At 36.6% G+C, this 60,948-nt stretch overlaps 1 protein-coding gene across 4 annotated transcripts; it reads left to right on the top strand.

Moving 5' to 3' along the window:
- The first annotated feature begins 4,297 nt into the window (after positions 1-4,297).
- Positions 4,298-60,298, top strand: NBN (nibrin). Of its 4 annotated transcripts, XM_054497886.2 has the most exons (17): positions 4,323-4,515; positions 6,191-6,324; positions 7,512-7,660; positions 8,142-8,301; positions 10,718-10,821; positions 17,774-17,891; positions 18,514-18,707; positions 29,213-29,310; positions 34,871-35,000; positions 38,183-38,455; positions 40,064-40,511; positions 45,899-45,967; positions 47,491-47,646; positions 50,424-50,537; positions 56,708-56,757; positions 58,169-58,237; positions 59,012-60,298. In XM_054497886.2, exons 1-16 carry the CDS (start codon positions 4,479-4,481, stop codon positions 58,197-58,199), a joined length of 2,265 nt encoding a protein of 754 aa, XP_054353861.1. In that variant the 5' UTR covers positions 4,323-4,478; the 3' UTR covers positions 58,200-58,237; positions 59,012-60,298. The 4 variants fall into 4 exon arrangements, with proteins under 4 accessions (XP_054353862.1, XP_054353861.1, XP_063525027.1 ...); XM_054497887.2 differs by having other exon boundaries at positions 4,298-4,515; positions 58,169-60,298; XM_063668957.1 differs by lacking the exon at positions 45,899-45,967.
- Positions 60,299-60,948: the final 650 nt, after the last annotated feature.

The following is a 60,948-nucleotide window of genomic DNA, read 5'->3' as shown; positions in this document are numbered from 1 at the left end:
GTTGGGCTAAGTTATAGTATTTCCCAGCAGGGAAGAACTGGGCCTGATAAAGGAGGGAGGTGGCTTTACCCAGAAGGAGCTGTAGAACCCTGCCAACATGCAACAGCTGCAACAAGACAGTACTGATGGGACTGCCTTCTGAGGATGCTGAACAAGAGGAGAGTGGAAAGTAAATTTGTATGAGAGAGAGTTTATTGATTTGAGAGCAGTCTCCAGGGAGAGAGGATCGAACATTCTAGCAAGGACTCTGGGAAACATTGCTATCATGCTTCTATGACGGCTTTTAGAAGTTTGTGGAAAAGTGGTGGCCCACACTAAGAGAAGTAAAAATGCCACAGCTGCCATGGCAGATGGTAGAAGTAGGGATCAAACTGCTCAGGGAAATGGGTATGCTAGAGTGGCCATATTATATAAGGCTGGAAACCCCCCAGATGTCAAAATTAAGAGACATGGAATTCTCTGGTGAGAAGGGCACCAGCATCACTGAGAAGCTCAGTGGTAGGTCTCCTCTGTAGGTCATGGTTGATGATAAAAGATGCTGTTATGGAATTGAGTTCCCAGATAGGACTGGGGATAATAGAATCCTGAAATAATAGAGGCCAGCTGGTGGTACTTAACCATCAGAATGGTATAATTATCTTGATTGGCAAGATTGAAGTGGCAGCAGAGCTCTTGACCCAGAGCAAGCTTAAAAGATGCTTAATAGAATAAGGCACCCCTATGGGGAAAGACAGTTAACCAAGAGTAAACTCAATCTGTTCAGTGAACGGGTATCAAGAATGGAAGACACAAGACTCAGAGCAGCAGCCTCAATAAAATGTCACACTCTCTTTCCAAATTTCCTGACTTGAGCCACTTTACCAATCCAGAACCCATTGCCTGGTGGAGAGGCAGGACTGCCAGTAAGAAGGACCCTGCAATTCCATAGCAAGAATACATGGTAATGACCTCCCCAGACCCCACCCTACTCTCAGTCTTTCCCTTAAGGGACCTATAGCCATTCACTTGGAAAATCATACACTGAGGAAAAGAGAATGCCCAAATACTTGGAGGGCTGTGGGACATGATCATTATTGATACCCATGAACCCAAAATATTATGACTCCTGGTTAAAGCAGAGGTATTCAGAAGCCAGAGAGTTAAGGGAGTCCTTGTCCAGGTCTGGCATATAGTGGGTCCACTGAACACAGACTTATGTGGTGGTCATTTCCCTAGTTCCCAAATATATAATTGAAATGAACATCCTTGGTAGTTCTTACAATACCCACCTCAGCTCCTTGGCCTATAGGGTAAGAGCTATCAACGTGGGCAAGGCCAACAGGGAGCAGCCTCAAATTGTACAGCCATGACAGTGAGCAAGAACAATATAGGGGAATGATAGGTATTAGTGCTTTCTTTTTGGCTCCCTTTATATCTCCATTTAATTCATCATACTTGACCTACAAAAGCCTGACAGTTCCTGGAGAATAAACAGCTGGACTACTGCAATCAACAAAGTAATAATCCTAATTAGAGCTGCTCTACCAGATGTGAAATCTTTACAAGAGCAGAGCAATATGACCTCAGGCAACAGGTTTGGGGTGATTGATATGATGACATGTGCTTCCCCAACCTTATCGGAAAGTAGAATCCAAAAGTGCTCATATTTAATTAGAACAAATAATAGAAAATACTTGCAATGTTGACCCAGAGCTAAGTTGTATCTCCTTAACCTCTATCATAATGTAGTCCCAAGAGACCTGAAGTGTCTGGACATGCTGCAGAACATCCCACTGTTCTACTACAGTGATGGTATTATGCTCGCCAGATTGGATGAGCAAGGATTTGGCAAACAGGTTGGAGGTCTTGGTGAGATATGTATACTTCAGAGTGTGGAAGAAAATTCCTGCAAAATGTTGATGCTTCACTAAATCAGTGAAATTTAGGGATTCTATGATGCAGAGCATACTTTTGTGTGTCCTACTTAAGAAAGATCTGCCTACTTTGAAATCATGTTTTCTTCCACTAATATTTATTATTTTACTTTCATATTTAAATTATGATTCATCTGGAATTTAGATGAATTCTAATTCATCTAAATGAATTAGAATTCATCTGGAATTTAGATGAATTCTAATTCATCTAAATGAATTAGGGGAATCAGTCTTCATTTCCTGTGTTGTTAACACATTTCTGTGTCATGTTAATAAACGGGATCATTTATTTGTGGGGTGGGGTGGGGTCACGTGAGACATTCCTTTGTTGCCCTGTAATCACCTTCGAAAAATCAAATTACCTTATGTGTCCACTTTTTTTAGGTCCCTCTATTCTGACTCATTTGCCTGTTTTCTATCCTTGTACCAAGCAAACACTGACTTAATAACTGTAACTTTATAATAGATCTTGGTACTTCATAATTTAAATACTCCAGCTTTGTTCTTCAAAATTGCCTTGGCTATTCTAGGCATTTGCATTTCCATATAAATGTTAGAATCTGCTTATCCATTTCTACTCAAAAAAAGCATTTGAGATTACTGAAGTTACATTGAATCTATAAAGAAATTTTGGGGGAAATGACATCTTAACGATCTGTGAACATGATCCATTATCCTTGCATTTATTTAGGACTTTTAAAACTTTCTGTCAATAATGTTACGTAGTCAATAATGTTTTGTATTATGTAGTTTGATCGATGTATTACCAAGCACTTGATTATTTTGGTGCCATTATAATTATACATGTAATTTTCTATTTATTTTCTGGAATAAAGGAATACAATTAAATTTTGTATCTAGATAGTGTATCCAGAACCTTATTAAATTCATTTATTAATTAAAATAGTGTGCCAACAGTCTTTTTGATTTTCAATATAGGCAATCATGTAATTTGTGAATAATGACTGTTACTTCTTCCTTTCCAATCTGAATGTCTTTTGTTACTTTTTCTCCTTTATTGCATTGGCTAGAGCATCTAAAGCCATGCTGAAAATAAGTGGTAAGAGCATGTACATCCTTGTTTCATTACTGATGTCATGGGGATGTTCAATAACTTACCTTAAGTATAACGTAAACTGTAGTTTTTTTTGTAAATATCCTTTATCAGATCATGGATGTTTTCTCTATTCCTACTTTGCAGAGAGGTTTTTTGTATCATAAATGGGTGCTTAATTTTATCAATTTTTTTGCTACTATCAAGATAATCATGATTTTTCTCCTATTTAAGATTATTCTGATGAATTACATTTATTTTTTCCCCCAATGTTAACCCATCCTTTTGTTTCTGGATAAATCCCACTTAGTTATGATTATTCTTTTTATAATACTACTTGATTCAATTTGCTAATATTGTGTTTAGGAGTTTCCATCTATGATGATAACAGAGGTTGGTAAACCAGCCTTTTTTTCTTTTTTTTTTTTTTTTGAGACAGGGTCTTGCTCTATCGCCCAGGCTAGAGTGCAGTGGCATGATCATGGCTCACTGCAGCATTGAACTCCTGGGCTCAAGTGATCCTTCTGCCTCAGCCTCCTGAATAGCTGGGAATACAGGAGCATGCCACCAAGCCCTGCTAATTTTAAAATTTTTTAGAAGGACAGGGTCTTGCCATGTTGCCCATGCTGATCTTGAACTCCTGGCCTCAAGTGATCCTCCCATCTTGGCCTCCCAGACTGCTGGGATTAAAGGCGTAAGCCATGGTGCTGGGCCTAAACAAGCCTTTTTAAAGTGACTTTTCCCCCCATTACAGAATGCTTTTGAAAGCCAAAATGTATGTGATCAGGAGTGTGCTGTCAGATGTTTATTTGGTAGTGCGCAGGATGTAGACTACATTATGTGGGACGTGGGTGGTGATGGGTTGGGAAGCTACTGGAATTAGGAGGAGAGCTTGAACCAGCTTGAGACAGGTGGAAGTGGAAAGGAAGGGTATTAAATACAGGAGACTGCCCAGTATTTAGCATGTGATTAGCTGAAAGTGTGGCATTATGAAATAAAGACGTTAAGACAAGTTGATTTGAACTTAGAAAAGAGTAAAAATAATGAGTTTACTTCGAGGTGAAATCCTTATCTTCATCATTATTATCACCATTACTAGAATCCAAAGGAACACCTGCAATTTAAGAAATTGCAAACGCACGAAACTACATAACTGGTCAGTATTTTAATGCATTTAATTAAAAATTTTCCTTATGTTGCTTTGGAGTTAGTTTTAAAAATTATTTTCGTTCATAATCAGGAAAGGTAGTAACCTTACATTCAGCGACACCTTAGAAACATACCCTTTTAACGCAGCACATTTCAATACAGATTGTGCTGTTCCTTTTCCAACCACCAGGTGGCGGCCACGCGCCCAAGTCGCACTCCCGCCTCATCCAAGGAAGCCTGCGTGGCTCCCGGGAGCGCGCACGTCCCGGAGCCCGTGCCGACCGCAGGCGCCGTATCCGCGCTCGTCTAGCAGCCCCGGTTACGCGGTTGCACGTCGGCCCCAGCCCTGAGCAGCCGGACCGATGTGGAAACTGCTGCCCGCCGCGGGCCCGGCAGGAGGTAAGGGCAGAAGGGAGGCCTCGGGGCCCATTTTCCCGGTAGCGACTGCCTCGGGGGAGGGCCTGCGGGTGATGATTCCTGCGTCGCGTCCGTTCCTGCCCGGGGACGCTGCGGAAGCGGTCGCAGAAGCGGCGAGTACGCTGTATGGCAAGCGCGTATTCTTCCCGGGCGGCGCGGCGGCTGTGAGCTGGAATTCAGCGCGGGCGGTGGGGTGATTGCGGCGCCCCCTGGCGGCACTCCTCCTCGCCTCTCCTGACTCCCCCTCTCTCCCAGCCTCACCCGCGCGCCGTTGCAGCGCTCGGGCTGGATGGCCTGCGGGTAAGCGGCAGCCCGCGCCTAGTGGGAACCCCCGGCAGGAAGTTAGCATGGGCGGACCACACGGGGGCCACACAGGACGTGAAGAACTGCTGGACAGTTTGGGGAAATGACTACCACGAAAAGGCTTACTTTCAGTTTTGTTTCAGACTCCTTTTCCACAATGTCATCAGAACAACGGGAAAAGTCGATTTTTTCCCCTTCATTTCCCGCAGTGTGAAATGTGATCACATGTTAATTGGTTGTCCGTGGTGGGTGTGAAGGGTCTTGTCTTCGGGAAGTTTACCTGATGATTGGCAAAGATCTATGTAGAGACTAAATGGACTGGCAGGGTAAGAGAGTATGGAGAGCGCCAAACTAAATAAATTTTATGCTGTAAAGACTCACAGGTCAAGGCGTCCCTGGAGACCTGGCTCTCCTGGACTCCCTACTCTTTATCTGCCCTAATCTCCCTGCCACTCGGGTAACTCGGGTAACGAAATTATGCTCCCAGACTCAACTCTGCATGTCTCCAATATGTATACTGTTACTCCAACAACTTATGATTTACAGCAGTTTTAAAAGAAACTGATAACCCTTTCCCACTGATTGGAGATGCTATCTTTAAGATAAAAACAAAATTTCAAAAAACGTACGCGTGCATCTTAGTCAGGACTTTGTTGCATTGGTCTGTGTTATTTACTCCTGGTCCAGTACCATACTTTTAGTTTTACGGCATATTTTGCCGTCTGGTAGGGCAAGCTCCTATAATATTCACATTTTTCTTGATTTTTTTTTTTTTTTTTGAAAGGAGTCTCACTCTGTCACCGAGGCTGGAGTGCAGTGGCACTGTGTCGGCTCACTGCAACCTCCATCCCCTGAGTTCAAGCACTTCTCTTGCTTCAGCCTCCCAAGTAGCTGGGATTACAGGCCTGAGTATCTTTTTTTATAGTTTCCTGATATTTTTGTTTGTCAAGTTCCAAACATAATATTGTGATTGTTGCTAGGTAATACATTAAGTTTTTAAGTTAATTTGAGAGAACATTGACTCCTTTCAGCATTGCTTTCCCTTTATAAAAATGATGTAGCCTTCTGTCTATTTAGATAACCTTTTTTTCTTTTTCTCTTTTTTATTGTATTTTAAATTTTGTTGTTGTTACTCCTGAAACACCATAGTTAGATAACCTTTGGTAGCCTTCGGTGACGCTTTACTGAAAACACAAGTTTGACATATGTAACGTTGACTAACATTTGAATAACAAAATAAAGGTGTTTTGTTTAATATTTGTCATACCTGTATCATATACACTTACATGTATGTGTGTGTTCATGTACATGTGTGTCTATCAACTTATCTTTTTTAAAAAAAAATTTATCTCAGGAGAACCATACAGACTTTTGACTGGCGTTGAGTACGTTGTTGGAAGGAAAAACTGTGCCATTCTAATTGAAAAGGATCAGTCGATCAGCCGAAATCATGCTGTGTTAACTGCTAACTTTTCTGTAACCAACCTGGTATGTTACTAATTTTATTTCACTAGTTTCCAGTAAGGGGGTTGAAATCACAAAATATTCTCTTGGTGTGTATGTGAGAGAGAGTTCACAGGATTTGTCATTTTATAGAGCTGTGTAGACTTTTTTAATGTTAACAAAATTACTTATATTGTGGCAGTGGTACCAGTGGTATTTGTTCATTTTGAGATTTGAAGTTTCTATTTCAGTAATTTACTCTTTGTTTCAGTTAGAAACTCAGAGGAAGTAGGACATATTTATTTTTATTTGCTTACTAAACATTTATTGTTTACTGTTAGTTTGGTGCAAAAGTAATTGCTGTTTTTGCCATTAGCAGTAATGTGTTTTTATGTGTCAGTAACTGTGCCAACCCTGGGAATAGAACAATGAACAGACCTTCATGACTCTGGCTCTTAAAGAGGTTATGTAGCTGTGTGGAAATGGGCATTTCTCATATAATACAAGTTTTTGCAATGGGAATTGATTTGTTTCATTAGGGAAATGCTTACTTATGCCCCACAGCTCCTTTAAATGGCTTTCAGTTTGTTTTGATCATAACCTTGGGTGATAAAAGTGCTAAAAAAAATTCATAAATATTTGTACTCATGATAACGCTGGTGGTAATAAGAAAGATAGGCCATTATTTTAATCAAAGATTGCTTATATGCGATCTGAATTTGTTCAGTTTTATTTAGGTTTTGTTTCTATTCTTTTAGGTATAGAAAAACATTATTGAAATTTCTACAGAAAAAGTAAAATTGTTACTGTAAGTCAGAAACACTAGCCTATAACCTCGTATTCTCATGGGACTAATTTTTACAATGTGGTTTTGATACTGTAAAACAAACAAAAAAAGATCTAGGAATGAAATTGTCATGTTTTAAATAGACTGCACCAAAGCAAAAAATTCTCAAATGCGTGTGAGGGTTCAGGAGAATCCCCACTGACTTACACAAATAAAGAACATGTGTGTTCTAGGAGGGGTAATCCTGGGTTAAGAAACTTCCCTAAGGGGAAATATGAATTGTTGGTTGAATGGTCTTCCTCTCGAGGCAACCAAAGCGGTAATTGTTGTCTGCTGTGTTGGGAGGTTAGCCACCTGCCTATTGTCTTTTCTTTTGAAATCTTTTTCTCTGAGAAGTGAATGTACTGAGTGGTAAAAGACTTTAAATTATTTGCTAACTTTTCAGAGTCAAACAGATGAAATCCCTGTATTGACATTAAAAGATAATTCTAAGTATGGTACCTTTGTTAATGAGGAAAAAATGCAGAATGGCTTTTCCCGAACTTTGAAGTCGGGGGATAGTATTACTTTTGGAGTGTTTGAAAGTAAATTCAGGTAAGACATTTTTAAATTGATTTTAAAATGGACAGCTTTATTTCAGCCAAATCCTAAAGGAAAATGATATTTCTGATTACTGAATTTAAAACAGTATAATTTAGTTCCTGCTTAGCACAGTATTGGACTCTGTGCCATGGGTGGTGAGTGCATTTTGTACATCACGGTGATGAGAGTTTGAGTGGGCCCTGAGGGACTTCATGGGAAATTACATTTCTTCGATTCCTCATTGGTGAAGGTATAATGTTAACTTTTGGTCATTGTTTTTTCTTCATTTGGACTCAAGACTTAGGATTTGATAATTTTCTAGGTTACAAAGCTTAATGATGAGGAATTGATAATTTCATAGGTTACAAAGGGTAACAATAAATAAAAGTTACGATAACAGTATATGATGTGAGCTTAAAGTTTTAAAGTACTAAAAGTTGCCATCTCTGCAACTCTGATACTATAACTTTATTTAACTTATTCTCATTTACAGAATAGAGTATGAGCCGTTGGTTGCATGCTCTTCTTGTTTAGATGTCTCTGGGAAAACTGCTTTAAATCAAGCTATATTGCAACTTGGAGGATTTACTGTAAACAATTGGACAGAAGAATGCACTCACCTTGTCATGGTATCAGTGAAAGTTACCATTAAAGTAGGTTGAATGTCTTGTTCTTATGTTAAAATAAGTTATTTGAATTTAAGCTTACCCACTATACACAGATTTTTTTTAAAAATTACTTTAAAACTATCAGAACTGTTAGTTGTAGATTTATATATACCCACTCCATCCCTTTGTATACCATTTAGGCTTGAGTGGCTTTTCAGATAACCTGTTTATTATCTGAGACAAGCCAAAAGCAACTAAGATTATATTTCAGATTTTGTTTAGCATTTTAAAAAGCGATTCTGTTGTCCTTCCACCAAGAAGGTTATGACAGTGCATAGTTTGTGTTTTCAGTCTTAACACAACGCAACTAGAGATTAACTGCCAGTCTTCAAAGCTAGCATCTCATGTCTCTTCTACCAAGTTGTCTTTCTCCAATCTCCAGGTGGTTCATCTCCTTTTAAACAGGTTGTTGACCTATAGATTTGTGAGATCCTTTTAGGTTAATATCTATAGTAAAAAGCCACAAATACTTAGATTCCTTTGTTAAAACTCCTTTAGTATTTAATATAATTAAACTAGAATTATGTTTTATAGCTAAAGAGTTATCATGGAGAAAGGCTTGCCACTCAGCTGGAACTCAACTTGTACTTTGGTGGGGTTGTCTGTAATCAAGGGTTTTTTTATTTTTACAAGTTTATGAAAGTGGTTTTATAAATTCAGCAGTGTGATTAGCCTCCAGAGTACTAATATATGCATATAAACTCACAAATAGTAGGTTTACAAATCAAAGTGTCCATTTATGGTTTTCAGTAGGGATGCACCTTTACCAGAATATTTAAGTGTGGACGCTAGCACAGTCCTCTTTAAGATATTACTTAAGAAATAGAGTAGGTAATCATACACTGGCTTGGTTGGTGTGAAATACAATCAAAGGTAGTTAAATTGTCTTGAGAGATATTTTACTACATCTGTGACAGACCTGGACACTTCCAGCAAGTGGGATCCTGATGACCACCTTGTGAATTGCTCCATTACACACACCAACATGGTTTACGGAGTAATTTGTTAAAAAAAATTCCTGGTCATTCATATGCCAAAATAGAAAACCTTGTTGTTATATTATTTTTTTGGTAAATTTCCTGAAAGTACAGTTAGCTTATAGTTTTTAAATCATTGAATGTTAGAGCCAAAAAGGAATTTAAAGACCATTTATTCTTACTATTAGCTACTTAAAAAAACGACAAGAACAACAACAACAAAAAAAGCCTTCAGTTCAACTTTTATTTTCTGAAGTGTAAACTGAGGCATGGACCAATTAATTTCCCAAGTCACATGTATTAGAGTTTACCCAATACAGTGTTGATTTGCACATTACTGGTTCATGCTAGTTTATTTCTTTCACTTTGGAAGGTGGTATCTTTCAGGTTCCATTCTTGAGAGACAATCTAAATCTGCTTGCACCTATATAGACAATAAAATACCCTGTGTTATTGAAAGCATATTCATGGCTGGGTGCAGTGGCTTGTGTCTGTAATCCCAGCACTTTGGGATGCCGAGGCGGGAGGATTGCTTGAGCCCAGGAATCTGAGACCAGCCTGGGCAACATAGTGAGACTCCATCTCTACAAAAAATTTTAAAAATTAGCTGGGTATGGTGGCATGTGCCTGTAGTCCCAGCTACTCAGGAGGCTGAGACAGGAGGATTGCTTGAGCCCAGCAGGTTGAGGCTGCAGTGAACCAGGATTGCGCCACTGCAGTCCAGCCTGGACAACAGAGCGAGACCCTGTCTCAAAAATAAAAAAGCATATTTATATTATTCTGAATCTTATTTTCATTGCCCACTGTAGCATTTTCTAACGTTTGTCGTATTTTTTGGATGTATCATATTTGAGGCTTATAGCTTAATTCACATGGGAGTTTAAGTTCTTTTTTTTCCACTTTATATGTACTTATTTTGTGCTTTTACCAAAATTATTTCTTTATTTACTTTCTCAAAAAGGGTTTATTGCGTAGTTAGAATCTTTTTGAAAGACAGTTAGTGTAAGAATAGCTCATGTTCATCTCCTAATATTGTCTTCCCTGCAGCAGATATGTTACGTTTCCTCAATTCTGAAATATATTTTTAACATTTTAATGTCTTCGAAAGTGGAATGCATTTTAAAATTGACTTTTATTTTATGTTGTTCCACCCTTTCGAAAAAAGCAGTTTTAAAAATTAGTATTATAATTGGTGACTTCTTATAATTGAGTGATTATATTGTGATTTATGTTCTAAAATAATGCAGTGACCAAAGACCGACTTCTATTTTATAGATTGTGGCTTCTTTATAAATTTAGAGAGATGAAAGGGAAAAGATTATTTTTTATGGATGTAAACAGCCTCTTTGTAGTTTATAACTTAAAACTTTTCTTTAAAAAATGCTAGCATGTGAATATATATAATCACATTTTCTTCATTTTAGACAATATGTGCACTCATTTGTGGACGTCCAATTGTAAAGCCAGAATATTTTACTGAATTCCTGAAAGCAGTTCAGTCCAAGAAGCAGCTTCCACAAATTGAAAGGTATATTATGTATTTTAAATATAACAAGATGTCACTTATAATATATGATAGCATTGATTTTTATTTAGGTTAATTCCCTCTTTAATGCTTGTTTCAGGATGTAATAGTTGCTGTGTTATAGTTCGGTATTGTTAATGGAAGGTTTTTTGTTAGTACGTAAAGAAAGACTTCCCCAAATTTCTTTGTTGGTTATTCTGTATCTCTGAAACAAATGTTAAATATGTGCTAATATTTAAAGAAAAAAATGGAAAGACAGTAAATGGCACTGAGGTAACGTCATGGTCAGAAGAGCACATATGTCAGTTCCAGGCATCACGCCACAGTTAGCTCTGGAATTGTGTGGTGCAGCAGCCCTCTTTGGGAGCCACATAGTCCAGAATATTAACAGCACCATAGCTTTGGGAATGGAGCTTAGTTTTTCTGAGCTCCAGTTACTCATTGCAAAATTGAGACTAATACCTACCTAGCTGAGTTAAAAAGTCAGGAAACAACAGATGCTGGCAAGGCTGGGGAGAAATAAGAATGCTTTTACACTGTTGGTGGAGGTGTAAATTAGTTCAACCATTGTGGAAGACAGTGTGGTGATTCCTTAAGGATCTAGAACCAGAAATACCAATTGACCCAGCAATCTCATTACTGGGTATATACCCAAAGGATTAAAAATCATTCCACTGTGAAGACACATGCACACATATGTTTATTGCAGCACTATTAACAACAGCAAAGACTTGGAACCAACCAAAATGCCCATCAATGATAGACTGGGTATATGTCCATACGCATGCACATATACACCATGGAATACTATGCAGCCATAAAAGAGAATGAGTTCATGTCTTTTGCAGGGACATGGATGAAGCTGGAAACCATCATTCTCAGCAAACTAACACAGGAACAGAAAACCAAACACCGTATGTTCTCACTCATAAGTGGGAGTTGGAACAATGAGAACACATGGCCACAGGGAAGGGAGCATAACATACCGGGGCCTGCTTGGGGGTGGGGGACAAGGGGAGGGAGAGCATTAGGACAAATACCTAATGCATGTGGGTCTTAAAACCTAGACGACAGGTTGGTAGGTGCAGCAGACCACCATGGCACATGGATACCTATATAACAAATCTGCATGTTCTGCACACGTATCCCAGAACTTAAAGTAACATTAAAAAAAGAAAATTTAAATGTTATGCCAGTTAGGAATTTTATTACTAATTTTAATATATTTTGAGCTGCTGTAAGCTATTTGGCTTAATGTTAGTTTTTTAGGGACTGTTTAATACCTGATAACAGCTGTCTGCTTTTAAAAGTAATCAAAAATCAGGTTTTTCTCTTTGTTTATAATTTTTATCTGGGAAGTTTTTTTGTATTTTATACTCCAGTTGGCAGATAATGCGATATATTTGGACTCTGGAAAAATGTACTCAGATTTTAAAAAAGAGGATTCTTAACATTTTTTGAGTCCAAGACCCCTCAATATGTGCCAGGTCTGACGTGCAGACCCTGACCCAGTGACAGATGAACAAATGCACTCAAACACAGGTATCCAGTGAAAGAGCGAGCTAGGGGGCTGGGCCACCCACAGACACAGAGGAGGGTGCTGTAAAGAGTTAGCAGCGGTGGCCCCGACTAGCTGTTGCTGTGGTCATTTATTCAGTATAGATTTAATGACAAAGGCTTTGAGTCAACACACTTGTGGATAATTAACATGGTTCCCCTCCCCGGAGAGAGCAGTCCTACCAATGATTAAAGGCCAGGTTCTAAGCTAAGTAACTTATCTAGATCAGTTTCTTAACATCCCTTGTTATCTAACCTAAGCTTTCAGGCACTGTATAAAAGAATCTGGCTGCCTTCAGCCAAATCCTATTCCGAAACTGATGTAAAACCGTCTTGCCTTCCAAGGTTTGCATCTTTCTCCATTTTTTCCCACCACCCTGACTGAACTCCTGCAAATATGAAAGCAGGCCAGCCCTGGTGGCTCATGCCTGTAATCCTGGCACTTCGGGAGGCCAAGGTAGGCAGATCACTTGGGGTCAGGAGTTCGAGACCAGCGGGACCAACATGGTGATACCCTGTCTCTACTAAAAATACAAAATTAGCTGGGTGTGGTGGCAGGTGCCTGTAATCCCAGCTACTTGGAAGACTGACGTGTAAGAATCCCTTGAATCCAGGAAGTGGAGGTTGCAGTGAGCCGAGATCCCACCACTGCACTCCAGCCTGGGTGACTCAAAAAAAAAAAAAGATGAAAGCACTGGTCTCACCTCAAGAAACTTCACCGACATAACTACAAACTTGCATAGTATTTTAACAGCATCACATATTTCCCTGAAGCCTCTTGATGAACCTCCCTGAGGAAGTACATAAATCTTGTAAATAATGACTCTAGCTGCAAATAATGAACTATTCTTAATTCTAGATTATACTTGAGGGTAGAGGAGTCTGATAAGTTTTCACTACTAGTAGATATATTTCGTGGTCTTGGAGTTTTTAGAATTAGTCGTTGATTCCTCTTTTTGTTCACATTGTCAGTTGTGTTTAACCTAAGGGTGTTTTTGACCAAGTTCAACATAATCTTTTTCTAGATTTAATTTTTGATTGTATCAATGTAGATGATGACTATACAACATCCCTACCATAAGATTGTTGAATACCTCCTAATTTGGTGTTAACTAGGACAGGTTATTTATCCTATTAACCCATATTTGATGATGGCAATTGGTAATACAGTTTTTAAATATATTTAGTTATTTGCCTTAATAGAGTCCTATACCTATCTGGATCCATTTTGATGTGCTTGTTGAAGGCTCATTTGTCTGAGTACTCAATTAGCAGAAAAAAGATTCAATTTGTAAACGTTAATAGAAGGAATGGGTTACGAAAAGGATATGAAATAAATTGTGGTGACTCCTTTGATTACATAAGTACCTCTAATGTTCCAAAAAAGCATGACTGCTAGTCCTGGATTTAAATTAGGAGGCATACTATAATATTTTTTCCAATAAAGTGTACAGTCCTATTTAGTACAGCTATGTCTACATCTTTGCACTGTTACCAAGAAACAGGATATGACAGTTATAACTTCATGTAGATGAAATGATTTGCAATATCTCATTTTCCTTGACTGTCATCAAAGTAGTGAAGTAGATGAAGTCATTTTTAGAAGAACACATTTAAAAGGAGTGTTTAATTTCAATAATCTGTGCTCTAATGGAGGAGATTTGTATGTCTAAATGTAAGGAGATTATCCCCTAGAAAGGAGGGGGAGTTGGCTTTTATTTGAGTTTTACAAAGTCTCTCATGTTGTAGGATGGTGTATTAATTATTTCAAACAACAAGTATTGTTTTAGTGAGACACTCTTGAGAGATGGAGTCCTCCATGGGTCCCTTGCATTCATAAACAATTTGCTGAATAGGCAAAGAATGCAAAGCCTTGACCCTCCTTTACACAGACCATTTCTCAAGGGTATGTTTGCAGTGAGAAACCTCGAGGGATGGAGTAATGTTTCCTTCCTGTGACAAAATGTAGGCTTGTTTAAAGCTTGTTATAATACCGGTGGTTTCCCAAGTTCAGTGTTCTCTCTCCTGTAACACACACTACTGTATGTACCTTTCGCTGTATGTACCCTCTACGTCTTCCCTATGGGACTTGGTTAGAGAGGAGACCTGCAGCAAACATACTGGGGCTCATGCTGCTTGCTTTGCTGTGACTCAGGAGTGTTTGTCTTCTGCCAGCATCCATGAAACAGAACAGGTTAACTTACCAGCTGGTAATCAAATCTCAGACCCAACAGACACATTGGCCTGAAATAATCTCAGTAAATGAAAGTTTGACAGTGTAGGAAGCTTATAGAAGTCACCTTACATAGTTAATTTAAATCGAAGGTAAGAAATATGACTAGTATTAGTAATTTTTTTCAGGAGATGGAACCTCACATTTGCAAATTGTGGATGTCACTGCAGTCTAGCCTTTTCAAGATCACCAAAAAAAAAAGAAAAAGCCATATAGTAAATGGTTCTAGAAATTGTGAACATATGCCTGCAGGACTAATGAAATAAACAGCTGTCCAGATATTGGACAAATAAGTATGTGTGGCTTGGGATAGAGTTTCTAGAGCCAGAATTATACATGGATTCAGAAAAATTCTGTATTTGCAAAATCTTCGTACAGAAGTGAAAATGATATACTGTAGGTTAGATGAAATTTATTGAAAATCATGTAAAGAATTTAAATAGAAAATGTGAATGGGAAAAAGCAAAATTTCTAGATTAATATCATTTTATAGAATGTATGATTCATAATATGTACCAGTTACTATGTAATAAAACATAATTATTTGTAGCTCTTGAAGTTTCTGTATAAACGAACCCAAAACATTTTAATTTTTTAATGATAGGAATTGGAGATCACTTTATATTTGTAGTATTGTTATATTCAGTCAATATGCCTCTAGCCTAGGTCTCTGACAGGTTACTTTCCTATTTTCCAGTTTTTGTACTAGTTTATTAAATTACTTAGAGTGTCAGAAATGCTTTAAAACTTCTAGAATGTAATGCTTCAGAAGTAGTGATTTTTAATGATCTCTTCACATTCATCACTAGTCTCTTCTTTCTTGTTCTCATCATTACACTGGTAAAGAGAAAAAGGCTTATGTACGTATTTGAAATTCTAGAAGATAGTGTTTTTTGATCACTGTATTATCAATTATCTATGTATGAATGTATCTATCATATATCAAATGTATGTATTACTAAGGATAACCCATGTTGGAGTCATAGCCAGCATTTGGTTATCTTCTAGATAATACAGTTTTGTATTTTTTTGTTCAAGATTGATCTTACCAAGTATTGGGGCTCAAATTTATCAGTGTTCTCAAAACAAAACCAAAATACATTGTTCAAGTTCTAGAATTTTAATACTTAAATCTATACTTGAGGGAATTGAAGGATGTTTATACTTTTTATTCACTTTTAAATTATTAGGTTGAATTTTTATTTATATTTTTTAATGTCAGTTTATTTCTAAATATGTATTGAATGCCTACAGTGAAGCAGGCAAGATAGACTTGTGGATATAATGATGAGCCAAAAAAAGTTACAGTTTCTGCCCTCATGGCACTTAGTGGAGGAACCAGCTGTTAAAGAATCACACTAATAAAGTTAGAATTCTGGTAGAGCCATTAGAGAGGCCTAACAGGCTACCATACACATATGTTTAGGAACCTGGCTCAACTTCATTGAACTAAGCTACAGTTAGCTGCTCCCTGGCTACTGTAAACTGTTATCTATGGCATAATTAAGAATGACAGTGTGAATACTATAAAGCTGTAGATAATTTAAAAATCATTCAACTTTAGTGTTTTGGGAAAGCAGGAAGAATCTCACATCTACTCAGTCATAGTTTTATAGTCATGTATGACTATAACACACAGTCATATGTGTTAAACATTTCCTTACTGTTTTTGTCTGTAACTGGCTCTGTAATCTGTCCTAGTGTTGTTACATTATTGTGTGGCCTAATTGGTAAACTAGTTATTTGTATATAAGTAAAGCATTAGTTGGCTTTTACACTAAAAAAGAAGTATAAGTTATGGGGGAATATTTATTAAGACATAAAGGATAAAAAGGATTCAAAGAGATATTAAAATTGATCCTTTTTATGTGTCCGAATGTCTACTAACTTTCCAGTGCTCTTATTGTAGATTTAGTTTTTGTTAACAGTTAAAATAGTTTCCACTGTTCTCTGTATATTTTAAAAGTAAAATAAATAGAATTTTAAAGTTGGTTGTTCAGAAAAACCATAACTAACACAGTGGCCTGCATTCTGTCCTGCCAAGTGAGTCTGCTCTTGCCTGCAGATAACTCTTTTGAGATTGCAGCTTCCAGAAATCATTGCTTTAAAATAGACTTACAGCATCTATTGTAGTGAAATTAAAATACATGCATCAGTTATCAAAAAAATTTTAAAGTATTGTAACTCTTCAATCATAACTTAGCTTTACTTTATGAAATATGTATGTTTCCAAGGAGAAGTCCAGGGGAAAGATGTAAGGTAATCAGTTCTAAAGTACTGGATGGTGACTCTTAATGACTGCAGTATTTTTACCACGTTGGATGTTGATCTCTGCAGATAGTTAACTCTTGATTTGTGACTGATCGTCCAGGTTGTGAATTTCTCCCTCCCTACATTGTCCCCTTATCATCATCATCATGGGTTAGTAATTTTTACTGAAAGGAAGAGAGACAAGTTGAAATGCCAGTCAGTTATGAACAGCTGTAGCAAAAGATCTGATTATACAGGAAGTTGAAACTCTAGACTGATGAGAGGCTTAAGAATTATCTGTTGATATTTCTCCATTTCTTATTTTCCTTTATTTTCATGGATGATTAAGATGTTCTTATAGCATTAAAGAGCTAAAACATTATATTCTTTAGTCTTGTTTTGGAAATTTTATTTAAACTGAGTAAATAATGTCATTTTAAAAATTTCCTGAACTTCTCCAAAGAGATCTCTAACAAAACACTCAGAATAGATTGTGCGAGTAGAATTGAAACATGAGCGTTTTAATAGATATTTGCTCCTAAGTAAACACAAGATGCTAATAGAATTTGATCTTTATGGATGATGTTTCTCTGAAACTTTTGTAATTCAGATACCTTGTTTGAGTCATGTGTGTTTAATGTTCATCTTGTTATGATTGTCAACCTTGGATTATTTATTTTGAGATATTAATGATCAATTCTAGCTCTTCTTTGTGTCACCTGCCACCATATTTCTAGAAAACACGATTAGATGCTTTTTGTCATTTTGTCCCAGATAAAATTCTTACTTAAAAAAAAATACTATAAAGGTATTATGGAAATTACGCCTTTTGAGTGTCAGATAGTTACTCCATTTACAAATTTAATAGCAAACATAGTAGTATGTAATTAGAATATACTTTAATTATTTTTACAGTTTTTACCCACCTCTTGATGAACCGTCTATTGGAAGTAAAAATGTTGATCTGTCAGGACGACAGGAAAGAAAACAGATCTTCAAAGGGAAAACATTTATATTTTTGAATGCCAAACAGGTAATTATGTTATAAGCTAAATTTTCCTAAAGAATACATTACCAACTAGGGTACGTTATTAACTCTTATCAGTAGTTGTTAACGTATTTCATTTTGGGATTTTGTGTAAAAGTGTGAAATAGAATAAAAAACAGCCCAGGCACCAGACCTGCCCAGTGATCATGGCTGTGATTACAGGGTTTCTTAAAATCTGTGATAATTGGCCTATTCATAAATATGCAAGTGAGGAGGACAGGAAACTTAGTTTTAACTTCTTTAGTTAGTAAGCTAAACCTCTTTAGTTAGTAAGCTAACTAAAGAAGTTAAATCTGTTGAATATGTTCTGTGTGCCAAAATGGGGTTTCCAAGAGTTTATGTTGTAGTGGAGAAATGCAGATAAGCCCAGAGTTAGAGTGCTGTTAGGAAGTGTGATGAGGAACCACAGAGAGTGTAACAGTTCCAGGGCTGCAGAGACCTGTTGAACTAGGGACTTTCTCAAAGTGGAAGCTGAAATTACCTACTCAAGAAGTAGCACCAAGTCTTCTTGAATTGTACTTCTATGTTTCCCAAATCAAATTCTTATAAGAATGTGTTCAAGAAATTATTACATTTTACTTTTAAAAATGTTTCCTTCCATTTTTAGCATAAGAAATTGAGTTCCGCAGTTGTCTTTGGAGGTGGGGAAGCTAGGTTGATAACAGAAGAGAATGAAGAAGAACATAATTTCTTTTTGGCTCCGGGAACGTGTGTTGTTGATACAGGAATAACAAACTCACAGACCTTAATTCCTGACTGTCAGAAGAAATGGATTCAGTCAATAATGGATATGCTCCAAAGGTATAGAATTATTCTTTATTAGTAAAAAACTGTAAGTGGGAGATTTTATGTTTAACCTTTTTTGTTGCTTTTCACCTAACAATGTAAAAGTAGATAGAAGAATTTTTATTTTTTTATTTTTTTATTTTGAGATGAAGTCTTGCTCTTGTTGTCCAGGCTGGAGTGCAGCGGCGCGATCTTGGCTCACTGCAACTTCTGCCTTCTGGGTTCAAGCAATTCTCCTGCCTTAGTCTCCTGAGTAGCTGGGATTACAGGCACTCCCCACCACACCCAGCTAATTTTTGTACTTTTAGTAGAGACAGGGTTTTGCCATGTTGGCCAGGCTGGTCTTGAACTCCTGACCTCAGGTGATCCTCCTGCCTCGGCCTCCCAAAGTGTTGGGATTACAGGTATGAGCCACCGTGCCTGGCCTATTTTTTATTTTTTTGAGACAGGGTCTTGCTCTGTTGTCCAGGCTGGAGTGCAGTAGCACAATCTTAGCTCACTGCAACCTCTGCCTTCTGGGTTCAAACGATCATCTGCCTCAGCCACCCTAGTAGCTGGGACTACAGGTGTGCACCACCACACCCAGCTAATTTTTGTATTTTTAGTAGAGATGGAGTTTCAGCATGTTGGCCAGGTTGGTCTCTAACTCCCATCCTCAGATGATCCACCCACCTCGGCCTCCCAAAGTGCCGGGATTACAGGCGTGAGCTACTGCGCCCGGCCGATAAAAGAATTAATAAAAGGTTTTATAGTGTAGTATACTTGAAAATTAATTGTGACTTGGTATATTAGATATAGAATATCTTTACTCATGACAGTTTTACTCAAAAATATTTTATGCTTTTTTGTTACTTTAATAGAATTTGTAGAATTTACCTCTGTAAATTAACAAAGTAGTATTAAGGGTTTTTTTTGCAGAATATGTTGCATTTGAGAAAGTTAAAACTCAAAGGCAAAAGGTTTTCTGCAATTGCCTAGCATTGAAATGTATTTGCCCTTTGATGGTTATTACCCATTAGAAAGACATATAAACATTTCTATCCTTATACAGGCTATTATGGGAAAGCAGAAAAAAAGTCAGATAGGTTGAAATGATGTTTGTAGTGTGGAGGGAGACTGTAAAAGAGCTAACTGAAGGATTTTTCTTAGACCTTAATTTGCATTAATAATCTTAGCATTGTTGAAGCCAGTAACTATTGTAGAAATATCAGGCTTGGCAGTCTTCTGACTAAATTACTCTTCATGTGGCAAAAAGTAGGTGAGGACTAAAGTGTTTATATGCCTGAAAAGTCCACAGCCAGCTTCCTACAAAAGATTCATTTTTCCTGTCCCAGGAGTCCTTCTGACCATGGGGGGATTTTCTTTTTTTCTCTTACGGGCTTGCTGAAATAAAAAGTAAAATTTTAGTCATCTATCCTATAAATATTTTACTTAATTGAGATGTATTAACTACTGTAAAAAAGAAGATATACTGTATAACAAAAATACTATCTTACTACTACAACACAAATTTACTGTAGTTCCATTGTGTTTTAGGCACTGGAAATATAATGAAAAACAAGATAGTCACGGTCTCTGCCATCACTGGAGCTTACTGTCTAGAGGGAGAGACAGAGAAAGACAAGTAAACAAATCGTTACACATGTATATAAAGGAAGCAGTAACCCGGCAGTAGGGAAGAAGCTTATTCTAAACAGAGAAGGCCTCTTTTAGGCGATGTCTTACCTATGACCAATTTTTCAAAGAGCCAGACAAAGAATGTGCCAGGCAGAGCAACAGCAGTAATACATTTAAAAAAAAAAAAAATTATCCTACATAGCAGGTCCTGGTCTAAGAATTTATGTATGTATAAACATTTAATCTTCAACCTGTATGTTATTTACTGTTGTGGTCCTCACTGTGCAGATGAGGGAACTGAGGCAGAAGGGGGTTTTCATATAGCAGAGGCAGTGAGCAGGGTGGCCAGGATGTGAGCCCAGGCAGTTGGATTCTGGAATCCAGGCTCTACTTTCAGCATATATTGACACCCTGAGGTTAAAAAAAAGTAGCTGGAGTACTGGGTAGCTCAGACGCTGGTGCCTTGATCATGAGGTGACATTTGGCCTTTGTTACAATATGGTTTTTTGGGTTTTTGGTGGGGGGATGTTGAGACATGGTTTCACTCCAGGCTGGAGTGCAATGGTGTGATCTTGGCTCACTGCAGCCTCCGCTTCCCAGGCTCAAGCAATTCTCCTGCCTCAGCCTCCCAAGTAGCTGGGACTACAGGCGTACACCACCACGCTGCTGCTAATTTCTTTATTTCTTGTAGAGACTGGGTTTTGCCATGTTGCCCAGGCTGGTCTTGAACTCCTGAGCTCAAGTGGTCTGCCTGCCTCAGCCTCCCAAATTGCTGGCATTATAGGTGTGAGCCACCGCACCTGGCCACAATATGTTTTTTGGAGGGAATGCAGTATTATATTTTGAGAAAGACTGTCACTTAAAATGATACCTGTTAACTTAGTTCAAGCCCATGAAGGGGCAATTATATAAAGCAGAGTGGCCAGTGAAGCCAGCTATTGACCGAACTTCAGCAGGGCAACGTTGTGATTGGTGATTGCCATGGCTGTATTGATTAGATGTCAGAAGTGAGTATAGGAAATCTGTGGTAAAGATTAAGTGTCTTCTGGAGAAGATTAGAAGTCTAGGGGATTTTAGTTATTTCTTGCCTTCTGCTAGCTTTTGAATGTGTTTGCTCTTGCTTTTCTAGTTCTTTTAATTGTGATGTTAGGGTGTCGATTTTGGATCTTTCCTGCTTTCTCTTGTGGGCATTTAGTGTTATAAATTTCCCTCTACATACTGCTTTGAATGTGTCCCAGAGATTCTGATATGTTGTGTCTTTGTTCTCGTTGGTTTCAAAAACATCTTTATTTCTGCTTTCATTTCGTTATGTACCCAGTAGTCATTCAGGAGCAGGTTGTTCAGTTTCCACGTAGTTGAGCGGTTTTGAGTGAGTTCCTGAATCCTGAGTTCTAGTTTGATTGCACTGTGATCTGAGAGACAGTTTGTTATAATTTCTGATCTTTTACATTTGCTGAGGAGTGCTTTACTTCCAACTATGTGGTAAATTTTGGAATAGGTGTGGTGCTGAAAAAAATGTATATTCTGTTGATTTGGGATGGAGACTTCTGTAGATGTCTATTAGGTCTGCTTGCTGCAGAGCTGAGTTCAGTTCCTGGGTATCCTTGTTAACCTTCTGTCTCGTTGATCTGTCTAATGTTGACAGTGGGGTGTTAAAGTCTCCCATTATTATTGTGTGGGAGTCTAAGTCTCTTTGTAGGTCACTAAGGACTTGCTTTATGAATCTGGGTGCTCCTGTATTGGATGCATATATGTTTAGGATAGTTAGCTGCTCTTGTTGAATTGATCCCTTTACCATTATGTAATGGCCTTCTTTGTCTCTTTTGATCTTTGTTAGTTTAAAGTCTGTTTTATCAGATACTAGGATTGCAACCTCTGCCTTTTTTTGTTTTCCATTTGCTTGGTAGATCTTCCTCCATCCCTTTGTTTTGAGCCTATGTGTGTCTCTGCACGTGAGATGGGTTTCCTGAATACAGCACACTGATGGGTCTTGACTCTTTATCCAATTTGCCAATCTGTGTCTTTTAATTGGCACATTTAGCCCATTTACATTTAAAGTTAATATTGTTATGTGTGTATTTGGTCCTGTCATTATGATGTTAGGTGGTTATTTTGCTTGTTAGTTGATGCAGTTTTCTTCCTAGCCTTGATGGTCTTTACATTTTGCCATGTGTTTGCAGTGGTTGATACCGGTTGTTCCTTTCCATATTTAGTGCTTCCTTCAGGAGGTCTTTTAGGGCAGGCCTGGTGGTGACAAAATCTCTCAGCATTTGCTTGTCTATAAAGTATTTTCTTTCTCCTTCACTTATGAAGCTTAGTTTGGCTGGATATGAAATTCTGGGTTGAAAATTCTTTTCTTTAAGAATGTTGAATATTGGCCCCCACTCTCTTCTGGTTTGTAGAGTTTCTGCCGAGAGATCCGCTGTTAGTCTGATGGGCTTCCCTTTGTGAGTAACCCGACCTTTCTCTCTGGCTGCCTTTAACATTTTTTCCTTCATTTCAACTTTGGTGAATCTGACAATTATGTGTCTTGGAGTTGCTCTTCTCGAGGAGTATCTTTGTGGCGTTCTCTGTACTTCCTGAATCTGAATGTTGGCCTGCCGTGCTAGATTGGGGAAGTTCTCCTGGATAATCTCCTGCAGAGTGTTTTCCAACTTGGTTCCATTCTCTCCGTCACTTTTACTAAAATCAGAGCAGAACTGAAGGAAATAGAGACACAAAAAACCCTTCAAAAAATTAATGAATCCAGCAGCTGGTTTTTTGAAAAGATCAACAAAATCGATAGGCCGCTAGCAAGACTAATAAAGAAGAAAAGAGAGAAGAATCAATAGACGCAATAAAAAATGATAAAGGGGATATCACCACTGATCCCACAGAAATACAAACTACCATCAGAGAATACTACAAACACCTCTATGCAAATAAACTAGAAAATCTAGAAGAAATGGATAAATTCCTCGACACATACACCCTCCCAAGACTAAACCAGCAAGAAGTTGAATCTCTGAATAGACCAATAACAGGCTCTGAAATTGTGGCAATAATCAATAGCTTACCAACCAAAAAAAGTCCAGGACCAGATGGATTCACAGCCAAATTCTACCAGAGGTACAAGGAGGAGCTTGTACCATTCCTTCTGAAACTATTCCAATCAATAGAAAAAGAGGGAATCCTCCCTAACTCATTTTATGAGGCCAGCATCATCCTGATACCAAAGCCTGGCAGAGACACAACCAAAAAAGAGAATTTTAGACCAATATCCTTGATGAACATCGATGCAAAAGTCCTCAATAAAATACTGGCAAACCGAATCCAGCAGCACATCAAAAAGCTTATCCACCATGATCAAGTGGGCTTCATCCCTGGGATGCAAGGCTGCCTCAACATACGCAAATCAATAAATGTAATCCAGCATATAAACAGAACCAAAGACAAAAACCACATGATTATCTCAATAGATGCAGAAAAGGCCTTTGACAAAATTCAACAACCCTTCATGCTAAAAACTCTCAATAAATTAGGTATTGATGGGACATATCTCAAAATAATAAGAGCTATCTATGACAAACCCACAGCCAATATCATACTGAATGGGCAAAAACTGGAAGCATTCCCTTTGAAAACGCACAAGACAGGGATGCCCTCTCTCACCACTCCTATTCAACATAGTGTTGGAAGTTCTGGCCAGGGAAATTAGGCAGGAGAAGGAAATAAAGGCTATTCAATTAGGAAAAGAGGAAGTCAAATTGTCCCTGTTTGCAGATGACATGATTGTATATCTAGAAAACCCCATCATCTCAGCCCAAAATCTCCTTAAGCTGATAAGCAACTTCAGCAAAGTCTCAGGATACAAAATCAATGTACACAAATCACAAGCAGTCATAAACACCAATAACAAACAGAGAGCCAAATCATGAGTGAACTCCCATTCACAATTGCTTCAAAGAGAATAAAATACCTAGGAATCCAACTTACAAGGGATGTGAAGGACCTCTTCAAGGAGAATTACAAACCACTGCTCAGTGAAATAAAAGAGGATACAAAGAAATGGAAGAACATTCCATGCTCATGGGTAGGAAGAATCAATATCGTGAAAATGGCCATACTGCCCAAGGTAATTTATAGATTGAATGCCATCCCCATCAAGCTACCAATGACTTTCTTCACAGAATTGGAAAAAACTACTTTAAAGTTCATATGGAACCAAAAAAGCCCGCATCGCCAAGTCAATCCTAAGCCAAAAGAACAAAGCTGGAGGCATCACACTACCTGACTTCAAACTATACTACAAGGCTACAGTAACCAAAACAGCATGGTACTGGTACCAAAACAGAGATATAGATCAATGGAACAGAACAGAGCCCTCAGAAATAATGCCACATATCTACAACCATCTGATCTTTGACAATCCTGAGAAAAACAAGCAATGGGGAAAGGATTCCCTATTTAATAAACGGTGCTGGGAAAACTGGCTAGCCATATGTAGAAAGCTGAAACTGGATCCCTTCCTTACACCTTATACAAAAATTAATTCAAGATGTGTTAAAGACTTAAATGTTAGACCTAAAAGCATAAAAACCCTAGAAGAAAACCTAGGCAATACCATTCAGGACATAGGCATGGGCAAGTACTTCATGTCTAAAACACCAAAAGCAATGGCAACAAAAGCCAAAATAGACAAATGGGATCTAATGAAACTAAAGAGCTTCTGCACAGCAAAAGAAACTACCATCAGAGTGAACAGGCAACCTACAAAATGGGAGAAAATTTTCGCAACCTACTCATCTGACAAAGTGCTAATATCCAGAATCTACAATGAACTCAAACAAATTTACGAGAAAAAAACAACCCCATCAACAAGTGTACGAAGGATATGAACAGACACTTCTCAAAAGAAGACATTTATGCAACCAAAAAACACATGAAAAAATGCCCATCATCACTGGCCATCAGATAAATGCAAATCGAAACCATAATGAGATAGCATCTCACACCAGTTAGAATGGCGATCATTAAAAAGTCAGGAAACAACAGATGCTGGGGAGGATTTGGAGAAACGGGAACACTTTTACACTGTTGGTGGGACTGTAAACTAGTTCAACCATTGTGGAAGTCAGTGTGGCAATTCCTCAGGGATCTAGAACTAGAAATACCATTTGACCCAGGCATCCCATTACTGGGTGTATACCCAAAGAATTATAAATCATGCTGCTATAAAGACACATGCACACGTATGTTTATTGTGGCACTATTCACAACAGCAAAGACTTAGAACCAACCGAAATGTCCAACAACGATAGACTGGATTAAGAAAATGTGGCACATGTGTATCATGGAATACTATGCAGCCATAAAAAAGGATGAGTTCATGTCCTTTGTAGGGACATGGATGAAACTGGAAACCACCATTCTCAGCAAACTATGGCAAGGACGAAAAACCAAACACCGCATATTCTCACTCATAGGTGGGAACTGAACAATGAGAACACATGGACACAGGAAGGGGAACATCGCACTCCAGGGACTGTTGTGGGGTGGGTGGAGGAGGGAGGGATAGCATTATGAGATATACCTAATGCTAAATGACGAGTGAATGGGTGCGGCACACCAACATGGCACATGTATACATATGTAACAAACCTGCACATTGTGCACATGTACCCTAAAACTTAAAGTATAATAAAAAAAAAAAAATGTCTAGGGGAACAATAGAACCATGATTTTTGTTCTTGCTGAGACCTTTTTCTGGTATCTTAGCTCAAATTTGGTAACTCTTCCTGTTATTAATTTAATTATTTTCTCTTTATCATCTCCTCCTGCTTTTCCTTCTTTCTTGACCTGTTCCCTAGCCTAGCACAGAATTGGATGAATCATAATCCTTGGTCCATGACACATGCTCATCATTGATCTATGCATAATACACATTTATTTTGTTCACCAATTATTTAATTAGTTATTTTTCACACAGCAAGTGTCTGAAAATATCTGTCGTCTAAAATACCAGCCAGATCTTTGAAAATAACTTACATGGTTATCCCTAGCCCAGTTTTCTCTTGTGTGAAATAACTGTCATCCGGAATCCAGTTTACAGTTGTGGGTGGCCCAGAGCCTATTCAGCAGCTCAGGGTGCAAGGTGGGAACCAACCTTGGATAGGACACTATTCCATTGCAGGGCACACTGACACACCCACTCACACTCATTCAGACTGGGACAATTTGGACATACCAGTTCACCTAATGTGCACATCTTTGGAATGTGGTAGTAAAGCAGAGTACACACAGAAAACCCACACAGACACTGGGGGAGAGTGCAAATTCCACACAGACAGCAGCCCTGGTTAGGAATCAGTTTTTTTCTTGCCGATGTTCTAATGAAATGACACTGAATGAAATGATGTTATTCGAGGACCTGCTATATAGTAAAAATCTTTTCTGTTTTAGTCAGTGCTTTAAAGATACTCACCTATATGTTTTTTACTAGTATTTTTATACCATCTTTTGTTTTTGACATTTGTTTTTAACTTATCTGAAATTCTGTTTTATACCAAAGTTACATGCACTTTTGTGTTTTTGACTTTATTCTTTTTCATTCATCAGTCTGCCTTTCTTTGTACCAATACCACACTGTCTTAATTAGTATAACTTCGATGAAGTCCTCCTAGCTGGTATAACAAGTCTTTTTTTGCTCTTCTTCGGAAGCATCCTGGCTATTCTTGGCCCTTTATTTTTTCATTTACGTTTAGAATCATCTTTTGTTAAAGTTTGTTTGGATTTTGATTAGGAAGTGCATTGAATCTACAAGGCAACTTGAGAATTAACAATTTATGTAAATTTTAATTGTTTTTATCCTTGAATGTGGTATCTCCATTTATTTAGGTTTTCTTGAAATCTCTTAATAGAATTTTATATTTTCTGTAGAGAGATCTTGAATATCTTACTGTTATTTATTCCTAGCTGGTACATATTCTCTAATATTATTATAAATGAATGATATTGTCACTTTAAGTACTTTTTCTAGTTCACTACTGCTGTAAAGAAATTCAGCTGACATTCAGATATTCATGTTATATCCAGCCATCTTGCCAGACTCCTCTTTTTTCCTAATAATTTATCTATAGTCTTTTCTATAAATCATGCTTTCTCCTTTCTAATCATTATTTCTCTGATACCTCTTTTTTCTGTCTTTTTGTTCCATACCAACTGGGACCTCCAGAGCAGTGTTGAATGGAAGTGGTGAAAATGGCCACATTTATCTCACTGTTGACTTTAAAATAAATGCTTCCAGTGCTTCTCCATTAAGGGTGATGTAATTTCTGTAGAGCATTATTAAATATGTATTAAAACGTTTCTATGTTATGTAACCATTCTTTATAACTAATTCACATAGTATAATTTATAGTTGCAAAAGTTAGTAGAGTAATAAAATACCAGTTTTGAATTACCTAAATTATAGGTAGGTACATGTGATCACTTGATTATAAAGCTTTTTTAAATTTTATTTTTTTAGTCTGATACTTTAATTGCACATATAACTGAATCCTGTTTAAGTAAACTCAGTACACACAAAAAGACACATTAAGCATTTCAAAAAGACCTTACAAACTAACCATTTAAAATATCTTGACCGAGCAAGGTGGTTCACGCCTGTAACCCCAGCACTTTGGGAGGCCAAGGAAGGCGGATCATTTGAGGCCAGGAGTTCGAGACCAGCCTGGCCAGCATAGTGAAACCCCATTTCTACAAAAAATACAAAAATTAGCTGGGTGTGTTGGTGCGCGCCTGTGCTTCCAGCTACTTGGGAAGCTACGGGCACAAGAATTGCCTGAACCTGGGAGGCAGAGGTTGCAGTGAGCCATGGTTGCACAAGTACACTCCAGCCTGGGTGAAAGAGCAAGACTCTGTCTCAAAAAAAAAAAAAAAATCTTTACAATGAGTATTAAAAGACATTTTGTAGTTGTTTGTTAAAATTTGGGGTGTAATTTTTATATGATATTAAATGGTGTATTTTTGTTTTTATAAAATCAGTCATTGACCTTACAGAACAACAAAAAATAGATTCACCAGAAGATTCCTTTAATGTGAAGATACCTTAATACATGTAAATTTGGCAAAATGATTTGATTTACTAAAAGTTGTAACACATGTATAGATATACCTTAGGTATAGTTCTGTCTACTTCTCTCCGTCCTTCCTCTCTCCCTTCTTTTTTTCTTCTCTTTGAAGTTTCATCTTAGTATCACAGTATCCATAGATTTGTTTGTAAAAGCCTGTGGTGATTTAAAAAAATTTTTTTTTGAGACGGAGTCTTGCTCTGTCGCCCAGGCTGGAGTGCAGTGGCGCGATCTCAGCTCACTGCAACCTCCACCTCATAAGTTCAGGCGATTCTGTTGCCTCAGCCTTTCGAGTAGCTAGGATTATAAGCATGCACCACTACACCCAGCTAATTTTTGTATTTTTAATAGAGACGAGGTTTTACCATGTTGGCCAGGCTGGTCTCAAACTCCTGACCTCAAGTGATCCAACCGCCTCAGCCTCCCAAAGTGCTGGGATTACAGGCATGAGCCACCATGCCTGGGCATAAAAGCCTGTTCTGTTGTTTAATTTGGGTAGTACTGTGTTCTTTTTATTCCAAAAATTGTAGAATTTTAGAACTGGGAAGATCTGTATTCTTTAGCCCCTTATTTTACAGATGAAGTTAATGGAGTTATTAAAAGATGGTGGACTTGTCAACGTAACAGTGCCCGAGTGAGTAAGCTATTATAGTACTCTGCATTTGAAATTCTGTCTATACCATAAAATTATTTGGGAGGAAAAAAAAAAGAGGTTGCTTTATCTTGACATTGTCTGAATAAAAGTTGCTAGTTTTAATATATTATCATACTTAAACTATTTTATTCTAATAGGCAAGGTCTTAGACCTATTCCTGAAGCAGAAATTGGATTGGCGGTGATTTTCATGACTACAAAGAATTACTGTGATCCTCAGGGCCATCCCAGTACAGGTAATTGAAGCATTATTTTATTGATTCGTTAGCAACTTTATTATGTAAATCAATAAGCTAAATATACGTTACTCATATACTTGCTAGGGGTGACCATATTCACCATGTTTTAAAATTCATCCATTTATACTTTCATTTATTCATTCAGTAAATATTTGTGGCTGCCATGTAGCAGAAACTGTTATGAAGTGGTAAATAAAGTAAGAAAGATCCTTGTTATTGTAAACTTGATGTTCTGAAGATCAAGATTTAGTAACCAAACAAACGAACATACATGGTAAGTTCAGATCAAGCCAAATATAAAGACAGGTAAAACAAGGTGATGTATGTAATAGTGATGGTAGTAGGCTGTTTTAGATAGGTATTCAAGGAAAGTCTCAGGAGGTGACATTTGAGCCATGTGTCCTGAATGATGAGAAAAGGCAGCTGTGTGAGGATCTGGGTGGTGGATAATTCCAGGTAGAAGGAACAGATCACTCTTAGGTTTGTGTGGAGAATTCTAAGGGCCGACAATGTAAAAGGAGATATGAATAGAATGCTTTTGTGGAAATCTGGATGTGAAGGAGCCTGATGCCTTGGACCAGCATGGTAGTAGTAGAGACGCAGAAAAATGAACAGGTTCAGGATGTATTTTAGAACTAGACCTGGTGGGAATTTCCTGTGGAGCAGTTAGAAACAACTCCTAGTTTCCTGGCATAAGTAACTGGGTGGATGGTGGTGCCATTTACTGAGATGAAGAATGTGCATTATAATAATCTCAGTGTTAATCATGAAAGCCAATGTATTCAGAGACAGTCACTGTTTCCCCTTTATTATTTAAAACACAGTTCCATAGTTTTAAAAAAAAATTTTTTAGTAAGTTGTTGTAAAAGTGGTTTCTTTATTTTCTTCTTGCTTTTTTACCTTGGAGATTTTTACATTTATTCTCTCTACTAACGTTTATCTAATTTGCCTAGCTCTCAGAGCATCCATCCTGTATTCCTTATATATTTATTTGCTTCCTGGATTTGTTCTGTAGTTATTTGATCAGCAGCTATTGAACTTGGGCTAAAAGAGACAAGTTAGAGAACAGCACCACCACATTGCACACTCCGGGGAGCATCGTTCACTGTAGTCCATTGAATGGCAACTACGGAGTCAGTCCGTGTATCTCCTGAGTGCTCTGCAACCTTGGTTTAAACAAGTAAGGAATGTGCTAAGCTAAATTTTGGAAGGAGTTAGCCATTACGGCCTAATGACCAGGAAGCTATTAGGTATGTAGATCGTTACTAACCATGAGTAGTAATAATAACTGCTGTTTCTGGAGTGTGCAGAGACTAGAATTAGCACTTTACCATCATCAAACTTTAATCTGCAAAACAATCCTTATAAGATAGAGGGAAGAGCATCATCTGCTTTTCGTAGATGAGGGAACTGACGGACAGAGAGGTTAGGAAATTAGCTGGAGGTCACAGCAAGTAATTGGTTCAAGCTGAGTCTTAAAGCTGTTACGACATTACGTTGCAGTACAAATGGCTTATATTTTAATGTGTGACGTTTTGAGAAATGGTGGTGTAGGGATGATTGGGAGCTGATGCAAAAGCATAGACATCTGATAAAATTTGACAGGCTAGTATTTTATTATTTGGATAAGAATGTTTATTCAACTGACATCTCTACCCTATCCTGTTGAGTATACTAGATATGTTTGTGTCTGTACATAGGTAACCTTCAAATACACATAGTCCTAAGTGCTTGTGAAGTTTTAAATATAACCAAATCACTTATTTTGGTGGAATCCTGATATGATTAATATTTTCACCAAATTCCCGTAATTCATCCATAGAGTAAAAAGCTAAAGGCCAACTCTTCAGGCTCTTGACAAGGGAACTTTTTAAATGTGGACACCAAAGAGAGCCATATTCTTGGAGAAACTACTCCTTCCTTGTCTACTAGAAATATGCACAACTTTTAGAACTAGCAGGTGCTATAGATATTATTTTGTTGATAGATTTCTGTTCTCTTACACAAAAAAGATCAGTATCAGTAATTTTAGACTTTAACTACAACAAACATATAAAAACGGTGAATTAGGTCTAAGTCAGTAGCTCCCCTTGTCTCAGCACCCATTTGGGGTCACTGTCCTGTGTTTCTCTGTTTAGAAAATCAATTCTCAACTAGATATATGCTTCAGAAACAATTTTGAATACAAACGTACATTCTCCATGATTCAAAACATTCTGAGATGCATCCTAGACATCTGAGTTTTTTGGTTTGTTTTGTTTGATTTTTAAGCCCCTGTTTCCTATACAAACTCCAGAAACCACTAAATTAGAATAATCTTGAGAAGAAATGAACTAGAGAGGAGTCTTCTTTTATATAAAAAGAAGAAGCACTCAGACTGGAAACTTTGGACATTTTTTATTCTTCCTTTTCCATTTTATCACCAAGACCTGAAATTCTCACTCTACAGCTTCTGCTCAAGAGGTCTGTGACTGTCCCCTTCTCACAGCCAGTACCCTATTTGAACCCTCTACATCCTTCTCTCTGGAGTGCTGGTTTTATTAATAATTGCCCTAGTAATGGTCCTTACTCTAGACTCATCTCTACAGTTAATATTTCACTATGCCACTATTAAATTACCTTCTCTTTTCTCAGAAATTTTAACTAGCTCTTATTATCCACAGAATAAATCTCCAAGCCCTTTGTCTAGACTTCTGAGTCCTCAGTAGTTTAGCTGCAGCCTTCCTCCTCCTGACCTCACCTTTTTTACATAGTCTCTCTACAGAATATGTGTGCCATATTTTTTATAGTTCCCACACTTCCTCACCTTGAACATCATGTTCCATTCCTAGAATGTTCAGTACCGCTCATCAAAATCTGACTCATTCTACAAATGATTACCTCCTTCGTGAGGCTCTTCTAAATTGTTTTCACTCCCAACTCCTCCAAGTCAGATTTAATTATTCTGTTTCTATGCTCAGTAGCTTTTTTGCATTCCAGCCGGAGTTTCTTCCTACTTTGGACATAACCAGTTGTTTCCATGCCTCTTTCAGCCACTAGATGGATTGTAGGCTCTTACTAATTTGGGATCCCCTAGCAGCAGCCAGCACGGTACTTGTTTGTAATAGGTATAAATATTTTGCATAATTGAACTAAGCTATTGGTATACAAGATTATGTTTTCCAGTGTGGAGCAACAAAATTTTGTCACCCACTGTTGAAATTGTGTTTATAGCTGAAAGGGCCTTAGAGATCATCTAATCATTCTATTAAAAGATAAGGTATACCAAAGCTGAGAAAAGTTAAGGTACATAACTACTTCATGGCCAAGCCAATTCTAAAATTTGGTTTTCTGACTGCCAGACTGGTACTTTTTTCTGATGTATTATTTCCTATAGAAACAAAGTCATGAGAGTGAATTAAAAAGTACACTGTAAGTAGTATTACTTCTTGCACATTTTCGTAGGTAGGTTTAGGTGGGTTCCAAGTCATAGTCCTCTGATAATAAAATAATTTTATAGCACAACCAACTTTGGGGGAACAGAGTGAACGAGTCTCCCTTCTCTCTCCTCCTTCCTTTATTTTTATATTCACTCTTTTGTTATTCAGCAAATATTTATTGAACATTTGTTATATACCTGTATTATGGCAAGCACTTGAAATAAAGAGGTGAATAGATGAGACCAAGTTCCTGCCGTTGTGGTATTTTTAACAAGGAGAAAATTGTAAGTAATCTGTTAACAAACACCAGTTATTTTGGGTCATTAGCTTATTATTATTATTATTTCATAAAGTCTTGCTCTGTCACCCAGGCCGGAGTACAGTGGCATGATCATAACTCACTGTAGCCTTGAACTCCTGGGCCCAAGCAATCCTCCTGCCTCAGCCTCCTGAGTAGCTGGGACTATAGGTGCGCACCACCATGCCCAGCTAATTTTTAAATTTTTTTGTTGAGATGAAGTCTCACTATGTTGATCAGGTTGGTCTCTTAACTCCTGGCCCCAAGCAGTCCTCTCGCCTCATCCTCCCAAAGTGCTGAGCAGCAGCAAGCCACCTCACTGAGCCTATATTAAATTATTCAGTGATTATATGAACATTTATAATTTTTATTGTTTCCAAACTTATGTGCAAGTGAAAATGGATTCTAGAGATATGTGTCTTAAAGGAAATGCCAGTGAGCTTCTAGAGGTCACATAGAGAAAGTGGCAGAAGTCATTTAAATATCTGAATTTAGAATTAATAGTAAATATTAAGTACATCCTATGTCACAAGGACCTAGCAGAATGATAGTTTAGCTTAGGTATTTAGTAAATATCAACTTAAAATTTTTTTCAGTTAATAGTTTAATATGTAAACTTTTTTTACATCTACTCTATACCACATATTGCTCTAGGTACTGGTGATATAGAAATACACAAGACGTAGTTCTTATTCTCAAGGATACACCAGTCTAACAAGGGAAAGTAGCAAGTAAACAGGTGATGATAATGATAACAGCTAATGCTGGCACAGTGCTTACTATGTTCCAAGCATCTTTCTATGGGCCATTTTACCTTCCAAACAACTTTGTGAGGTGGATGTTATAATTATTCTCATTTTATAGATGAGGAAAGGGAAGCATAGAGAAGTTAAATAACTTGACACAGGTCACCCAGCTAGTCATAAGTGAATTTTGTTTATTGCTTTTTTGTTGTTGTTTTTTGAGATAGGGTCTTAGGCTGGAGTGCCATGGCACGATCACTGCTCACTGCAGCCTTGACCTCCTGGGCTCAAGAGATCCTCCCACTTTAGCCTCCTGAGTAGCTTGGACCGCAGGTGTGTGCCACCATGCCTGGCGAGTTTTTTTTAATTTTTGTAGAGATGGGGTCTCCCAGTGTTGCCCAGGCTAGACTCAAACTCCTGGGCTCAAGTGATCCTCCTGCCTCAGCCTCCCAAAGTGCTGGGATAACAGGCGTGAACCACTGCACCTGGCTTGAATTGTTAATAGAACGATGTGCATGGTGGTATGGAAGCAGAATTGGAGAGCACTTAATTCAGTGTGGGAGATTCAAAAAAAGTATTCCAGAAGAGCAGCACTTGAACTAATTTGCTTTTCTGGTAAATAAAAAGATGAGGTAATCATTATGGTTTTCTGGAGTAGCCAGAAGTTTATGTCTAAGATGGTTTTACATGATTTGTTTCAAATAATATATTCCTTATGAAAATAAAACTCACTAATTCTGATTTGTATAGATGGTAGAGTGTATACACTTTCTGTGGGGCAATAAATGTAATTTTTTGGCCCACTGACTTAAAACATAATTTGAATTTGCTTATTTTATTTTTCTTTCAGTTGATAATACTTCAGCACAAAGGATCTGATGTAGCTTTAAAATGATTTGGTTTAGATAAGCCCGTCATAGATGCCAGCAGGCTGCTTATAGACTGTTTTGTGTTTGTTGGTGCCACTCATTGGAGAAAACCATGTGCAGTATTCCCTAGTTAATCCCCTCAGCATGGTATAGTCTGACAATTTTAAGTGACCAGATGTTCATCTTGTATCTAGCAGTTGTGATTCTTTCTACTTGTGTGATTTACAGGATTAAAGACAACAACTCCAGGACCAAGCCTTTCACAAGGCTTGTCAGTTGATGAAAAGCTAATGCCAAGCGCCCCAGTGAACACTACAACATACGTAGCTGACACAGAATCAGAGCAAGCAGATACATGGTAAAGCTTCTTCGTTACCGTACTATTGTTATTATTCTATCAATAAATTAATAGTATATTCAGGAAGTAATGCCTTTATCGGGTTGTCTCTTGAGAGAGAAAGCATGGGAGAATGGGATACCAGGGAAAATGATATCTTAGGACAAGGGTCAGCAGGTTTTCTGTAAAGGAGTGGCGAATAGTTATTTTCGGCTTTGAAGACTGTTGATCTCTGTCCCAGCTCCTCCACTCTGCCATTGTAGCATGAAAATGGCCGTAGACGATATGTAGTCATTGTCAAGAGACGATACATAGTCTCTTAAAGACAAGGATACTTTCCAAGAAATGCTTCCTTACACAATTTTGGCATTGTGTGAACATTGAACAGTGTGTTGACATAAACCTACATGGTATAGCGTACTATATAGTATAGATAGCCCAGGGGTTCCTAATCTCTCAGCCACGGTATCAGTCCATGACCTGTTAGGAACCAGGCCACACAGCAGTAGGTGATCAGCGGGCAAGCTAGCAAAGCTTTGTCTTTATTTATAGCTGCTCCCCATTGCTCACGTTACTGCCTGAGCTCCACCTCCTGTCAGATCAGCGGTAGCATTAGATTCTTATAGGAGCGCAAACCCTATTGTGAGCTGTGCATGTGAGGGATCTAGGTTCTTCTGATAATCTAATGCCCAATGATCTGTCACTGTCTCCCATCACCCTCAGATGGGACTGTCTAGTTGCAGGAAAACGAGCTTAAGGCTCTCACTGATTCTACATTATGGTGAGTTGTATAATTTTTTCATTATATATTACAATATAATAATAATAGAAATAAAGTGCACAATAAATATGCTTGAATTATCCTGAAACCATTCCCCCCACCACCGCCCGCAAACACAGAACCTCACCATGAAGCTGGTCCCAGTTGCCAAAAAGGACGGGAACTGCTGGTATAGCCTATTTCTCCTAGGCTACACACTTATACAGCATGTTACTGTACTGATACTGTAGGCAGTTGTAACACAATGGGAAGTATTTGTGTATCTAAACATAGAAAAGGTACAGAAAAAATATTGTATAAAAGATGAAAAATGGTATACTTGTATAAGACACTGTGAATGGAGCTCGTAGGACTGGAAGCTGTTCTGGGTAAGTCAGTGAGTGAGTGGTAAGTGAATGTGAAAGCCTAGGACATTACTGTACATGATTGTTGCCTTATTAGCACGACATTTAGACTACACTAAATTTATATACAAAAAGACTTCTTCAATAATAAATTGACCTTAGCTTACTGTAACTTTTGTGGTCTGTAAACTTTAATAATACTTAGCTTAAAACACTTAAAATATTGTATAGCCTTGCAAAAATGTTTTCTTCATATTATTCGATAAGCTTTTCTGTTTTCAAATTCTTAAATTTTGTTTTACTTTTTCAACTTTTTTGTTAAAAACAAAGACATAAACATACATGTTAGCCTAGGCCTGCACAGAGTTAGGATCATCGCAATCATTGCCACATCCTGTCCCACTGGAAGGTCTTCAGGGGCACTAACACACATGGAGCTGTCACCTCCTATGATAATAGTGGCTTCTGGAATCCCTCCTGAAGGGAGTGCCTGAGACTGTTTTAAAGTTATTTTTTTTATAAGAAGGAGTATATTCTAATGATAAAAAGTATAATATAGTAAATACATTAACCAGTAACATAGTCATTTATTATCATTATCAAGTATTATGTATTGTACCGAATTGTATGTGCTATTGTGCTATACTTTTATACAAGTGGCAGCATAGGTTTGTTTACACCAGCATCACCATAGACACTTAATGGGTTGCACTGTGCTGTCAATAGGTGATAGCAATTTTTCAGCTCTTTTATAATCTTATGGGACCAGCATCATATGTTGTAGTCCATTGTTGACAGAAATATCATTATATAGTGTCTGTGACTGTAATTGAAAGTGTTGTGTTCTAATAACTGTGTTTATAAAAATAAGTGGCAGACCAGATTTGGCCTACAGGCTGTAGTTTGGCAACTCCTGTCTTAGGATAGTTTTTTTATTCCTTGCAAATGTACATGGATGACTGGAAAGAATTGTTCAACTTATTTATAACTGGTGAGATAAGTTTGAAATACATGTATTTGTATTGTATGATGTTGCCTATATTTGAATATTACTTGTAATTTTGAAGATACTTTATATGTGTCTACCTAGCTATTTAAATAGTTAGTAGTTGTCCATAAAGATAGTTTTTCTATGGTTCTTTATCTGAAGAGGGATTTTGTTTTGTTTTTTTGAATGGAAGGGGTTAGCACCTTTATATTATTTGTTATTTTCTATTTACAACTGTATGTTTTTTATTTTAAATATGACATAATGAAGTGTTCATATTAAGATACTTAAGATATCACTATATTAAACCATATTTATTTTAATTTTTGCTACACTCATATTGAGGCCAGATTTAACTTTTTCAAGAGAAATTGTTAAGGTTTTGGAAGTTGCTTGAATGACAGCCTGACCTCTTGTTTTTGTTTTTTTTTTCTGTAAAATAAGAATAGCAAAGGCAGTGTCTAATTTAACCATACTTTGTAAAAGTAAAAAGTAAAAATACTTTTTACTTTGTAAAAAGTATGTAAAAGTATACTCTGTGCATGTATGCTGAAAATATTTTTCTGGTAATCTAGAGTTCTGTTCTATTCTCAAGCCTGCCATCTGGCTGAAATAATGATATCAGTCTGAATATCTTATATGTGATTTTATTCTGATTTTCCATTTTTAATAAAAAGGTACTATAATAATATAATAATAAATAATAATGAAAGTACCATAATAATAGTGATTTTACGTGGGAATAATTTAAAATTTTTAAACAAAACGGAAATTGCCTAGGATTATCACCTAGTTTAACTTACAATAGGCTATGCTAAGTTGGTATTGTGTGTGTGTTTGTCAGTCGTCTATAGTAGAGCAACAATATGTGCTATAGGGGGTGAAGAAGAGTAAGGTATCATCCTTCCACAGGATGCTTAGGTAATAAAGGAGTTGCTTTCTTGGGGTGGTAAAATATATTCAGTGTATTTTTGTCTAAAAATTATCTTCTAAGGTTATATTACATTAGAACTATTTAACGATCTTTGTTTCTATATTAAAATTGCTGTAAACTTGATTGTTTACCTTGCATTCTTTTCTTTTTCTACAGGGATTTGAGTGAAAGGCCAAAAGAAATCAAAGTCTCCAAAATGGAACAAAAATTCAGAATGCTATCACAAGATGCACCCACTGTAAAGGAGTCCTGCAAAACAAGCTCTAATAATAATAGTATGGTATCAAATACTTTGGCTAAGATGAGAATCCCAAACTATCAGCTTTCACCAACTAAATTGCCAAGTATAAATAAAAGTAAAGATAGGGCTTCTCAGCAGCAGCAGACCAACTCCATCAGAAACTACTTTCAGCCGTCTACCAAAAAAAGGTCTGTTTCTGATAACTTCTCTCATGTCTCTGAAAAAAAATATGAAAGTTTTTTATACTGTTGTAGAATGGTATTGTCTTTAGTCTGTTCTGATTAAGTATGCTTCTGCTGCTACGGCTTTTTGACCCCTTTCCCTCTCAGAAATGTCCCTGATCTCCTTCACTAGAGCCACTAGACAGTTTCTCCTTCATCTCCTTCTATGTATGTACTTACGTGTTGTTTTACTTGCCACAATTCTCTTCAATAAGAACTAACCCCCCCCCGTCTCAGTTCTAAAATCAGATTTCTGCTGGTTTTCCTTGAGAACCGCTCTCACTCCCTCTAGGACCATATTCCATCAATTGTTTTCTCAATTTCCATATTTTGAATATATTGATCATCCTAGATTTTTTTCTTCTGTTTTCAAAAGTTCAATCTCACCTTTATTTTTGAAAAGCTTCTCTTGACCTGGTTTCTTCCTCTAGCTACTACTGCCTTTTGTCTTGTGCCGTCCCTATTAAGCTTCTCAGAAAAGATGATGTTATTTCTCCCATTTCTGTATGAACTTTGGAGGACTTCTTTTCTTCCCCCTGCTGCTCTTTATACTCAACCTTCAGGTTTTGAGACTTTATTACTGACAGTCAACATATGTGGCCCTAACTTTTCCTTTAAGCTTTACTTCTTTTCCACAGGGGTTTCATGCTCTTTCCCCAGTGATAGACCTAAAAACTTTTTCTGTCCTCTCACCAAATGTGTTTTTTGTTTGTTTGTTTTTTGTTTTTTTTTTGTAAAATAGCTTACGTTGTTAGAATTTTTGACTCTGTTCTCTGGCTCCTGAAATCAGTGTTATTGATTGTTATTTTCAGTGTCTATCAATCCCTTCATTTCCATCTATTGCCAGATTCAAACTCTGACCACCTAAATTATTACAAAAACCTCTCGATTGGTTGGTTTGTCCAGTACCTTGGCATTAAATTAGTGTTAATAGAACATTGGGTTGACTGTTCTAGTTCAACATGAATCCAATAAACTCCTGGAGAACAGAATCCCAGGTCTTTGTGTCCTCTATGGGCTTAGTACAGTTTGCATAAAGTGTTCGGTATTTATTGAATGAATGATACAGTATTGTATAGGAAACTTTTAGTGATATATTCACATAGCATTTGCAGTATACAGTCAGTACCGTATTGTAGATTTAGTCACTCTGACTTACTGTGTTGAATGCATCTCTCATTAACGCATCAGATTGTATTCCCAGGGTAATTTTCCCTGCCCACAGCCTTACTACATTATAAAGTAGGCTGCTGTCTCCTGGCAACAGTTTCTTTGTATTTTTATATTTTTCTACCTTTGCCTGTAATATATCAACTAATGCAACTTAAGCAGAGAAGATAGAGATCACCATACTGCTTTAGCCACAGGGTCCATCAGTTCTATCAAAACAGCAGAATGTATGTGAGTTCTGCACTGTTTTCAAAGGTCTATTTGTTGATTTCCAGTAATATTGTTAATAAAATCAAGAGTACATTGTGAACTAAATGGAGGGAGTGATGAATATTGCCAAACTAAAAGGTTACTTAGCTGTGTTCATTTTCTTGTTTTGTTTTCTTCTTTTTTTTTTAATCTAAGGGAAAGGGATGAAGAAAATCAAGAAATGTCTTCATGCAAATCAGCAAGAATAGAAATGTCTTGTTCTCTTTTAGAACAAACACAACCTGCTATACCCTTATTATGGAAAAATAAGGAGCAGCATCTATCTGAGAATGAGCCTGTGGACACAAACTCAGACAATAACTTATTTACAGATACAGATTTAATATCTACTGTGAAAAATTCTGCCAGTAAATCTCATGCTGCAGAAAAGCTAAGATCAAATAAAAAAAGAGAAATGCATGATGTGGCCATAGAAGATGAAGTATTGGAACAGTTACTCAAGGACACAAAACCAGAGTTAGAAATTGATGTGAAAGTTCAAAAACAAGAGGAAGATGTCAATATTAGAAAAAGGCCAAGGATGGATGTAGAAACAAATGACACTTTCAGTGATAAAGCAGTACCAGAAAGTAGCAAAATATCTGTAAGTAACATTTTAAATGAGAGGTATAGTACATAGAAGCTTAGAATGCTAACAGGTACTTTCAATTTTGTATTGACAGTATGAGCATCCATTAATGTCTTTAACACTCAGTACTATAGGAATTTGTTGGTTGATAAGGTAAATGGTAAATGTTAAAAGTACAGTGATTCTTCAGTAGTGTAAAATAAATGATCACAAATTAAACTTTCATATGAGATTGTTTTACTAGATTTCCAAATTAGGCTGTACTATTATAAAAGACATTTGGCTATGATGATAAGTGTAGGAGATGCTTCAGTATAAGAAACAGGCACAGAAAGATGAAGTTAGTAAAACAAAGTATCTACTCAATAAATTTTTACGATATAACATCACTAGGAATTTTCATTTTCATTTAGGTTTTGTAATGTCCTTGTCTATTTTCATGACTGTTGATAATTTGTCTTACCCACTTTGATCTATGAAAACACCTCAGATTTTCTTTTTTGTATACATCAGTAAGTTGACCTATCTGTAGATTTGGTAGCTCTTTAGATGAGAGCACAGACCTGATGAAGTAAAACTTGAATATTCTGATCTCCAACGTGGATTCATTAGCTCCACTCATTCATGGCTGTGGTCATCCTCTCCAATAACACCTGCAGAGTAAGGACAGGAATAGGTGAAAGGATAGGATTAAGTGAATGGAAGTTATAGTTTATTAGCTAAGCAGTTGAGAACCTAGTGTGTATCAAGGACCTTATAAATCTATAACTACTATTCAAAAAGCAGAACCTATGTCCTATTTGGCCTGTATATTGTTATGTTCATATAGGCAAGGGAATCCCCATTATTTGTTACTTCTTCTGAGTGATCCTAAATGCCCTTCTGTGGACCAGCTGCATTGGAGTCAGCTGGTAAGCTTTTTGAAAATATAGATTCCCAGGCCAGAGCCCCAGAGATTTTCACTCAGTATATCTGATTTTCCTTCCCAGGATAAGTTCCCTCATTGTGTTAGCTAAGAATTCCTTTGATATTTTTAAAAATTCTAAAGTCAGTGGCTTCTATAAGATAGGATCTTTTTTTCCCCTATAAAAGTAGCCTGGAAGTAGATAATCAGAGCTGCTTCCCATGGTATTAATTTACTAGGTGTCTGTCTTTCTGCTGTTTGAGAGGATACCTCCAGCCATCAAGTCTCCTTTCCAGGGAGGAAGAATGTGATGATGAGGGGACAGGGTAAAGGCCTTTCCAGCTGAATTCCTCCCTGCTTTCTAAGGAGCTTTCTCAGAAACCCAAGTTAATAACTTTTGTTATTGGCCAGAATTGGATATAATTTAGCCACTCTCTATCGTCAATCTAGAAGAGTCTGGAAATGTTTTAAACTTGGCACATTGCTGTCCCTGATAAAGAATTGTATTTAAGGAAGAGAGAGAGAATGAATGTTGAATTATCGGATTCCATTTTGCAGCCAGAGTGAGAACTTCAGAGACAGAGTTTTTTTTTATTGTGAAGGATTTAAGACTACTCTCATTTCACAGACACACTAAGTGAAACAAAAGATTTATATGTTCTATAAGTCACTTCTGTAGCAATTCCTACTATGGTGGAGAGCTAGGTAAATTAGTTTAATGTGACATTTGTTGAAATCCAAGACATCATTTGCTAAGTTTAATACATTTACATACATTTATAAAGCTATCTTTATTCTGTTGCATTATGGATTTACATTGTTACTTTAGTTCCAGACTTTTCAGAATCTGTATTCAGGTTACTTAATATTACATGTAAGTGTTTAGAAAGTTAGGCACTTTTTACATTACTTTGGCCACACCTTTGGAAATGCATTTCCCTTGCTGTGCTCTCTTCTCCTCTGATTTTCTGTGACATGTTCTTATTTTCTTTAGTCTTCTTGTCCTAGTACATGCTTTAATCTTTTTTTTTTTTTTTGAGACAGAGTCTTGCTCTGTCGCCCAGGCCGGAGTTCAGTGGCACGATCTCTGCTCACTGCAAGCTCCGCCTCCCAGGTTCACACCATTCTCCTGCCTCAGTCTCCCTAGTAGCTGGGACTGCAGGCGCCCGCCACCACGCCCGGCTAATTTTTTGTACTTTTAGTAGAGATGGGATTTCACCGTGTTAGCCAGGATGGTCCAATCTCCTGACCTGGTGATCCACCTGCTTCAGCCTTCCAAAGTGACTTTAATCTTTTTTTAAGTAGCTACCCCCACCCCACTTTTTTAGCTTAAATTCCATTCCAGATTAGTCCACTGCTATGGTGGTCACGAATCTGTCTGGAAATGGTTGTGGTTTTAGTTTGTAACAGCTCTCTTTGGCTCATCCTGGATGGCTGCTAATTAATCTTCCTGAAGACCTATTTTCACTGCATATTCTCCCAGGGCTTACATCACGCAGGGCACTGGGCATTAGAGCACAGACGGGGAAAGACAAGAACTGAGCACTATACACCCTTGACATGGGAGCCATCAGACAGTCTTTCATAGACTAGAACTTTCATTTAATATGTAAGGTTTATATGAGGTATAATGATATCAGGAAATATAATTATTTTTATGAGGTATAATGATATCAGGAAATATAATTATTTTATTTTGCCCTATGATTCTATAGCATATTCCATTTTTCCTTTATTTTACTGTTTCAGAATTCATGACATTCTAAATGAAAATTACAGTACAAAATATGTTGTTGTAGGCTTTTGGAGAGAGAATAGCAATTAATTGTGGTATCTCTCATTGAGATACAATTGGCCCTCTGTATCCATGGGTCCCACATCCTCTGATTTTACCAACCTGTGATTGAAAGTATTTGGGAAAAAAAAAAATGCGTCTGTACATGTACAGACTTTTTTAAAATTATTTCCTAAACAATGCAATATAACAACTACCTACATAGCAGTTACATTGTATTAGGTATTATAAGTATTCTAGAGATGATTTAAAGTATATGAGAGGATGTGCCTAGGTTATATGCAAAATTTATGCTATTTTTTATCAGGGACTTGAGCATCCATGGATTTTGGTTTCCATGGGAAGTCATGGAACCAATTCCTCAGGGATACCACGGAGATGACTACTACAAGTTAAATCACTGTATTCCAGCACTATAATATTTTTAGTAAGAATCTGTAATAGGTAGAAAAATATTTCTGTTTTCAATGTAAGGTTATTTTTAAAAACTGTTTATTTCGAGATAATTGTTTGTTCACATGCAGTGAACCCTTTATCTAATTTCCCCTGATTGTTACAGCTTGCATAACTATAGTATAGTATCACAACCAGGAAATTGACATTGATAAAATCCATCAACCTTACTCAATGTGGGGTTGTTTTAAATTATTTTATTTTTGTTATTTTAAGAATTTGTCTGAAAGTCCTTGTTAATCTCATGGATTAAAGGAATTGGTGCTTAACTTTTTTTAGCTACAGAAGTGACTATCAGAGAAAAATACTTCTTAATCCTTTTATTTAAAAATTTTCTTGGCAATTTTTTGAAGGCAAAAAATGTGATACTTCTCTTTGGTGTTGGAATCCTTAGCTATATTTCAGAAAGGCACTTTCCAAAAGATGTTGATGGTAGAACTGTCATTTCTCTGGTTTTGGATCTAAATTTAGATTATAGCATGTCTGTAAGATTTCCTTACAGCTGAAATGGAAAACTATTAGCTTAATATTCCTCCTAGGACTTTATCCTTATATGAATGATAGCTGTGCCTGAGTCTTGGCCTTACTTTCAGTTTCCCAGTCTCTGTAAAATGCAAAACTGACTGAAGATCCTTAACATTCTTCTCCTTAACAGCACCCACTGTGTCAATAGTATATTTCCTCTTCACTTCATTCCACTCTCCTTTCTCAAGTCAAGCATTTTTATATAGCATTTTTTCAATACCCAGTAGTAAATTCTTAAAGCTACAGCATTTTCCAGTACCCTGTAGTAATAGCTACCACTTATTGGATACCTTTATTATATTTACAGCAACCCTACAATGCAGTAATTAAATATACCTATTGAACACGTGTGGAAACTGACAGTGGGAGTTTTTAAGTAACTTGCCAAGGTCACATAGCTAGGTTTGACAACTAGGACTTAAACACAGGTCTACCATGCTCTTTTGACTGTTCCTTTTGTTAGTTTTCACTGTGTAATTCACTCAGTTATTCCATTACTGTAGGCATTGGGCATCTGCCATGAAAGGCAGTTTGAGAAGAGAAGTTTGATAGGCATTGAGGTAGAATCCCCAAGACTTGGTGGTTTACTTATATGGGAAATAAATAGATAGGAAAGAATATAAGATAATTCCCAAGCTTATAGTCTGAGTATATAGGTAGGTTGTATGATTCTCTGAGTTGGAAAATCAAAACTTGCTCAGGAGGAAGAGCAACTTTGAGAGAGTAGGGCAGGATGGGGAGAAGGTGCCTAAAGGGAGTTTGTATTCTGATTATGTATAAAGGGAGTAAAATGTTCTGATTGTGATAACAACTCTCTGTAAATGATATGTGAAAGTACTCAGCCTAAGTAAAATGGCACCTGATAGGCTTGAAACATACATTTAATCCTATTGATTAAAATATCCTCTTTACTCTGTAGGGAAGCACAAAGTACATTTGTTTTTCTGCCCTTTCCAACTTCATTTTTAAAACTTTTAAGATTTACTGCTGTATTACTGAAAATGTGATGTAAAATGTTATGTGCCCCACTTTGCATCCAAGAGAATTGTAGTTTTTACTGAAATCATTATCCATTTATGTAATACTGTTCCATCTAGGACATGATCCAGACATGTTAATGTGAAAGATACTGTGACTAATATACAAGGCAGTCTTCACTTTTATTTCAGACAAATATCTTGAACAGTTGAAGTAACTGTTTCTTCTTTAAGTGTGATTTAAGATACTATTGTAAACTTGAATTCTTTTAAAATGTTTCTTTTTTGATTTTAAAAGTAATACACGATCGTACAGACATATAGAAAATAAAACAGATAGTTTGTTGATAATCCTACCATCTACAGACAACCATGGTTAATATTTTGGTATTTTCTCTTTACATTTTATTTTGCAGACTGTTAGTGCAATTTTGTAGTCATTTTTTAAATTATAATCATTTTCCCATATTGTTAAATATTCTCTAAGCATGTGATTTATATGGATTTAGATTGCTTCCAATTCTTTGTCCTGATACTGCAGTATCTCTTTCAATATATATTTTCATCTCATGATTTCTTTTGGAAAGACAGTTGAAAGCCAAATGCCTGGTCATACATAACATGAATATCTCTTAAGTTTTTAGAAAGGAAGCATTTTACACTTCATCTTATTCAAAAGGCCAAGAAGTGATAGAAACATACCATTTTATAACTCCTATGAACAGTATTTTTTATTTTATTTCTTTAGCAAGAAAATGAAATTGGGAAGAAACATGAACTCAAGGAAGAATCACTATGGTCAACTAAAGAAATATCTGTGAGAAACATTTTATTAATTTTTATACAGATTTGGCTTACGGAGACTGTCATCTCATCAATTTTTGTCATTTTACATTCTTAGGATTATTTCTCTTTCCTAATTGTGGCTTACTTCATGATTGTGCCTTGAAATGGATTGATCATATTATTATTATTATTATTTTATTTATTTATGTATTTATTTATTTTGAGATGGAATCTCGCTCTTGTTGCCCGGGCTGGAGTGCAATGGTGTGATCTCGGCTCACTGCAACCTCAGCCTCCTGGGTTTAAGCTATTCTCCTCCGTCAGCCTCCTGAGTAGCTAGGACTACAGGCATGTGCCACCACGCCCGACTAATTTTGTATTTTTAGTAGAGACGGGGTTTCTCCATGTTGGTCAGGCTGGTCTGGAACTCCCGACCTCAGGTGATCTGCCCGCCTTGGCCTCACAAAGTGCTGGGATTACAGGCATGAGCCACCATGCACGGCCTGGATAGATTGTATTATAACCATGATGCAGTGAAAAGAGTATAGAGAGAAACCAGGGTATAATTCCCTGCCTTCTGCTCCTTAGGTATGTGGCCTTGAACAAGTCATTTTCACATTTAAGAACCTCAAATACTCTATAAAATGAGACTGATGCTTTTCTAGCAGGATTTATATCAGATAGAGTAATGGATGGGAAATATTTGTAAACTCTAAAAGTTTAGTCTGTTCTTAATAATGTGCTGATTACATTCTGTCACTATTAGATGAACCTTTTTTTCTGACTTTCACCTTTTTTTTTTTTTTGACTGCTTTTATCTTAGACCTATTAGCAACTTGCATATTAATTACGTAGTTACAGCAGTTAAAAGAACTAAGATGTCAACCTTAAGCAGCTGTAATGATGTTGATGTGTAACTGACTAGTTAATAGTAAATAACATGAAACCAAGAATCTCATCCAGCAATTGAAAGATAACAGGAAGGACTCTTGAGGCAAATTTAACAGCTATTAATCTTGAATTAAAAATGGCTTGTCAATTAATGAGATAGTATGTCCAGAATTGATGATTGACTTTTTTGAGGTGTTAAGAATAATAAAAGATACAAACTATTGAGAATCCCAAAAGTTTAAGAAAAGTAGATGAGGACCTGTAGAACAGGATATATTATAATCTCAGTGTACAATTTTAATGAAAAGCAAACAGTGCTGAGATTTTGTGTCAATAAAATATGTATCTGGAGGTAAATTGTTTACTGAGATGATATTTATTAGAATAACTACTAGGTTAAAAATACTTCACAGTTTTTAGCCTTCTGTCACAAATGAGTATGTTATAAATGTTTCCAAAGTTATAGAGCATTTGAGTAAGTAATTTTCTTCTCTTGAATTAGATGTGATTTGATTCCAAATACAAAGTTCAGGTACGAGAAATAAAACATTTTTACTATTTTTTTCAGGTATTTGAACTTTTTTCTGTAGATTCCCAAATGACAAGTGACTTTTCTTTGTTATTTCTTCTCTTGCTTACCTACCCATCTTAACCCCGTTTAAGAACAATGACAAACTTCAGGATCATAGTGAGATGCTTCCAAAAAAGCTGTTATTGACTGAGTTTAGATCACTGGTGATTAAAAACTCTACTTCCAGAAATCCATCTGGCATAAATGGTGATTATGGTCTACTAAAAAATTTCAAGAAATTCAAAAAGGTAGGTATTTCAACTGTATCACAACAGGTCAGTGTTTGAAATGTTTTTAGAGATACCAGTGATGCTAAACAAAGATAAAAGCAGTTTAAGTTGAAAACTTACTTCTTCTGCTTAAAATGCTTTAAAAAATTCCGCTAGGAAGGACATGAACTTACAGTTAATGAATATATTGAACACCTAGAATGAAATAGATTTCGTCAAGATTGAATTCTTTAGAGGTTGCTGTTTACCTGGTTTTCTCTACCTTAAGCAGGAAGTTTTTGTTGATAATCACAGGATCTTCTCTGTTATTCTAATATTGGTCTACAACTACTTGAAGAGGTTCTTTAGCTCAGGACTTTATGAAGATTAAAATGTATTTAAAATAACTAAGCATATTCAGTAATTCAAACTATAGTCTATATTTACATATAAAACACAATATCAATATATATGCTGAGTATGATCATCAGACCTGAGTTTCTGCTCATTAAGGAACTGATACTTATTTTATCAGTAATGGTTAAAAAAAGGCTTCTATCCAGTAGGTATTCTTTTGTTGTCTTACATTTGCTTCTTGCTCCAGACCTACTTCTGACTGCTAGCCTTTACTTACCCATTTGATCAGAGTATAGTAATTACTCAAAAGTAATTTTTGTGGAAAACTGCTTTCCTCTATAACATGATCTTGCCATGACTGTGAGGTAGTAGAGATTTTTCTCTTTACTGTGACCATTTACTATTAACATTTCACAGTTAAATTAGTTTTTTGCCTACTATAATAGTACCTAAAGGGTTCTGAACTCCATTTGATGGGAAGAATCTCTTCTGCTTAGAGCAGAAGATGGAAATATCTTCCACTTAAATGGCACCACTATACCTTTTGGTTTAACACCACTTTTTCTCACCCTATATCTGAGGCTCATGAATAGCATAAAGGCATTCTTACTGCATGGTTACTTCATGTTTAATATTGTGTTACAAGATCTCATTAAATCAAAATTCAAAAGACTTTTTTTATAGTTTTACAAAGAAACAGCAGTAATGTTTACTACTGGCACAGAGTAGTTTATTAACAACTGAAGAAGTATGAAGTAATATAAATCTCTGGAAAGTGGTTTGGAAATACTTAAAATGCTTAAAAATACTGCTATCCTTAACCAAGTAATCTGTTCTGAAACTATAGAAGAAATCTAATCCAAAATTTCTATAGGAAGATGTTTAACTGGATTGATATTAATGCAGGAATTTGTCTAAGTTCTTTACATCTCCGAATCATGCTGGGCTTGGTCGCTCACACCTGTAATGCCAGCACTTTGGGAGGCCAAGGCAGGTGGATGGCTTGAGCCCAGGAGTTGGAGACCAGCCTGGGCAATATGGTGAAACCCTATCTCTACAAAAAAAAAATATAAAAATTAGCTAGGCATGGTGATGTCTACCTACTGTAGTCCCAGGTGTACTCAGGAGGCTGAAGTTGAAGGATTGTTTGAGCCCAGGAGGCGGAGGTTGCAGTGAGCCAAGATTACACCACTGTGCCGGGCCAGGTATCAGAGCTCCAGCACCAGGAAGTGGTCAACTCGCGGGTTGGTAAAAAGAATTTACTGACAACAGTATAGATTTGGAAAAGGAAAGTTTATTTAGAAAGGAAGAACACTGCAGAAGAATGCAGAGGGGCACCTCAGCGAGAGGACTGAGCACACCGTGGCAGATTGTCCTTAGGAGCATTTATGGACCTTAAGGTGGGAGCTTGAGATTGTAAAATGAGTTTCACCATGGCATTCCAGAGGTGTATAAAAATTTTAGTTGCTTATAAAAGTTGAAAGAGGCCTGGAATCAGAAGCCGGCTTTAGATACTAGGGAAGTTTGATTACTTCTAAGTTCCCCAGATAAGGAGTTTTGCCTCTGGTTAGCCTGTTTGATGGTCACCGGTTGGTCTTTGCCCCCTTCTAAATTGCTCAGAGAAGAAGTTTTGTCTCTGGGGCCTGTTCCATGGTCACCAGGTGATTTTCTCTCTCCTCACACTGCACTCTCCAACCTAGGTGACAGAGTGAGACCCTGTCTCAAAACAGACAAAAAACCCTCCAAATCAATGACATGGCGTTTTTTAAACTTTTAAAATACTGCTTAGGGGTGAAAATAAATTTAAAATTCTCTTTCTACTTAATATATTAGAATTTTAAAAGCATGTTACAAATACTAAGGAACTGTTACTATTAACAATGTTATTAACTAACAACAAGTATTAACAATGATCTTGGGCATTTTCACATGGAATTTTCTTTTCTTAAAGCACCTCTTTACTTGTAAACAATTAAAATGTCAATTAAAAGTATAAATTGTTGGCATCCCCAACATCTCCTGCTTGGACTCTGTGAACTGGAAAGTTTTGAAAAAGATTTAAATTTTCATCAATATTAGAAAGGGCTTAAGCTTTGAAGTCGTTAGAACAAAATACAGTGCTTTGAATTGTAGTGTTTGTGTTCATCTTGAGTTGCTTTAATTGTTAAATGATAAGGTAAGGCCATTTTAAAATAAAAACTCCAAATTAAAAGTGTTAAATTATTTTTACTACATAAATCCCATGACATGTCCAGATCTGTATATAGTAATAGCTGTAAAAGATGAGGGCAAAAACAGATGGGTTTAGAACAGAGTTACTGCTCTCACTTTTATTTGTAGAATATAAACATCTTTGGCACTTATGCATGATTTACCATCTTTGCTTTTTAATCTTTTTTAAAAAATGGTCATTTTTGTTTGTTAGTATGTTTTACTGTACTACTTTTATTATTCAATAGGTCACATATCCTGGAGCAGGAAAACTTCCACACATCATTGGAGGATCAGATCTAATAGCTCATCATGCTCGAAAGAATACAGAACTAGAAGAGTGGCTAAGGCAGGAAATGGAGGTTAGTAGGAAGTGAGGCCCAGAAACTTGTTTAAATTGCACTTTGGTCCATTATGGTGGCCTTCAAGCAAATTCTTCTTAAAACCAAATTAAAATAAGTGACATAAAGTCATTCATTCAGGAAGATTCCTGAGTTACAGAGCATTAATCTATACCCTTCCGTAACACTTCTTTAAAAGAATACTAAATTTATTTTTGTTAAAAAAAAAAAAAAGTGAGACCTAAGAAATTCAGTTTACATCCTAATGAAAAGGGGGAGATAAAAGCCACAAAAATTTAAGGGAAACTAAAAGAATGTGGAGGATATTACAAATATATCACTTAGATGTATGTCAAGGGACTGGCCTTTTTAAATCTGGGGATTGTGTTTTAACAATTCTGAAAATTTCTCATTCATTTTCTTGAATATTAGTTACCTTTTTGCTGTTTTCCCCATTATCTCCTTCTGGAATTCCAATTTAACATAAGTTAAATTTTCTTTTCCATTTTTCTTTCCTGTGTATTTCATTTCTTTGTTTCTCTGGGTTATATTTTTGGCAACTGCTGCAGATGATCTTCCAATTTACTACTTCTGTCTTCAACTCTAGTTGGCATTGCATCTGTTCATTTTATTTTTTCATTACTGGAAGTCTGTTTTATTTCTTTCTACATCTTCTTGTTCCTTGCTATTTTTCAAGCTTCCCCTTTTATATTCTTTGCCTAATGATACCATTACCTAAAATGTTTGATCTGTTTTCTGCTCTTATGGTACCTTGTTTTCAAGTTTGTGCTTTGTGATTTTTGAATATGAACTGATAGTTTTCTTTGTAACTCGATCTGTAGGGTTTTCTTGAGTCTTAAGTTCAGATTTATTTCCTCTAGAAAAGGTATGTTTTCTATCTTCGAGTCTTCTACCAATATGAGACTACTTTAAATTAAAATCTCTTCTTGTGATTCTTTGAATCACCCAGGCAGTTAGTATGTATTAATATTTGGACCAGAAGCCGGAGTGAATGAAGGCCGGCTTATCATTAGAAACTTCAAATGAGATTTTTATTTCTTTCCTTCACTAAGTGCCAGAATGAAGATGGGCAAGTTTCTTTGCTAGCTCCTTCTGTGTTGTAAGGTTTATTTCTCTTTCTTCCTTTAGTGCTGGGTCTTTTATTAAAGTCACCATCTTGGGTTTTCTTCGTATCACTCATATTCCATATAGACATTAAAGCAGAGTTCAGGTTTTTCATGACTTGCAGATACTCATAGGGCAAGGCAAAAGCTGACTGTGGTCCTTGCTGACCTCTCGGGGTTCCTTATTTTGCTTTATAGTGGGTATAGTGTAATTCACTTTTAAAAATGCTTTTTTATCAGTTATTTTAAAATAAGGGTTATTTAGGAAAGTCACTTATGAAAGTAGAGTTGTTAAGGTCACTCAGGATACTTATTTTTAAAAAATGAAAGGATGGAAATCACATCCTTTCTCCTCTTTTTTGAAAGAATAATTGGCTTTATTATTTTGTAACGTGCATTCCACAGAATTATGGCAGTACACAAAGAACGAAGATGTGAAAACCTAAAGCCCAGAAATTACCTGTTTAAACAGTTAAGTGAACAATATTCCAGACATCTCTTTATTGAGGAGTAGTGAGAGGCAGGGACAGACTGGGAAGGATGGGAGAGACATTGATAGGAGGAAGTTAAACTGAAGGCATTGATGAATTTCTATAAATGTTTCTTCCCTCCAAGATATTTTATTTTGTGAGATCTGTCTAATATTAAGGAGGAAAATATAAAAATCACTGTAAGTCGGAATTGGTAGTTGTTTTAAACTTCGTATTTAACTTCACATATAATTATTTGTTGGCTCCCTACAGTGAAAAGTGAGGACATTATTAGTACTTCCTCCCACCTAGCCTCCCTTACCTTATGCCAGTCCTATTTTTCCCCTTTTTAGGTGACTTGCATGCATGACCACAGTCATCTTGCTTAAGCTTGAAAGCCAGTAACACTCAGAATACGTCTCAGTGTTGATCATTCTCCATTAGTTTTTCCTGACATATAGTATGCTGTTTTGATTTGCAGGTGTAATTCTCTTTCTCAAGGAACTTTTTTCTATTATATATTTTAAATATTTTATATTTGCTGGGCTCTCTACATTTAAGACCTAACTATCCTTTTATTGGATTACCTTTGTCATCCACATCTATTTTTTCTGCATTCACTGTGGTTTTCTTAGGCTCTTTCACTGTATCAAAATTTTACATTTCAGGTGTGTCTGTAATGTTTCTCACCAAGTATGTGACCTTAGGCAAATGACTTAATGTCTCTGTTTCCATCTGTGCAGAATGAGAATAATAATAGTACCTTTATTTCACAGACATATGAGGATTAAATCAAATACTACATATAAACATAACAGTGGAAAGTGTTAGCTATTTCTAATTTATTTAATTCTGAAAGGCTGTTATGATTCTTTTACTTAGCATTTGTTCTTTTTTCATTTCATTGTTCTATTATCTGATTTTTTGTCATTATTTCATTGCTTTCATTTTTCTATTTTACTTTTTATTCGTAGATTATTATTTCCTGCAGATTAGGTTCTTTATCTGTTTTTTGCATGTTCTGTTCCAATATCCTTTTTTTTTTTTTCCTCTAGTAGTTGGAGTAGCTTTTCTGTTTTTTGCCTTCACTTGAGTAAAGGGAACTGTCTTTTCCAGATATTCTGTTTGCTACATAAAGGATCATATGCCATCTTATGCAGGGATTACATTCAGAAGCCAGTTTGTGAGACAGAAATTCAGTATAATCAAAATTACTTCTAACATTCTTATCTTGCCCATAAGAACAGAATTCAGCCAGGCACAATGGTGTGGCTCATGACTATAACCCCAGCACTTTGGGAGCGGGAGGATCACTTGAACCCGGGAGTTAAGACTAGCCTGCACAACATCTTGAGACCCTGTCTCTACAAAAAAATAAATAAAATTAAAAAAAAAAAAAAACACAACAAATTAGCAGGGCATGATAGTGCATGTGCCCATAGTCCCGGCTACTCAGGAGGCTGAGGTGGGAAGACTGCTTGAGCCTGGGAGGTCAAGGTTGCAGTGAGCCATGATTGAGCCCCTGCACTTCAGCCTGGGTGACAGAGCAAGACCACATCTCAAAAATAATAATAATAAATAAAATAAAAGTTAACAGAATTCCCTCGTGCCTCACTGTCAGTATGGCATCATGCGAAACAGTCAGTGGCACATGGCATAGCCCATCTAGTTTCTGTTGTCTGAAGACATTGAATCCGGGAGAGGAAAGGCTCAGCTGGAGCTGTGTGCAGCTTGGGCTAGCTGTCTCCTGGGATTTTAATTAAATGTCCTATACCAGGGAGTGTGCTCTATATAAAAGAGAATAACCTAGCATTATTAGGTTGTTTACCTAATTTGTTAGGGATCCTTGAAGCCTATGTGTTTGGTCAGTGTCAGCCCTGCTTCTTTACCTTCTACACCATTAGTCCCTTCCCAGCAGCCCACTGGCAGTTGTTTTCCCTGTTCAGGCTACCTTTTCCCCAAATTTGGGGCATTAGTAAGAATCCTCAGGTTTGACCAGTTGTGTAGCACTTTTAATGGATTGAGACAGTATTAGGAATCAGTTGCATCAGAATCATTTGGTTCTTTTTACAGCTGCACTTTTTAAGTGTATGGCATGGCTTAAACTCTTCTCCTTGATTAATTAACACTGTCGAGTTTTGTTTGATTAATTTTAGATGGGAGAAGTTGAGAGAATGATGATACATCATACAGCTGCTGACTTTTTTCTTTTTTTTTTTTTTTTTTTTTTGCTTATTTCATTAGGAATTAGATGGACTGTGTTCTAGATGATTTCACCAAATCACTTCTCTTTTTGCTAGAATCATTTTAGTTGCTATTGGTAGGACTTAACTCTATAACAGACTTGACTTTCTTTTGCTGCGTGGCTACTGCTTATTTACATAAATGTTCTGTACTGCCATCTCATTTCCCTGTTTGCTGCAGCTATTCTTTTTCTATATTCCCTTCCTATTTTTCTTTTCATCCCTTCTTTCTCTACCTCTGCTGCAGACCCACCAGTCTTAATTTTCATAATCACTGCGTCAGTTCCTGAAGTTCCCTTGAATTTAGGATATTTTCATTATGTACATCAAACATAAAAATTATTTGAACTGTATCCAACCTGATTTGAATTTGAAAGACTGTGAGTAGTAGTTATTTCAGACCTCTGAAAAATGCCAGTAATATGAGGCATTTCTGTTTCTTAATACTATTTTATATGTTTTTACTAAAATATATGAAATAAAACTGCTTTCTCCTCAGTGGTTTTTCTTTACTATGCTACAACTTTATTCCCCAGGAAACCTCTAAGAATATTTAGAAAAATGATGCCAGTAGTTATTTTGACAGCTGTTTTATTAAAATTATGTCTTCCCATTTATGTTTTGCTATCCCTGTTAGAAAATATGAAAAGATAAGATGTAATTTTGTTTCACTATATGATAGAAAAATCAGTCTGTAAGATCGAATCCCTGCAAGTCACTCTTGTAGGCTTGCTCTAGAGATTCAGAAGCCCTGAGGCAGCCTCGTTAAGAGCTGGTGCTCTTAATAAGGTAGACCTGGTCAAATCTCAGCTATTCCATCTGAGTTCCCCTATCTTCTGCAGGTTTACCTAACCTAAGTCTCTGTTACCTCATTGGTTAAAACTGAGATAATAGTATAATAGTAATGAAGTTACATGAAGATTAAGTGAGATTTCATGTATATATACACACACACACACACACACATAGAGAGAGAGAGTTTAAGATAGTATCTGGAAGCATTCAAATGTAAATTAGTAACAGTAAAAATAAACAGTAAGTCCTTACTTAACATTGTCAATAGGTTTTTGGAAACTGCAACTTTAAGCAAAATGGCATAACCAATATTTTTTCTCATTATTACAACAAAACAACATGATTGAAGGAACTGCTGTATGTCATCTCACTTACAGTTGCAGTTTCCAAGAAACCATCAAAAACATTAAGTCAGGACTTTATCTGTATTTAAGGAACTTCTGGTCTTTTAGAGAGGATAGGGTACAAATATAAATAATTCTAACAGAAGGTAGAAATTGATAAGCATCCTGGGAATTCTGTAGCTGAAGTTTTGGGAGAGTTCTTCATAGCAGGCATTATTTTTAAAAGAAGGGGATCAGGAAGCCTTTGCTAAAGAGGGGAAGAATATGTTCCTTGAAACATAGTAGGTACTCAGTAAGTATTGAATGAATGTACCTTTAAAGACGGTTACATGTGGGAAGAGGGAAAAAAAGGAATTAACTTCCTTGGCAGAGGGAGAAACATGAACAAAAGCAGATAGAGGGTCACAGGATATTTATTAGGAGATGATTCTGGGGTTTTGTTTTGGTTTTGCTTTTTTCTTTTTTGTGTGATTCAGTTTTAACCGGCATACAGAGTCCACGAAGAGGAGGCTGAGAAGTGATTAGGAAAGTAAAATGGAACCAGGTTATGAAGAGCCTTGCACATTTCAGTGGGTCAAATGCAAGGCTTTGTGTTTTCCTTGGTAGGTGGGAGAAGTCACGAAGGGTTTCAAATGGCATATGATAGGGGCATAGCTGGACTTCAGGAAGATGCACTCAGCACAGGGAGTTTTTGATTCTGACTCTGTAAGGTGCTGTAGGAGTTTAGTGAGTTTGTATTTAAAAGGACTTCAGAGGAGAGGTAATTTAGCAGCAGCTTCTAAGCCCTGATTTGGGACCAAGAACACAGGAGCCCCTTTAACTGTGGAGCTGCTCTAGTTGAAGGTGGGTAAATGTTGCCCTCTTAGTCTCATCAGTGGTCTGACCCTCAAGCACTGAAATCTCATTTAGTAACAGGGTTTTGCTGGAAAGAGTGTTTAAAAACTAAGCAAGCTAGCAATATACTACTATTGGTTGTCTTTGAGTGGAGATGGGTGGGAGAAAGCTGTTTAATTAGAGCTCTTTTGTAATAGTCTTAGCATGGAGTGAAAATATAGAGGATCGGTTGAATGAAATATTGTAGAGGCAAGAACTCTTAGACTTGGTGACCTCCAGGATGTGGAAATCTCTAAGATGACAGTGACCTATTACTATAGCAATTCATTAACTGTATATTCACCACTGAGCAAATGTTTGAAATTATGTTAATTTTGACAGGTACAAAATCAACATGCAAAAGAAGAGTCTCTTGCTGATGATCTTTTTAGGTAAAGTTTGATTCAGCTTTCTCATGTACCTTTGAGAGATGTATATAAAGTTTAGTTCTGTTCATAGAAATTAAGAATTTGTTTCTTCTGTCCTCATAGACACCTAGTCCCTTCACCTAACACAAGTGTTTATTTTTATTACTTGAGCACCTCTCAATTGGGTTTATTGGATATAGCATCGAGGTTTGGGGTTAAGTTATATTATAAGATACTTAAAATTTCTATGGGGGCATTCAGGCAAAAAGACGGTTCCTGAATTGTGTGAAATTGTTGTATAGATTTGTGAGATTTTTCAGCTCTGAGTAGAATTACGATTGCGTTTTGAATTAAGAAAACTAAAATGCCAGACCATTTGTTTAGTTTTAATTGGCACATGCATAAAAACAAAAGGCTGGATTAAAGTTTCAAAGCTGGTTTTTGTGGGAGGTTTTAGAGTTGTACTTTGTGATTATAATTTAATTCTGATTTAATACATTTACAGCATTCCTGCAGGCCTAACAAACCTATTATAATAACTGCCTCTGAAATACTAATAAAATACTATATTAGAGGTAGATATCAGTTAGGGGAGAAGACAGAATGAAGAAATTATTTCTGAGTCTGTTTTGCAGCCAATTAGATTGATTCTCTACTTTCATAACTGACAGTATAAATTGCTGGTAAAAATGTTGACAAACAGGCCGGGTAATCCCAGCACTTTGGGAGGCTGAGGTGGGCAGATTACGAGGTCAGGAGTTCAACACTAGCCTGGCCAGCATGGAGAAACCCCATCTCTGGTAAGAATACAAAAATTAGCCAGGCGTGGTGGCATGCACCTGTAATCCCAGCTACTCAGGAGGCTGAGGCAGGAGAATCGCTTGAACCCGGGAGGTGGAGGCTGCAGTGAGCCGAGATCGCACCACTGCACTCCAGAGAGAGACTCCATCTCAAAAAAAAAAAAAAATGTTGGCAAACAATACTGGTTTTTCATTAGTCAAATGAGATGGGTTGTTGAGCTATATTTGTTTAACTGCTGTAGGAGAAAATGTTGTAAAGTGCTAATTGCATTTAAGTAGATTATGCTCTTTTGTGCAAATGATATGTTTTTATTATGGGGAGGAATGGGGATCTTTGAAGCCGTACAGAAAGAAGTATAAACATACCTTCATTTTTAAACTGCTTTCATTAATTTAAAGCTTTACAGGATTTTTGTTATTGTTGGTTTTTTTTGTTTTTACCATATTTTCATCAAAGCAACATCAAAGGGATAAATGAAAATAAAAATTTCAGTGCTTAATATCTGATCCTAAGGACAAAATTGTCATTCTCATCCTGTTTGCCAAAGTGTGACTACAGTTTGAAAGTCCTTTACCTTTAAAAGAAATACCATCCCTTATCTAAATATCATTTAACCCCATTTCTGTCTTTGCAGATACAATCCTTATTTAAAAAGGAGAAGATAACTGAGGATTTTAAAAAGAAGCCATGGAAAAACTTCCTAGTAAGCATCTACTTCAGGCCAACAAGGTTATATGAATATATAGTGTATAGAAGAGATTTAAGTTACAATATTTTATGGCCTAAATTTATTAAATAAAATGCACAAAACTTTGATTCTTTGGTATGTAACAATTGTTTGTTCTGTTTTCAGGCTTTGTCATTGCATCTTTTTTTTCATTTTTTAAATGTGTTTTGTTTATTAAATAGTTAATATAGTCACAGTTCAAAATTCTAACTGTACGTAAGGTAAAGACTAAAGTCACCCTTCCACCATTGTCCTAGCTACTTGGTTCCCCTGAGAAAAAAATTCATGATACTCATTTGTTATGAATCTTTCCAGGGATTTTTAAGTCCTATTCAAATTCCTATTTTTAAATAATTTCCTACACAAATGATAGCATAACATATACAGTGTTGTACACCTTGGCTTTTTTACTTAGTAGATTAAAAATCATAGGAATATCAATATAATTTTTTTCTTTTAATATTTTTTCTTTTCCATTATTCTGTAGTCTTACCTAAACTCTGGTGATCCAAACAAAATGGCTTCAGTGGTGCAGATGTCACCTACATGTTATTCTAGTACTAGAAACTGAAGACCATGTGGAGGCTTCATCAAACATGGGTTTAGTTTTCACCAGAATGGAAAGACCTGTACCCCTTTTTGGTGGTCTTACTGAGCTGGGTGTGTGTCTGTTTTGAGCTTATTTAGAGTCCTAGTTTTCCTACTTATAAAGTAGAAATGGTGAGATTGTTTTCTTTTTCTACCTTAAAGGGAGATGGTAAGAAACAACGAATGTCTTTTTCAAACTTTATTGACAAGTGATTTTCAACTCTGTGTTCAAAAATATATTCATGTACCTGTGATCCAGCAAGAAGGGAGCTCCAATCAAGAATCACTACAACTGATTAGTTGTTTAGAGAATGAGAAATGGAACAGTGAGGAATGGAGGCCGTATTTCCATGACTTCCCTTGTGAACAGAAGCAACAGAAGGGACAAGAGGCTGGCCTGTACATCACTCTCACCTTCCAAATCTTGTGGAAGTGCATCTACTTGCCAGAACCAAATTAACTTACTTCCAGGTTCTGGCTACTTGCAGGTGGAACTCCAGCTGCAAGGGAGTTAGGGAAATGAAGGGTTTTTTTTAAAGCTTCTCAGCCTTCCTAGGGAGCAGAAATTGGGTGAGCCAATCTGCAATTTCTACTATAGGCATTGAGACCAGTTAGATTATTGAAATATTATAGAGAGTTATGAACACTTAAATTATGATAGTGGTATGACATTGGATAGAACATGGGATACTTTAGAAGTAGAATTGACAGGGCATATTAATTGATGAAATGGAGTCATTTGAGTCTCTTAATGGCAATGTATCATAATTACCAAGTGAAGCTGGTGGAACATATGGTCTCCATTTTACAGTTAAGGAATATAATGGACAGATTAATGTTGGTCTCTTTCATGTCCACAATCCCTTTCTAAGGAAGACTGCCCTACTATAGCAGTTTTTATATTTGTCAATTTATGAATATAATGAATGAGAATTCTGGTACCTCCTTATCTTTACAAATATTGGTGTTGTCAGTATTTTTCCTTTTTAACCATTCCAATGGGTGTGTAGTGATGTTTCATTTTGGTTTTAATTTGTATATCCCTGAGAGCTATAATTGGGTCATAGAAATTCTTTATACATTCTAGATGCAAGTCTCTTGTCAGATATATGTATTGAGATATTACACCTAGTCTGTGGCTTGACTATTTTCTTTATGTCTTTTGATGAATAGAAGTTTTAAATTTTGACAAGGTCAAATTTATTTTTTTCTTTTATGTTTGATATTTTTTCTCTCCAATTTAACCCCAAGATTTCAGATATTCTGCTTTATTACATAAACTTTATATTTTTATATTTGTGATCTATCTTGAATTGATATGTATGTTGTGAATTATGGATCAGGGTTCTTTTTTCCCCCATACAAGTATCCAGTCATTGTAATATTGAAAGAATTATCCTTTCCTCATTAAATTACCTTGCCAATTAGTAAAAAATCAATTAACCATAATGGTGGATCTGTTTCTGGACTTTGTTTTGTTACATTGAAATGTTTGTCCATCCTTGCACTCATACCACACTGCCTTGAATTACTGTAGCTGCATAGATGCACCTTGACTTAAGTTGGGATTACATCATAATAAACGCAACGTAAGTTGAAAATACTGTATTTAAGTCAAAAGTGCATTTAATACACCTTAACCTACATCATAGCTTAGCCTAGCCTACCTTAAATGTACTCATGACACATTAGCCTATAGTTGGGCAAAATCATCTAACACAAAGGCTATTTTATTGTAAAGTATTGAATATCTCATCTAATTTATTGAATACTAAACTGAAAGCAAAAAACAGAATGATTGTGTAGCTACTCACTATTAACGTACACAGCTGAAAGCACACTGGGCCTGAAGAATGTTTGAAGCATTGAACTAAAATTGTGGCATGATGGGGAATACTACAGCAACAGGATTATCAATTTCCCTACTGATTAGGCTTGAGTAGAAGCACTGGTTGAAGGCAGTAAGGGCATCGACACTTGATGGTTTAGCAGGAATAGTGTTCTTCACAAAGAGCAAGAATCCTGATGCTGTGGCTGACGGGGAGCTACGGCTTGCTGCTGCTGCCCAGCATTGCAAGATTATTGTATGGGCACATTAC

This window comes from Pongo pygmaeus, chromosome 7, assembly GCF_028885625.2.
Source record: "Pongo pygmaeus isolate AG05252 chromosome 7, NHGRI_mPonPyg2-v2.0_pri, whole genome shotgun sequence".
Classification (NCBI taxonomy): domain Eukaryota; kingdom Metazoa; phylum Chordata; class Mammalia; order Primates; family Hominidae; genus Pongo; species Pongo pygmaeus.
The sequence above is the reverse complement of the archived record's forward strand: the minus strand, read 5'-3'. Positions and strand labels throughout refer to the sequence as shown.

What these genes read in the sequence shown, in the direction of transcription:
- NBN (XM_054497887.2), top strand. Translation starts at nt 4,479, where the DNA reads ATGTGGAAACTGCTGCCCGCCGCGGGCCCGGCAGGAG. An exon ending in CAGTGAAAGTTACCATTAAA is followed by an intron (nt 8,302 to 10,717) that starts GTAGGTTGAATG and finishes TCTTCATTTTAG; the next exon opens with ACAATATGTGCACTCATTTG. An exon ending in CAGCTTCCACAAATTGAAAG is followed by an intron (nt 10,822 to 17,773) that starts GTATATTATGTA and finishes TTATTTTTACAG; the next exon opens with TTTTTACCCACCTCTTGATG.